This window comes from Pinus tabuliformis, chromosome J (assembly GCF_031772625.1).
Source record: "Pinus tabuliformis cultivar Carrire ecotype Pingquan chromosome J, CPIR1, whole genome shotgun sequence".
In the NCBI taxonomy this organism is placed as follows: Eukaryota; Viridiplantae; Streptophyta; class Pinopsida; order Pinales; family Pinaceae; genus Pinus; species Pinus tabuliformis.
Genome location: NC_142295.1, coordinates 159,380,710 through 159,452,798, shown reverse-complemented (window position 1 = coordinate 159,452,798; position 72,089 = coordinate 159,380,710). Strand labels below are relative to the sequence as shown.

At 36.5% G+C, this 72,089-nt stretch overlaps 4 protein-coding genes and 1 pseudogene across 4 annotated transcripts; all 5 read left to right on the top strand.

The window, feature by feature from the left end:
- The first annotated feature begins 24,792 nt into the window (after positions 1-24,792).
- Positions 24,793-26,807, top strand: LOC149226154 (adenylosuccinate synthetase 2, chloroplastic-like). Its single transcript, XM_089375225.1, has 3 exons — positions 24,793-25,286; positions 25,414-25,725; positions 26,591-26,807. The coding sequence occupies exons 1-3, from the start codon at positions 24,840-24,842 to the stop codon at positions 26,759-26,761; spliced, it is 930 nt and encodes a 309-aa protein (XP_089231351.1). The 5' UTR covers positions 24,793-24,839; the 3' UTR covers positions 26,762-26,807.
- A 2,110-nt stretch (positions 26,808-28,917) lies between these two features.
- Positions 28,918-48,562, top strand: LOC149226153 (putative LRR receptor-like serine/threonine-protein kinase At4g37250; annotated as a pseudogene).
- A 504-nt stretch (positions 48,563-49,066) lies between these two features.
- On the top strand, positions 49,067-49,429 carry LOC149226152 (protein SRC2-like). Its single transcript, XM_089380120.1, has one exon. It carries the CDS (start codon positions 49,067-49,069, stop codon positions 49,427-49,429), a length of 363 nt encoding a protein of 120 aa, XP_089236246.1.
- A 6,984-nt stretch (positions 49,430-56,413) lies between these two features.
- On the top strand, positions 56,414-59,286 carry LOC149226151 (naringenin,2-oxoglutarate 3-dioxygenase-like). Its single transcript, XM_089380119.1, has 3 exons — positions 56,414-57,030; positions 57,138-57,465; positions 59,008-59,286. The coding sequence occupies exons 1-3, from the start codon at positions 56,555-56,557 to the stop codon at positions 59,284-59,286; spliced, it is 1,083 nt and encodes a 360-aa protein (XP_089236245.1). The 5' UTR covers positions 56,414-56,554.
- Positions 59,287-60,126: 840 nt separating this feature from the next.
- Positions 60,127-62,904, top strand: LOC149226150 (pollen allergen Sal k 5.0101-like). The gene is made up of 3 exons (XM_089380118.1): positions 60,127-60,292; positions 61,898-61,978; positions 62,309-62,904. Exons 1-3 carry the CDS (start codon positions 60,127-60,129, stop codon positions 62,629-62,631), a joined length of 570 nt encoding a protein of 189 aa, XP_089236244.1. The 3' UTR covers positions 62,632-62,904.
- The last annotated feature ends 9,185 nt before the right edge of the window (positions 62,905-72,089 follow it).

Below are 72,089 nucleotides of genomic sequence, written 5' to 3'. Positions count from 1 at the left end.
TTGGTAATTTTCGTCTCTCAAGAATCCAAGAAAATTTGGAAAAGGATCCCACATTTTATTCAGAAGTACGTCATAAACGATAATTTATGCCATTATCAAATACTGCAATGTCATGGATGAAATATTTCTTTTCAAAGCATGGAGAGTGTATGCCAAATAGAGAGACAATACATATTCCAATTAATTTTTCAAGACGAGAAGTCTACAACTTATACAAAGAATATGCAAAAGGTGCTGAGGGACATGATCGGTTTATTACATATCAATATTTTGTGAAGGTATCGAAGAAAGAATTCAACGATGTCCGTATTCCTAAGAAGGCAAGGATGGGGATTTGCAATACATGTGCTTCTCTTAAATCAAAAAGGGACAAATGTGAAGGGTCAGAAAGAGGTAAGCATTCATAACTTTAACTTTTACAATTGTATAGTCATCGACTATGAAACACATATTTCTTAATGGCTTTCTTTTATCTTGTGTAGATTCAATTGTCAAAGACCTTTAGGAGCATCGCGAACAACAAACAAGTGAAACGAAAAAGTTGTACAAGCATCAAAAGAAGTGTTATGATAATCCGAATAAATATTTTGGTTTGATAATTGATGGCATGGACTAGAAGAAAACACTTTTACCACATTTTGTTCGTACACCGAAAAATTTACAGGAGGAAAATTTTATTCAATATCACTTGGTCAATTGTATGGTCCTCAATGGGAAAATGTTGCCAAGGGTGTACTTCACAGCTCCAAATATTCATAATGATGCAAATCTAACAATAACCATAATTCATGATGTGCTTTCTCATTGGTCTGGTGATCTTCCTGACATTTTGTATCTACAATTGGACAACACTTGTCGTGAAAACAAAAATCAAGTTGTCTTTGGATATCTAAACATGCTTGTTGAAATGAGAATTTTTTATAAGGTAAAGGTTGGTTTCCTTCTTGTTTGGCACACTCATGACCATATTGATCAGATGTTCAGTCAGCATAGAAAATTTTAGGGGGAATGTTCGCCCTTTGGCGAAATTAAGGGGTCATTTTTACAAATCACCTCAAATAGCCCACCTTATTTCAAGGGAGAGGGTAAAAAAGGTAAATTTAGCCCTTGAAATTAGGAGTTACAACCTTCCATTCGCCCATTTTCAAGAATAGGTTCTAATATTTAAGTGAATCCATTCGCCCATTTTCAAGAATAGGTTTTATTTAAGTGAATCCTATGGGCCAAAAGCCCAACTACCATATTTATAAAAGAGGTATGGTAAATTAATAAAAATATAAATAAATTAGGGGTATGGTAAATAAATAAAACATTTTTTATATTTACTCCATAAGTCACTTTATATACATGCAAGGGTGTAAACAAATAAGAATATAAGTAAAGTGGAGGTATGGTAAATAAATAAAACGTATTTTTATACTTACTTAAAAGGTATGGTAAATAAATAAAAATATAAATAAACTAGACGCATGGTAAATAAATAAAACCTCTTTTTATATTTAGTCCATAACCCTCGTTCTATTTATGAAGGCTCAAGAAAGAGGTTTTATTTAAGTGAATCCTATGGGCCAAATACCATATTTGTAAAAGAGGTATGGTAAATTAATAAAAATATAAATAAACGAGAGGTATGGTAAACAAATAAAACATTTTTTTATATTTACTCCATAAGTTACCTTATATTTACGAACACTCAAAAAATGCGTTATATTTAGGTGAAACCTATGGGAAAAGTACTATGGGACAAATACCATGGACTAGATTGTTATTAATACCATGCAAAAAAACATTATTAACCCTAATATTAGTATTAATAAAAATAAAAAAGGCACATGGTATTCACCAAAATGGCACACGGTATTGACCCATGGTATTGACCCATGGTATTCACTTGGAATGTAGCCTATTTAAATGGGGGAATTAAACCAGCATAGATCCATCTTTACTCTGCATCTACTAACCCCCGAGAGGTATCAAATATCGTGATATGCAAACTAGCATAGAGTGAAAAAATATTTGATCTGATCAAGAGTAAAAATGGATGTTGTAATTTAATATATGTTAAACATTTTAGCTTGGTTAAAAAAATAAATAAATAAAAAAATCAACTATTAATTTTATTAATTTTTATAAATTACTAATAGTAATTTTTAAGCTCCAAGTTTATGACAACCCATGGTATTGATCCATGGTAATACCATGGTACTCATGTGAGCATAAACTATTTAAAGGGGAAATTCTATCATCTTAGATCCATCTTAATTCTGGGTCTACCAAGTGCACAGAGGGATAAATAGATTTCATCCCCCTAAGAGTGGTAGATGTGGAGTTAAGATGGATATAGGTTGTTTTTTATGATAATGAATATATTAAATAGACTTAGGAAAATATATTGTAAAAACACCTTAATGTGAATGGTTAAAGAATAGACATTGGACAAGTATAGGTTTTTTCTCATGCTTTCTATGAATGGCATGGGTGAATTTTATCCTACACCCACTAGGTTATCGATATGTAATTTGATATATAATTGGTGAGAGATTCGCCAAAAAATTATATATACATATCATATTATTGATAAAATCGCCTTCCATTTTTCCTATATACCATGGGGGTTCTTAAAATTTTCCCTGTCAATCAGTTTTTAGTCACATTGAGGAGGAAGGAAGTTGGGAGCTTGCCATCATTAATTGAATGTATTAAGAAATCATACAAGAAATTGTTGACATGCGAAGGTTTATTCTGGGATCGCATGGTGAGGAGAAATGCATTAAGCAACTTAATGACATTAGCTTCCAACGTCAATTTCGTATCAAAAAAAATTATGGGAAAACACTAATTTGGGGCAAGAAGTATTCAACTACTGCAGAATGGGCACCATCCTTAGGTTTGGAAATTCTGAATTTCATTCCAGATCATCCAATATTTGCATCAAAAATATTTTTATTACAACCAGTTGGTGAAGTTCATAATGCATGCAGACATAATAGAGATATAAATTATTCTGATTGCCTAGAAGAAACTAAAAAATGTATTAGATATACATATCAGTACTTTGACATTGTTGATTCAGTTTGGTGGGAGTCATTTTTCAATAATCAAAGTGATATCATTTCAACAACAACAAATGAAGATATACCTTTGAAAAATCCATTTATTTGGCCACAAAATGTGTCAAATGAACATGAGGAAATAAACATTGTTAAACAACGGTAATCTCAAGGTATTATTAATTATTCATAGGCAGAGGAAAGAGAGATGTATATTGGTTCCAAAAGATCTTGTGCACAACATGAAGCCATAGAAGACCTTTACAGAGGTTCAGTAGATGATATTAAGGAGGGTTGCATGATCGCAGTGCTAGCAGATGGAGATCCCAATGGCTATCCATTCTGGGTTCTAAGGTTATAAAGGTATTTAGAGAAAATGAGGATGTTACAGGTGTTGAATGACATTGGTATGCCACAAATACACACCCATTCAATGGTGTGTATAAGCTAGGGATGGTAGTTGACAAAAAATTGGCGGAAAGAGAAAAATAAATGGTACAAATATAAATCGCCACCGCACAAACCTCTTAAAATTGGAGGATGTTGACATACTTGTTTATGATTTCAATTTAACAAAGAGAGGAAATCTTCGCTTCAAGACGATAGAGATTCTTAAAAGGTTGTTACCAGAAGGAACAGTGTTGGGATGGGAATCTGCTGAAACCAGTTGTATATCTAGAAGAATTTTGAAACCTAAAATGGTGGGTATGCATGTCGACTCAAATGGGGCACTAGTTGATGAAAGAGAAGAATATGGAACATCTTCGTCTACATCCATTCATTCATCTGAAGATGTGAATTCTGATGGTGTGCAAGAAAATATGAGTGATTTTGAATAATTGTCTAAGACAGTTTATATAACTGATGTTTGCATTATATCTTGAAATAAAAATTTGTATTTCCATATGGTGTTAAATCAGAAGTTATGAGTCATTTTTATGTTGTTGGATTATATGTCTTAATTATGATGATTTTTATTGTTTAGAATATCTACAATGCAACATTGAATTAGAGAGATAATATATGTTTCATTCAATATATAAATAATGACATTTTGATTAATTTAGTCATGTAATTTGTCCATAATGTCATGGTTTTTTAATTTTATCTTGAAAAAATTCAAAAAAAAATTGTATCTTTAATGTTTGGTTGAAAAGAATTAGAATTTGAGAAATCTCTAGTGTGATGTTATTATATGTTTAACAAGATGGATGAAAACTAATAGAATTTTAATGTATTTCAGATCCCATTATTTTATCTTTATGGTCATTACTAAAACATGTTTAATTTATACTTAGAAAGAAAAATGTTATTCTACCAAAAACATTAGTGTGTTTTTTTCCTCATAAACAATTGTTTTATTGCACATAAAAATTTGGTTTTACTATCATTTTTTAAAAATGTTAAAAATTGACACTAGAAAAAACATCGTTCCAGTATCAACACTTTTCGTTTTCAGGGTGTTTTTTGCTCGAAATTTTCGTTTTCACTGCCATTTTTAAAACATCTTCAAAATTGACCCTAAAGAAAAAGCCATCGTTCCAGTATACACACTTTTCATTTTTGGCAATGTTTTTGATGTTTTTTCGGGGTTTTTTGGCTAGAGATACCGTTTTGAGTTTATAGTTCTCATTTCAAAGTTTACATTATTTTCATCTATTAGATTCTGATGGCCTAATGCCTACTCTTCTCTAAGCCCAAAACCAATGCATGGATTTGTTTCTCATTCAAAAAAACTAGTTTCCAAAACAAATGAACACCATGAACTTTGGATTCCAAGAATCCAACCAGTTCAAGTAGTCATCCATGAAAATTTGTGTTCCCTTGCCTCAAATATTAATATTTTAAGGACTAATTCCCCCGTCCTTGATAATAGTGTGTTGAAGAATGGGACCTTTTCCCCACACTAGCCTCTGCATCAAAATTCTAATGTAGAAAATCCCTAAGGAATTGAACTTTTAAAACATATTAAAAATATATTCTTTTTCCCTCCAGGCTATAATTAATATCCTCCTTAATGAAGTTTTGCATGGTATCCAAATACATATCATATATGATCAAGGGGAGATTTAATTTTCACATCTTGCAGTCGAAACTCAGTTGTGTTAGTAAAAATAATTATTTCACTGGTGGTTGAAATTGTGAAGAGTACAACCACCTCATCTATTTGAAATTTGAAGGAACAACATGAAATCGTGAAGACCTACAACACCTTAGGTCATTGAAATCTAAGGGGTGGCACCGCCACAAAATTTATTTCTTCTTTGTCCTTTTGCCTAATTGATAATAAAAGGGTTATCAACAAAGGGGAAATTTATTTACTTTTAAAATTAACCGATTGAAGTTTATGTATAAATATGGTTGAATGCAACAAAAGGAACAACAAAGAGAGGAATAAAAAAAGAGTACCTTTTTTTAGTTGTAGCTCATAGTTGTTGTGACTCAGCTATAGTTTTATGTCGTTGCGACTTAGTTCATTGTACATTATTGTAACTTTGTTTGCTATATGTTGTTGTAACTATGTTGTTGCAACTCCACTAATTGTAGCTATTATTGCTGCTGCAACTCTATTGGTTGTAGCATATTGTTGTTTTAACTTCGTTGGTTTGTTGCTACAACTATGTTTTCTCTTACTATTTTTTGAACTCCATTAGCTATTGTCATGATTATCTTATAACTTATTGTTGTGAACAGAATTGAAATTTGTTACAAAGGCTAATTCAATTGATAAAATATTGTGTTTTATATGTCACAATTTTTATACTATTTTAAGATAATTTTTTTAATGTTCAAAATATGTTTGTGACTTGGTATTTGTAGATGAGTTTTCCATTATTTCCTCTTTCTTTCTATTTTCTATTAGAGCTAGTAAGTGATCTTTCCCTCCATCTGAAGATTTCAACCAAGTAGAAGCTTAATTGAAATGGCATCAAGCATTAGTATGGCTCAATCACATGTTCCTATTTTGATTAAGAAAAAATAAATTAGAATGAGAACATTGCTACATTATCATGATATTTGGGGATTTGTGACAAATGGCTCTAATGAGTGATGAGAAAACTCTTTTGAAGGAGAATAAAAAGAAGGATAACAAATCTCTTGGTATTATTGATCAAGGATTAAATGGCATCATATTACCAAAGGTGACAAATGTAGACTCCTCAAAGAAGGTTTGGGACATGTTATCAAGGTTTATCCAAAGTGAAGAATGTTAAGTTATAGAGCTTGAGTAGAGATTTTGAGGATCTAAAAATGAAAGATATTGAAACTCTCAATAGTTTTATGACTCAGGTCATGGAAATTGTTAATTAATTGGGACAATATGATGATGACATCTTAGATAAGAGAGTGATTGATAAAGTCCTCTAAAATTTTTCAAAGAAATTTGAAGTTGTGAACTAGTAAACCAATCCAAGTAGGCTAAGGGAAAGTTTCTATGCTAAATAGAATGAAATTACTACTATTTTGCTACAAGAGACTTCTAGAAAGTCTAGATTTGTGAACTAGTAAACCAATCCAAGTAGCTCAATGATGAATATGAATTTTCAAAGGTGTTTTAAGGATGAACGATTCTTGTGACTCTGTTAATAACCCACCAAACAAATCACTTCTATCATTTGTTATGAAACTAGCTCACAAAAAGATAGAAAAGATATATCAACAACTTAGAAATAAGACTCTTCGATGTGGCAACCTCCTTTACATTACACAAATGAACAATTTTTGGATGATACAAATGACAATACCTCCTTTCTATATATAGGAGCCTAAGGGGTCCCAATACAATCAGAGCCTATATAACAATAATATTGTAGGGGCACAACAATAACAATAGTGGGCTTCTATGGGGCATAATAATAACAACATGGGGTCTATATGCTTATAATAATACAATAAGGGGGTTGCACTAACAACAATAAGGGGTTACCCTAGTAGTCTAGGGACCTAACATGCCCCTCTCCTTAAAACAGTGTTGTCCTCAACACTTGAGTAGTTTTGGATGCTTCTGTATCAAATTCTCATCTTCTAGTGTGGAATCTTCAATGGGTAAGTTCTTCCACTTGATGAGATACTATGAAATTGATCGATTTCATGGCTGTCAAGTTCTTATTTCTATGATTTCTTCAGGTTCCAATATGGTTTTTTATTCCTCGTCAAGACTTTCCGACAATATTGTTTGAACTCAGAGCTTGTCATCTATAACATTCTTTAAGCATGAAACATGGAAAACTAGGGGAACTCAGGAAGATGCAGGAAGCTCAGATTTGTATGCCATAGTACCAAACTTTTGCGGCAACTTGTAAGGACCATATTACTTTGGTTATAATTTATTATCCTTCTTAGCTTTCTTGAGGGACACTTGTTTGTATGGTTGTATTTTTAAAAATACCCAGTCACCTATATCAAAACTTCTTTCGCTACAATGTTTATCTTCCTATTGCTTCATTCCATTTTGTGCAAAAGTGAGGTTATCCTTTTTCTTCTTGATATGTCCTTCTATCTTGACAGTTTGAGGAGTGGTAATTCCTTCTAATTCATTACAAGATATGGTCAGATTCATTTCTTCTTTCTCTAGGGTTGGTTCCTGGTGTATATCCTCTTCTTTTGACGTTTCTTGATCCTTTTCTTCCTCCTCTTCACAATCAATGTAAAATAATTTATTCTCATCACACTTATGACCTTTAGTGTATTTTCTATCACAACTCTAACAAGGGTTGTTTTCTCCTTTTTCTTCCAATTTTTGTGGTGTCAAACTTCTAGGTTGTGCAAGGCTAGGAGCAACAACACTTCCATCTTTATAATTGTGAGTGATAGGATTTCTTGTTGCCATAATTTTTCATTCAATTTTCCTTTCCATCCTGAATGCATTCTTCAATGGATCAAGTTCTCAACGACGAACCTCATGTTGAATGTTATCCTTTAGATTCCCTATGAATACATCAATCCGCTGCTTCTCTGGAATATCATTTACCCTTATATTCAATTTTTGGAAGTCCTCAATGTACTCTGCCATTGAACCGTTTTGTTTGAGATTTATGAATTGGCTAAAGAAGGTGTTGCTCTCTATATCCTCATAATGTGCTATCACTTCCTCTGTGAAAAATGATCAAGTGACAAGTTTTTTACGAGAAGAAATCCCTTTATACCATAAAATTTGATTCAGTCCTAAATATAAAGATCTGATAAGTACCTTTTGTAACAGTTGCACATCATGTAGATGAAAATATTTATCCATCTATAGTATCCATGTTATCGGATCCTTGCCATCAAACTTCCTCATATCGATCTTTTGAATATGGTGGGTCTTCAATCCAATGTTAGATTCTATGAAATCATGATTAACATTTTTTTTTCTCATCATGAGTTTCCTCTACTACCTTTTCATCATTAGGAGGCCTTTCTTGTAGGAGCTTTGTCCCACCTTCCTTCAAACCTTCCATGTCTTTCTTCAAATATGCTTTCATTCCATCAATATTAGCTTCCATGGAACATATAAAACTATTTATCTTGTCTTCAATTGGATTCTTCAAATCATCCATCCAATTTTTCTTACTAGGTGTTTCTATTTTCTGGATTCGAGTCATTATTTTTCTTGGCTTTAGGAGCTTGATATTTCAACGACTATAACTATGTAATTTCAGATCTTCAAGTTCTAAACTTTTGGCCTATGGTAGCAGCCTAAGTCCTCTTTCTAACCCCACTAGTCTGATCAATACTGGATTATTCAATAAAGTGTTTTGACAAATCTCCTATGATGACCTCATTATAGACTAGTTCAGTAGAGCGAACTTGTATGACCTACCATGTGTCACTTTTTCGAACTTAAGACCTAAAACCGATACATGGAAAGCTACAGTCCATTATATTTCTATAAATTCTTACAAAATTTCAATCTGATGCTCAGAGAGAAAGTTATGAGGATTTTCCCCAGATCACCTGTTTGGGATGTAATTCGGGAGCCTACAAAAACCCTAAATTTGTTGGACCATATCTTTGAAAAAATATCAAAAAAAGATCTAAAATTCAGGCCCAAGCTTCACCATGTTTTCGACTCAATGGTGTTTTAATTTGAGAGCCTGAACCTTTGTATAAGAAAAATTATAGTGGAAATGCCATGATGACCAGATTGAGATGGAAATTTGGAGCTTGCAAAAACCTTAACCTCCATAGATCATATCTCCTAAAATATAGCGAGACAAGATCAAAAATTGGGACCCGAGGATCATCGAGATTTTGAATCAAATGGATTTTGTTTCTAGATTCTTAAACTTCATAGAAAAACAATTATAGTGAAAATTCCACGATGACCTATTTGTAGCAGCGAAACCCTAGAATCCAAACCTCTTATACCAAATGTTATGAAACCAACTCACAAAAGGTAGGAAAGATAGATCAACGACTTAGAAATTAGCCTCTTTGAGGGGGAAACCTCCTTTACATTACACAAATGAAAAATTCTTGGATGATACAAATGAAAATACCTTCTTTCTATATATAGGAGTCTAAGGGATCTAATACAATCAAAGCTTGTATAACAATAATATTGTAGGGGCAAAACAATAACAATAGTGGGCTTCTATGGGGCATAATAATAATAACATGAGGATTATATGGGTACAATAATACAATAAGGGGGTTGCACTAATAGCAATAACGGGTTACACCAGTACTCTAGGGACCTAACATCATTTAACTAATATGACCTACAACAAAAGAAGGTTGAATAGTAAAATGCAGAAATAAGAGATGGAAGTGAAAAAGACATTCAAAGGAAATAAAGAAATTGTTCAACAGGGCTCTAAGGCTCTTGGGATGGTCAAACCCAAAGATACTCATATTCTTATGAAGGAATCCAATCTTTAGAAGCTAAAAATGACACCAAACTTCATTATTTGAATCAATCCAAGTACATCTCTGCTAGAAATGAAAGTGGAGTTGTTAAATAAAAACTTTTCTCCACAAGAAAACTAAAAAATACACGCCCCTAGAGGAAAATTTGAATTGGTACTTATAAAAATATATGGGGAAGCATCCTCCTGGAAATGAGACAACTTCCCCTCCCAAATCTCTCAAAAATTACATCCGGTTCCCAACACTAAGAATCTTTATCTAATGAGAGGGAACACATTCCTAGATTTTCTAGATCAGTAGAGCTCCAAGATTCATTCAATACTTTCATAGTATATTATTCATTTATTATCCAATCTTTGTCCATCCTGTAGTAGGAATCAATTCCCTATATCATTTCATTCATAATTTACTCAATATTCTCCCAATATTTTGCAAAAATAAATAATTTTAGGCACATAATATGCAATTATCTTTAAACCTTCATAAGAACATATTGAAGCTAAAAAAAAATTATTAACTGTAAAAGGAGAGATTTAATATAGCCTTTATATGTCTAAGAAAGGTTATATGGACCTTAATTTGTGTCTAATTTGGAGGGCCATTTAGTTCCCCTATAAATGACTATGTATTTGTTGTTTTTCTTATTGCACGTCTATGAATGTTGTTCTAAATTTTGATTTCCATTTCAGAGATCAGTAGAATAGAATCATGTCTCTTATTTTCAGGTTGAAATCTTGAGTAGTTGCAATTTCTATCAAATTTCTACAAATTGAAAATGACAGATCTTATTATCTTATACATTCAGAGTAGTTTTTGATATTGTTGAGAGCTAAATGGCTCGATGAGTATGATGATGATATATTTCGCTTTGGTTTGTTATTGATAGTGTTGATGAATAAAGTGTTTGACTTGGTATTTGAAAGGACTTTACTTGGTATATTTTTTCAATGAGAGGTTATTGATATCTCGGTATTTAGTTATTCAGTGATTATAATGGTTTATGTGGGTCCAGTTTGAAAATTGGATAAAACGTGGCCTGTAGGTTTTGGTTTGTGATTGATTCAAGTGGATCTAGTGTGAAAGATGATGAAATGTGGTCCATATATGTATTGATGGTTGGAGCCTTCAGTAAGGGAGTGGTAGATTCCTTCAAGTAGGATATGGTAAATTTGATCAGGGAGTAGTAGCTTCCTTCTAGTCGAAGCTAGAGAAAATAGGAGGTTGTAGCCTTTAGTAGGCAAGAGCATGTGCACTGGTAAGGGTCTAGGTCAGTGTAAGATGTAATGAAATGTTTTCTTTATAATAAGAAAGGAGACATAGACTACAAAAATGGTGGTTTTCTCTCGTTTTGAGTTTCCATCTAAAGCTTTGGTGTCCTTATGTGTTGATATGTTAATGATGTGTTATATTTTTATGGTTTATTTTCTCTTATGTTGAATACTTCTTATGGTTGCTGAATATGCATATACCTACAACATATTGTGTTGTAAATGAAATAATGGGTCAAGATAACTTTGGAAAGAAACCAAATTAAAATTTGATTGGTCATGAAATATTGATTCCCCCCTCCCCTGTTAGTATTTCTAACAAAAATTTCATTCTAACATAAGATTTTGGAGGTATCATACCTAGTTGAGGCTTTCAACAAGAAGGTTTTCCAAAATATAACTTTCTTTTTTATGGCTTTCCTCCTTTGCTTCCTTCCCATGACTTTCCCTTGGAAGGTTGTTTCCTGTTCACTATTAATTTCATATCTGAATTTTGAGGGCTTAGATTTCTTTGCCTCTCTTCCTCCTATATTAATATGTCTTCCAACTCATTAAAAGAGAGATCTTTCTCCCTTGCTACGAGACCTATAATGAACATTCAATATTCATATACCATTCCATTTAAAGTTATGGTTACAAGATTAGTGCTAGATACCAATTTTCCTATGTCTCCCAACTTATCATTCAAATCGTTAATTCTTGAAATAAAGTTACTATTGGTTTCATTTTCTTCCATCTTAATGGAGAAGGGCTTACCTTTTAAAGAGAGGACTCAATTTGTATTGTTAGACTCATACATGTCTTTAAGTGTTGTACATGTCTCATCTAAGGTCTTGCAATCACAAATATGGGGAATGATATTGTCCTTTATAGACATCCTTAACAAAATTTTCACCTTATTCCCGCTTCTCCCAATCTTGAATCGATGGATATTTTGCACCTGCAGCAACATCTCGCTTCCCTTCATCTCCATACAATATCGACCAAATATTGTAGGCTTCAATTAAAATTTGTAATTTAAATTTCCAATTTACATAATTGGAACCATCTAACTTATTTGCCTCATTTTAATAAGTTTTTGCAAGAGTCGTGTAGGCTGCGGTAGAGCAGTGCGACAACACAGGCACATGGTACAATGGGTAGACACTGTGCGGGTTGCAAAAACAAGTTGGACCGGGCTGAACAATCTGGTCAGGGCATGTTACGCTGAGACGAAATTTGGGGTTTCCAGAATTTGTATAGTGTGGGCATGGCAGCAAGTGTGTTGCACGACTGTGGCATAAATTTTGGTAAATTGGTGAAGTGTGCAGGCTGAGTTGTTGCCTACATGATTTTAGTGTAAAACTTGCATTTTGTACATATATTATTGGGCATACTTTACGGGATTTTCCCCTCCCATGTATGTATGGGTGTACTTGTATGATTATTGTGATTTTCGCTGCACATTGATAAAAGATAATTGAAGAAGATAAATTGTTAATCCACTGCATTATTGTGAACACTAGTTTGGAAAATTAACCAAGTGTTGGAGTTAGCGTAGTCCTGTACTCTAGTATTGGTGAAAATAAAAAGTACGTCATACTGCATCCACCTATGTGTGGTTCGAAGACTACCACCGAGATAGGGGAATAACAGATGGTATCAGAGCCCTCTTTCCATAGAGCTTTGTAGATTGAAGCTTGTGAAGTAGAGATATGACGACAGGGTTGTAGTTGGAATTGAAGTTCGGGCAATTAGGTGCGACATAGTTGTGCTTGGGCCAAGCTGAATGACAAGACATGGCAAGATGGGAAGAATGACATGGGAGGCTCTCGCTGACCTTATATAAATTGAGGCGTATGGAGGAGGAGAACCCACAGATTCAAGTTGAACTTGAACTCTTGGAGGGGAATGTTATTGCAGAACTTATTTGACTTAGATGGGAAATGGAGCAGGATGTAGTTGCAGATTGTGGGAAGAAGAAAAAGTCGTGATGTATGAGGAAGAGGATCTTGCAGATGTTTCAATGATGGAGGAATAACTTGAGGCACCATTGATTTCCCAAGTTGGACCAGGATCGTACATACTACAACAATTGATGGATGAAGGCACTCACATGGAGGAGCCTCATGATGAAGTAAGTATTGTTGTTAATTGTGTTTCATTGGAACTTTTGGAGGATGGGAAATATGCAGGGAAGGGAAAAAGGAGTTTTCCAATGCAATGGACAACCTTACAATGGATGACTATGATGAGACATTATGCATTGTTGCTAGGAACATGGATTTTTGTAGGACTTGTTGGGGAAATTTGTGACCTTATGGCAAAAGGTGAAAATTCCCGTGACAAGGGAGGAACATGATAATCTTTATGGAGGATGAGTCATTCTTAGCCATATGGAAAATTGGCTAAGTTCCCAACATGACTCATGGACAAATTAGAGAGTCGGCACACCATAGTTATGATGATATGATATTTTGGTGGACTTCTTCATGGCTGAGACCAAAAGGCAGTCTTGGTGGACCTTTAGTGAGGGAGGCAACGATGATGGAAGGAACCTATGATATTATATAATGTGATGTGATGTTTAAGTGACTGAGGGCACTAAACCATGTTGAGGACGAGGATGACATGACCATAGTTGTGATGATTCCACTCAGATAGACAACATGGGCAACTAGAGTCATGGACATCAACTTGGATAGATGGAGCATGGAAGACTTCTAGAAGGGACATTATGCAGGAGCACTTACAGAGATGTCACTTATGGGAATCCAAGGATAAGTGCCAAAGTAGGGATTTTGTCTAGATGGACTTTCTGAGGCTACGTGGAGACATTTTACAGATGAGCCAATGGGGATGTTGTGCACATTTGTAGAACAAGACCATGGTTCTTTTATGAGCAGCCTATGAGAATATTCATATCACAAGGAGTGCAGAGGCATCTTGTAGTGGAACTTGAGATCGAGACAAGTATTCTTGTCGAATATGTTGGATGGGGATGGTTCATGGGAGCTCATGGTGACTTGAGAGACTTGTAGATGATGGAGACTTCATGCTATAGTTGTCTTGGAGTATCTAGTTCATTGAGGAGCTGAGGTCAGAGTTGTACCTAACTATGATGCAGTATGGGATGCGTACTTTTGGCCACATTTATGGGGTGTCTTCATGAGGAGTGACTTGATGGATATGATAGAGACGAGACAATTTAGAGTCGATGTGGTTGTAGTGACGATTATGCCTTGGTGGTAACACTTCAACATGGGTTGAGATTATGAGACTTAACCACTTTTGATGGACATGGTGGCTGATTGGTTTATGACCATGGGAAGCACATGGATGAGATGATGAGGTAGGTATAGACTTGTCCCTTTGACAGATCTGATGGATGGCATATTGCAGATGAGATGGAGGTTTATTCATGGACCTGGATATGGCACATTGAGACTTGGATCGATCAGAGGAGCTCTTCATGTATTTGAGGAGAGGAGCCTCTCACACATGAATAACAATGCTTGGATAGATGCGATCGATTTATATAAAACACATTGACACCAAGATCATGCAAAACATGTTGCAGATGAGATAGAGACTACTTCATGGACCTGGGCATGGCTTACTTTACACTTTGATAGAGATGGGATGGATTAGTGATCAAGTTGATGTTGTGATGGGATGCAGGAGAAGCGGCTCATAATGGCATGAGGAGGTTCATTCTCATGGTTTGAGTGTGATAGTTGAATTGGCCATCCGACTAGTTCGAGTCATGGGGGACGCAAGTGGATTGAGAAATGTTTGAGTTGAGTTGCAGTATCATGGCATTACTTCACATGATGATGATACATGATGATTCGATCTAATGTATGTTACAGTGATAACATGTATCTTGTGTTGGAGAGACCAACCTTCTAGTGTGGTGTAGCATGTGGAGATTGAGACGAATGTGGTTGATGATCATGGATTGGGGATACTTTCCAATGCATGGAGTCAAGAGACTTGATGGAGGTTTATAATATGGAGAGGAGAGTTGGGTAGCATTGACATTGGATGTTGGAGCTAGAGAAACTTTGTGATGTTTGATGATGATGGTGTTGTCAAGGATGGCAACCTTGTTTAGAGTGGGGGAGGATGTCAGGATTCCGAGTCAGAAGCACCTGAAAGAGTTAAAAAATTGAACCTGTAGTATAATCCCACCTTGATGTGTGATGGGCACCCGTGCTTAATTAAAGGGGATTTAGGTAAGCACTCAGTTATGTGCGATGACTTGGTATGAGGTTCGGTTAAGTGCAATGGGTGGATGCACTTATAGCGGGCACGCTTGTGTTGGGAAAGCGCCTCTCCATTATGATGGGCAACAGGTGGGTGAAGTGCGACGGGCAACCGAGGAGGCATGTCGTAGGGCAACCAGCGAGTAGTGCGATGGGCGAGTCATTTGGATGTGCGACGATGATGACAGGTGGGAAAAATGACTAAGTATTATAGCTGACCCGTGGGTGCGACAATGCACATGAGGAGAACCGCCATGTTATATTTGGAGTTGGGTCGATATGTTATAATAGGCAGGTCGACGTGTAGAGGTGAGTTGGACCGACCATGGAGGAGGCCACCCGACATGACACTTGGAGGTGCCAGGGCCGAGTGGCATTCATATAAATGGAGGATGAGCGAGATTCATGTGGAAAAATCAAACCATCAGTTGGAGTCTAAAATATATATTGTAGAGATATATATGAAGAACGATGAGCGAGGGAGATATGAAAAAACACAGGGCAAAGGCCGAGCATACATGGTTGGGTTGCAGTAGGCAGAACTGGGTCAAAGGAAAAGTGAATTTAGGCATGGTTGGGTCAGTTGGGTCGCAGGCCACACGCCATGTAGGGTCATACATCGACACTAACACACAAGTTTGTTGTATGACTTATGAACGTGCAACAGTTCGGTGGTTCGAGCGGAAAGGTAGATTCAGGCAAACAAGTTGAGACTTGGACATAGTGAAATGGGTCAAAGTTTGGTGGAGTATTGGGTCATGCAGGCTATGCTAGAGCAGTGTGGCAGCACAGGCACACAATGTGACAGGTAGATAACGTGCGGGCTACGGACATGATTTGGGATGATCTGAATAGCCCGGCCAAGGCATGTTATGCTGAGATAAAATTTGGGGTTTCTAGCATTTGTGTAGTGCGGGCATGGTAGAAAGTGTCTTGCACGACTGTTGCACGAATTTTGGTTAAGTGTGCAGGATATGTCCGATAGTTGCACGAATTATGTAAATTTCTATTTTGTAAAATATTGAAGATTTTATATAATAATTGGGCAGACTTTACGGGATTTGCCCCTCCCAAGTATAAGTGTATTAGACTTGTATGGTTATTATGATTTCCACTGCATAATGATGATGAAATATAATTGAAGTAAATGTTATTTCGTTTCATTGTTAACACTTGATTGAAAAAATTGAGTAAGTGTTGAAGTTAGGCGTAGTCCATACACTCTAGTATTGGTGAAAATAAAAAATGTAGTGATGTCACACCTGCTATACATTGGTTGAAAGACTATCACAGGTATAGGGCCATTACATGTAGGGATGCACGAAGTCATTCACAGGTTCTGGTTTTGAGGTTAGGTTGGTCGTACGAGATGAAGGGTTGCACAAACTAAGATGTTTCTATATGTTGTCTTGGAAGGATATATGAGTAGTGGTAGTGAACCTTCATTGAAAATAAATATCCTACTAATCAGTGTTAAATTAGTGGGGCTCTATATGCCCACTAAAGCTAGTTATCCAACGGTGGGCATATACAACCGTCACTCATTGGCTAGCTATATATTTGTTTCCGTGAACATTTCAGGTATGGCCAAACCGGTTGATGTATGTAATTGTGAAGTTTGTATTTGAATCAAAGTTTTGGAAGTTAATTCCAGTAAGGGGGATTTTGTTTGGGAGTTCCTCATCCCTTTGTATATTGTTGTTGCACTTGTACATATATGTTTATGTTCATGTTCTTAAATTATGAAGTTTATTGTTGAATTGAATGTTTATGTTGAACAATTGTTAATGAAAATTATGGCGAATGAAGTCAAATTGTAAGAAGAAAATATTTTTGAAGGGCTACTGGATTGAATTTGGATAAAGTATTGATTATCAAGTTCACATAAAGCGTGGATAAGATACAAACATAGTTTGGATACTAGTAAGTCTAAATTTGTCAAGAAATTAGGAATAAAACATGTCAATGTTGTATCTCATGGGAACATTAGAGTCACAAGTGTGCCATAGGGCATGATAATAAGGAATATATATACTTATTAAAAAATTAAAAAAATTAAAAATTTCAACTATGATGTTTAACAATAATTTTTTATTTTCGGAAATTAAATTTAAAAATAAATAGATAATAAGGAGGTGATAATACAAAAGATTAAATTATAAGACAAGAAAAATAATAACTTTAAATTAAAGAACAAGATCAATTTTATTTATTATTAAAATTAAAATTTAATACTCTATGGAATGTAGGGATTACATCTGAAAGAAAGAGTTAAATTTTAATTTGGAGATTTTATTTTCGTTTTTTGATATGGATAATATAAAATACACTTTTTTTTTTTCATATGAAAATGATAAATAATTTATAAAATTATGCATACCTCACACATCCTACTTTATGTAAATCTCAAATAAATTATCTTAAAATATAGATAAGACAACATATTAGAAAGACAACATAAGACAATATGACAACATCACATAACATAAGAAATTAGTGGATATTAAAAAAACATAAAAAAAAAAAATTGTCATTATTCCCAACCATTAGTTGCAACCATTTCAAGGAGAATCAACTCCCCACAGACGACATGATTTCTTTTTCTTCGGAGAAACATTGGAATCAATGCCTTCTGAGCTAAATTGAACACTTCATGAGATGATATTTTCTAATATCGAGACCCGAGCACTCAGAGAGAAGACCTCCTTGTGCATATCATTCACGGAATGCTCCATATTTCTTTAGTGAAGAAGAAACATGGCTGCCAAGAGACGATGAAAAGATGGGCATCATTATTTTTCCATATCATCTTCTCACTGCCTACCTTCCAACAAATCTTTGGTCGAATCCAAAATCCTATCAAGTAACAAACCATCATTATCATTTTCCAAAATAAATGGACGGTCCGCCATGTCCAAAGAGAGCCACTGAATACAAGTAGATAACAAACCAACCAAGTTGAAATGTTCTCTAAAACCAATAAAGAGCATCATCTCATGGAAGTTGTAGGAAGGCTGAGAAACCTTTAAATAAGCCATGCTAGAATTCTACCATGAGTCAGATTGAAGCATAATATCCATAGGTAGACCAAAATCTTGAGGAGGACATTGAGAATAATAATTATGGGAGTTTCAGGATGGTAGCATTATATCTAACTCTCTGCACAATGATATATCATCACAGAAGAGTTATGAATGTTAGCCATTTCTTATGATGAGTGTGCCATGAGGGACTTTTTTTTTTAATTCGTGGCTAAAAATTTAGACGTTTCAAGACCACATCACCCTTCAATCTCTTTAATCAGATCTAGGGCAGGGAAGATGACATCGAACATACATATGGATGGTCTTCAAGCATCTTGGGATTCTAAACATAATTAGGGGATAGGATATCGTTAATTATACCATGATTTATCTCTATTTTTCCTTGTCCAAGGAGGATCATTTTTTTGCCAACATGTTCGCCACAAAATTTAAGTGCCTATACATATGAAAATGCTTTGGTCACTCGAATTGAGAGGTGATTAGGGAAATCATTTGTAGAATGGCAGGGTCACCTTAGCACAAATATTTTCTCACCTTAATAAATTATCAGATAACAAGAATTGAATCGCCAAAAGCCAATAAACTATAGATTTTATTTGCGAAAGCTAGTTCGAGACCTTTCCACAAAGCAAGGAACTCAACTTGATTGTTGTCATAGTACCAAGACCCTAAGAAAATTGAAAAGGTATTTTTCCATCAAGGCTAAATAAATCTCCTCTCTCTTGTCTATGCCACATTTCCTATCAAGGATCCATCAAATAACAGGGAATATTGATTTCTAATCATTCTCCACTAATTAAAGTTTGGATGATTGAACAAAGGCTAGGGACCTTATTGCAAGGTGAACGAAGCATATATTTACTTGAGAGATGGATTTGTCTATTTACCTGAATCCAGTCGTGCTCCATTAAATTTACATTTGAAATCTTTTTAACATTAACTCCCTTGGAGGAAATAGTTTTGAAGAGCATGGTTGATTCTTTGGGAAAAATTGTCTGGGGATTAAGATACTCATTATTTAATATGGATTTATTCCTCACGATCCATATAGACAACCATAGAAACTTACGGAGGACTTCCCAACATCTAATTGGTAGATAGGAGGCCTTCTGATCCCATGGATATTTTTATTTCCATAATTTCAACATTTCCACCCATGATCTACGAATATTTTCAATATAATACATGAGAGGAAACACTACACGCCAAGATTCTAAAGAGAAGGGACAAGACCACAATAGATTAGATATATTTTCCTATGATTTGAAACAGAGGATACAGTGTGAGAAACCATGAATATTCCTTTTCTTAATATTCTCAACAATAAGGATTTTTTTGATGGACGAGAGTTGAGTAGAACTTATTAACTTTTGGAATGTCATCCTTCCTCCAAGTTTTTTACCACACACTACATGGAGGCAGGTGGGGGAAGTTATTTAACCAAATGTGAGTATCCCAATTTTGCTATGTATTTAAGTTTGGGACTTAATTTCCAAGTTCATAGATCCTACAAAGATAAGGAAATAAGGGATAAACCTTTTAATATAACAATTAAACACTGCTACTGGGGCCTAAGGTGAATTGGAAGATTTCGTATTAACCAACCTTTCCATTGACCTCGATCATCCCAAAGTGAGATATCTCTTAATTTGGAATATCCATTATGTTGCATCCAGATGACCAATTCTCTAATTTTGCGCATCATCCCAGAGGGACATTAGAAGAAAAATTTTCTTTCTAAATATTAATGTGAGCACTATTCCAAGAGTTCCAACTAATATGGTCGACGATTAGAGGGGTTGCCTCTATACACAACTTCAAGAATTTTGATCTAATACCAGACTAGTTAATTGACTTAGCATTGAGTAAGTGATTTTTGTTGAAATACTTTCTCATGAAAGGCATTTTCCACCATTCCTTCAAGTTTGATATGAGTCAACCATATGTTTTTTTCTCCAAGGAAAATATTTATATATAAAGGATATTTCATAGTTAGACCATCATTTTCCTTTGGAAGGCAAATGGTGTTCAAGTGCACTAGGTGAATTTTTTTTTTCATTGTTCTTCCCACCATGCCAAGGAAATTTACAAATAAGGAAGCTCATTTGATTAAGCACAAATTTTGGAGCCATGAGACCGAAGTAAAGATAAAGGGGTGGAGAGTATAAGACCAATTTCACCAAGATGACTCTACGAGCTAAAGATAGTCATTGTGCTCCCTAACAAAAAAAAATGAATTTATTTAAGATTTGACCAACTTTTAGAATTAGAAGCACACGAGGAGATTTGGATTCCAAGGTATTTAAAAATTTGACATTCATATTCCAATGGTAATTCCAGTATCTTGGAGATCTCCATAAGATTCGCAACATGATTATTCCATCTAAAGATCATTGGCTAGGCCCTTAGATATACCCAAATATCGATCGAGGGCCTATTTAGAACTCATTGTAATTTTCTTTGATACACTTCCCAAAAGAAGTGTGTCATCAAAAAACTTCGAGTGATTGAATTCCTTAATGTTCCTTGCCATTGTTAGTCCTTTTAATCTACCCTCAACCTTGGCCTACTCCAAATTCCCACTAAGGCTTTCTACAACAAGAATGTATAAAAGCTGGGAGAGAGGTAAAAATTGCCTCAAACCCCTTGAGGCCAAAAAGAAATTACAGGGTCGATTGTTAATCAATGGAACGATTCATGGATTATCAATACAAGATTTTATCGAGTTGATGAACTCCCAAAAGAACCCCAAAATTTCCATAATAGAGTACAAAACGTAATGAAAAACAATATCAACATTATTCTCCATTTCAAGTTTAATCACCATATATGGATTGTCGCTTTGCTTGTTGGAATGGATACCCTCTTAAACAAGGATCACATTCTCTAGATTTTTTTTTGTTTCATAAAACCACCTTGGTTTTTCAAGATTGTTGCAGTAATAATCTTACTTACTTTGGAGATCATTAATTTATTCAATATATTGTAGGATGAGTTGCATAAGGAGAGAGGCTGAAAGTGAGAGAACAAGGTAGGTTTTGACTCTTTTGGAATTAGAGCGAGGAAGGAAGAGTTGGTATTTCCTCCCATCTTCCCTTTCAATCTAGATGAGTTCAACATTCTTCGAAGGTCCTTTTTTATTAAGTCCTAGAAATATTTGTAGAAGTTGATGGAAAATTGTCCGAACCAGGGGATGTATCTGGATCTAAGGACCTAATGGCCTCGATCACCTTCACGTCCTCAATTGTCTTGATGATATAGGAGTTATCTGATTATGAGAAAATCAAAGGAACAAAAGAGTAAAGGATTGCACCTCTCCTAATCTCTACTGTATCTATTACTAAAAATATTATGTGTAGGTTAAATCCATACAATCAGCCTAATAATTATTAATAATTGAACAAAAAAATTGGAAACCTTATTCCAAAATCGACATACCTACCAGAGTATTTATATGGAGGAAATTCAATATGAGAATTTACTCTTTCATCTCCTAGAAAAACATTGACTAACTATTAGAAGTTTTGGAGATTTTTGCCAAAATCCACCAAAACAACTTTTAGTCAAATTCATGGGTCTTCCACTAGAGGCAGACTATGACTCGTTCCTGAATACAATGAAACATTTTTACAATGAAACCATTATTTATGTTAATAAGATAATTGGTCTAGTTGTCCAAAATATTAGAATGAGTTTCTCTAAAGACAACAAAAATATATTATTACCAATGCAACCTTATAAATTAAATCACTAGAAAATGTGGATAGCCATCAGAACACTTACCTCATAATACATTTCCCATTACCAAAAAAACACATAAAATTTAAATAATTATAACTTTAAATCAGATATTCATAAAAAATACCTCATAATACATCTCATATTACCAAAATAATAAAAAATAAAAAAATAAAAAATGGTAAAAAATAACTAACTTATAATTTTAATTTAGTTAGACCTTCCCGGAAACTCAATTGACAATAGTTATGAAAAAGAATTATTATGCACCACAATGTTCAAATGCTTTGAGTTTACCTATATAGACAGATGTATTTTGAAATAGGGCTTCCAAATTTCCAATTTAATTATAGATTATTCTTAATAGTATTCACAAATCAAAGGTTGAAATTTATTTCCAAAGTAGTTACGCCCTTCTTCCCTTTTAATTAAATTGATTAATTAAAATGGGGTCAATATTCATGGTTAAGAACGTTGTTACATGTTTTTTTAACTGTGTATATGATTAATTTATACATTAATTGTTTTTGTCTTTAACAATAATAATATTTTTTTAAATAAAGCTTAATATACTTGTTTTAGTGGGGTGAATTTTCATGGTTAATAATCTTGTTATATGTTTGTTTAAACATGTATATATTTAATTTATATAATAATGATTTTTATCATTATCATTAACATTACTTTTTAAACTAAAGTATAATTTAAATTTTTTAAGCAACATTTATTATGGATCTATACTTTTAGGTGTTTACCATTCATTTAGTTTATATTGCTACCGTAGTTATTAATTGTTAAAAAAAGTAATATATCAGTTAAACATATATACATCTCAAGAAAAACATGTAACAAGATTCACCCCATTTTACCATGAAAATTCCTAATTTGTAAATAGAATTTGTTACAATATTATGATTTACTAATATTATATACCCAAAAAACCATAACTCATATTTATATTCAATTATTAATTAATCAATTTGATGGAAAAGGCATAACTACTTTGGAGATAAATATCAACCTATGATTTCTGAATACCACTGAGAATATCCTAGAATATTCTATGGATATTAAATCCCTACAATCCACCTAACAATTACCCATAATTAAGTTTAAATTATATAAGCCTTATTCAAAAAGGACATGTTGTATAAGTAATGTGTATATCTATTTCGTAATAATACTTCTAGAATTTTAACTTAATTATTGATAATTATTAAGTGGATGGAAGAGATTTAATCTGTACTAAATATGTTGAGATATTCTTAGTAGGACTCACAAATCAAGGTTGAATATTTATCTCCATGTTAGTTATTCCATTTAAATTAATTTATCTCAAATTAATTAATTAAAGAAATTGTATTCTAGCAAAAACTATTTATGAGTATAGGATTTCCTTCGTAAAGTGGGAGTGAATCCCCATGGTTAAGACTATCATAAATGATTTTTAAAATGTGTATATGTTTAATCTGTACATTAATAATTACGTCGTAAGGCGTTTCCCTCTGAAATGAACTTCCCTAAAAGCCACTTGTCATTCCTGTGTGCCGTTAGATTATGTGTTAGACAATTAGAAGTTTGTTAATCGTTCGATCAAGGGAAGGTAGTTGAGCGGTTGCAACTATTCACGAACCCTCGCCTGAATGTTGCTAGATCAGATCCTGAAAGATTTGTCTGTACCCTTTTCGTCTTCTCCGCTCTTGCTTCTCGTGTTGCCTGACATACCTCTGAAATGGGCTCCATCGAATCTCTGGGGCAAATTTTATCCATGGCTTTCCTGAATGTTTAGCTGTTTCCTTCTGTTCAAATCCTCTAGTTTTAGGCCCCTTTACCCCAGTTCCATTCTGGATTACCCTCTGAGATAAAAAAAAAAAAATATATATATATATATATCTGCCTGAACTGGATCATAGCTTCTGCTAGGGATTTGGGATTTTGAAGGTTGCCCAATCCACGGTCTGTGGAAATAAATGGCATCTGCGCTGATTAGCGATCTCTGTGTTCTGAATTTGCATGGATTTTCGCAGGATAAGAAGAAGAGGCAACAGGGGTTGCGGTCAGGGTTTGTGCATTATGTGAACTTGCATTAGGATAAAGGTCGAATTGTACTGCAGAGTAGAAGGATAAAATGCAATTCCAACGTCGAGGAGGCTGATGCCATTGTTGAGGTAGAGAAAGCGGAAGATCCTTTTAAATCCCTGAGTCAAGTGTTTGCAGTGTTGGGAACTCAGTGGGGTGACAAAGGAAAGGGAAATCTCGTTGACATTTTAGCACAGCGCTATGATATTGTGGCCCATTGTCAGGTACTCACCCATCCTCCATTTTTTTTTCATTGTCGTTAAATCCATCTTAACTGGTAAGTATATTTACCAATTATAATACATCTTTATCACAGGGAGGGCAAATGCAGGTCACACCATATACAATAGCGATGGAAAGAAATTTTCTCTTCACCTTGTCCCTTCTGGAATAGTGAATGAGAAAGCCCTATGTGTTATTGGGAATGGAGTCGTTGTGCATCTTCTAGGACTATTTGAAGAGATAGAAGGGCTTGAGTCTAATGGAGTTTCTTGCAAAGGAAGACTGTTGATTTCTGACCGTGCTCATTAACTATTTGATTTCCATCAAACTATTGATGGAATGAGAGAAGCAGAACTTGCAGGGTCGTTAATTGGAATGACAAAAAGAGGGATTGGTCCTTGTTATGCAAGCAAGGCAATCCGGAATGGTATTCGGGTAAGTGATTTGAGGCACATGGATACATTTCCTGAGAAGTTGGATATTCTTTTGCATGATGCCGCATCCCATTTTAAAGGCTTTGAGTATCGTAAAAGCATGTTACAAACTGAAGTGGAGCATTACAAGAGATATTCTAAGCGAATAGAACCTTATATTGCTGACACTGTTCATTTTATGAATGATGCATTCTCAAGCGGGAAGAAGATTTTGGTTGAAGGCGGCCAGGCGACCATGTTAGATGTCAATTTTGGAACTTATCCATTTGTCACTTCTTCTAATCCATCTGCCGGTGGAATCTGTACTGGACTTGGTATTTCTCCAAGACATATTGGTGATATGATTGGTGTGGTATGTGAGATGATTTTTTATTAACATGCATATGCAAATTCATGCAGGTTAAAGTTCTAATGAAAATTGGATGCATCAAGAAAGTTTTAAAAATTTACTGATGACTAACCACGGTTTTGATCTGCAGGCTAAAGCATACACAACAAGAGTGGGTTCAGTTCCTTACCCGACAGAACTCTTGGATGAAGCGGGTGAAGATCTTCGATCAGCTGGACATGAATATGGCACCACAACTGGCCGACCTCATCGTTGTGGTTGGCTAGATCTGGTTGCACTTAAATATTCTTATCAAATCAATGGTTTCTCAGCACTTAATCTGACAAAACTTGACGTACTTTCTGGGTTATCTCGAATTACGCTTGGGATAGCCTATAAAGGGCCTGATGGAAATGTGTTGAAATCTTTTCTTGCGGACCTTAACCTTCTTCAAAAAGTAGAGGTACTTTCCTTTCAATTCAGAGCCATGGATCTCAATTACTTAACGGGCAACTTAAAATAGTATGCTTCTATAATTATTATGTATGAGTATTGCAAGTATCACGAGAAACATTTTGTGATGCATAAAAGTTGAAAAAGGGGAACGTCAGGCATAATAAGTGAAAAAATACTGTAACTAGATGTCAGGCCGGCATCTACAAGCCTGTGTTTTGATCTTTAGATTATACGAATACATATATGGTTCAAATCCATAATCAGTAGAATAGTACCATGGAGGCAACAGTTACATTAATGTCAACCTATCTGATGTTGTCTGCTTAAGCTTCACATCCTTGTGAGGTTTAATCAGACAACTTCATTTACGATGATCATTATATCGAGTGCTATGCTGCAATCACTACCTTTAAAAAACCAGAAATCCACTATTTTAGTACTCTACATTGTATATGTATGAATTATTTTGCTAAAACTTATAGAAAGCTTGTTTGCACTGAGGCTTTGGCCCCATAATTTTCGCCTCTTGAACCTTTGACCCTCAATTTGTTCTTGACAACACATTTTTGCATTCTTTTGACTAATAAATTGCATGGATCTAACTGTTAAATTTATTTTATTTGGTCATTTGTGTTAGACCTGCTACCAATTTGAGTCTCTCTCGGTATATACTTTTATTTGTATCTTTGTAGATAATATTCTACATAGGTCATATTCCTTTTTCCTTACAGTTTGTTTCTAACATTATGTCATGTCATGGTTATTTGAAATCTTGTTTCCTTGAGAAAGTTTCTCATTTCAAACTCAAATTTTGATAAAAGCATTTTTCTCTTCTCTGGTACCCAATTCTAATATAACTTGGTCACATGTAGGTTATTTATGAAGATCTGCCTGGATGGCAGGCTGATATATCTAAAGTGAGAAGCTATCAAGACTTACCATCTGCTGCTAGCCTCTATGTGGAAAGGATCGAGAATTTTCTTGGAATACCAATCGATTATATTGGTGTTGGTCCAGGCCGTGATGCTTTAATAGTGAAGTAATAGGATCAACAGATTTTAAAGTCATCCCATGGAGTTTGTTGTCCAAGAAGCATGTCAAAAACATGCATGGGAACTTTTAATGGCCTAACATTCCTTATGTCATTTTTGGCTTTTGTGACTTTTTTATATCAGTCCCTTGTCCAAAACACTTTGGTTAGTCTAAGCAGGAATAAATTCAAGAAATTTTAGGCTCTTGTTTTCTACAATGCATGAGAGTTTGATGACAAAGAGGTATTAGTAACTCGTCACTGCGAAACTGAAAAAGGGTACGTAACCAACAAATCATACTACCATATCTGAAGAAAAAGCAGTAGCTAAAAAGAGAAATTATACTAATGCATATATAGTTTACTTGCATGATAATGATGTGTTTTCAGCTATAAAACACTGTTTGCAGTGGTTGGTAAAATTCAGCTAGTGTAATTGTGAGGGATAATGAAATTTTCCATCATCTCCTGATTTTCTGCCACTATTTCACCACTGGCTGATAAACTCACAATGTTTCTAGCTGATATTTTCAAGATTCTTGGAATTAGTGTCCAGTTATGCCCAAGGGTCGTAAAAAGGAATGTCAAGCATGTATTAAAAGGTTCATGATGATAATGGGTTCCATGACCAGTGAAGGTATCATCCGAAGATCTTTCTGTCTTTTTCTTTCCAATCTTCAAATAGAGAAGAAACCAAATTGCACTGTGGTGAAAATTAGCGTGTGCAAAAGTATTCTATTTTAGGTAAAAGATGTGTTGATCATTTGAATGGTCAGTTTTTAGTTTGGAATGAGGAAGTACAATCTAATGAGGGGCTTGAAAGCATTTTAGACACTACAAGAATTTTTTAATGATATTTTGATTATATCAAAACTAGATTTACTGTTCACTTAACTACCAAAAAATTGTTATTATTTTGACGGAGTATCTGATTTGACAAATGGGAATTGTCAAGTGTTTTAGACCTTCCAACTAAAAAACCAAATTCTTGGAGACCCTTGAACCAAAGGTATTTTTGGTTCCGGACCTTGGAGACCCTTGAACTAAGAGTAGGGTTTCATTATTGGTACATCTCTAGGTTTGGGGTTATTAACATGTTTCCTCATGTCCTAGAAATACAAATTCTTAGATAAGATGAAGTAATTTTAGTTAATAATTTCAAGGTATTTTTGGTTCTGGACCTTGGAGACCCTTGAACTAAGATCAGGGTTTCATTATTGGTACATCTCTAGGTTTGGGGTTATTAACATGTTTCCTCATGTCCAAGAAATACAAATTCTTAGATAAGATAAAGTAATTTTAGTTAATACATTGGAACCAAGTAAAGTGGTAAATCTTTATTATTATTGTATTTTTAATTTATTTTTCTTATAAATTTATATTTTCAAGAGAAATTTTAAAATTTTGTTATATATGTAGTGCAATTAGTTAATATTTTGTTTTTAAAGTTTTATAGGTTTTAATTTTTGTTTTATTTCAATTTTTCTCATCTCTCTTTTTTTTTAAACTCTTTAATTTCTGTTTGATATGATAATGTGATTTAATGATGATATTTAAATGATTTTTTTCTGCTTCTTTCTTCTTTTTTCTTTTTACTTGCCCTTTATATTATTTTGAAGATATTATTTAAATATTTATTTTCTTTTAAATATTTTATAATGTGATTTAATGATGATATTTTAATGACTTTTTTCTTCTTCTTTTTTCTTTTTACTTGCCCTTTATATTATTTCGAAGACAATATTTAGATATTTATGCCGTAAGGTGTTTCCCTCTGAAGTGAACTTCCATAAAATCCACCTGTCATTCCCGTGTGTCGTTAGATTATATGTTAGATGATTAGAAGATTGTTAATCGTTCGATCAAGGGAAGGTAGTTGATTGGTTGCAACTGTTCATGATATTTGAAATAGTTGCAAACCCTCGCTTGAATGCTTCTAGATCAGAGCCTAAAAGATTTGCCTGGGGTACCCTTTTCATCTTCTCTGCTCTTGCTTCCCGTGCTGCCTAACAGACCTCTGAAACGGGCTACATTGAATCTCTAGGGCAAATTTTATCCATGGCTTTCTTGAATATAGAAATGAGATCCGAATAAAATAAGGTCAGAGATGAATCGTCTGATGACGATTGCTGCTTCCAAATGGTTTTCTTGATTGAATCTGTCGTCCAAATGGTTTTTGTGATCGAATCTACAGGAGTTGAGGGTGAATCCACCCCAGAGGAAGAAAAGCCATTGAGAAATCCGTTGCCATTGTCAAAAAATTTCTTTAGATTCGTGTTGGGTGTTGTTGAAGACGCCTACGAATTTTCGTCTGCAATTTTTACGCCAGGGGCAACCTTGTGCCTCTGAATGGACCCATTCCATAGTTTGGGTATCTTTTGCATCAGAAAAATGATGCTTTTGCTGGTAACCCAGTTCTTTGTGGTCACCCACTGACAAATTTATGTTCAATTCCTTCAACACTCTCGGATCCTCCAAAAATTAGCCCACCTTCAGCAATTGCAGCCATGCCTCTTATCAACAAGGGAAAATGTCTGAGTAAAGGCACCATAGCTGCCATTGTAGTTGGCGATTTTGCAGGGATAAGCCTCCTTTGCGTAGTTTTTATGTACCGTTACTGGGGAACAAGAAGAAAGAAGGAGTCAGAGGATGGGCCTAATACCAGGAATATTCAGTTGGATGACAATGGAGACTGTTCTTCCAGTTTGGGTAGAGTTGGATGGCTCTGCCTTAAAAAAGTCGATGAGAGCTCAGATGGAAGTGTCTCGGACAATGGATATCAACAGCAAGGAACCTTTGTGACATTAAATGGAGATCTTGACATGGAATTAGATAAGCTACTCAAAGCCTCTACATATATATTGGGTGCCAGTGGTTATACTATATTGTATAAGGCAGTTCTGGAAGATGGGCTGACTTTTGCAGTAACGCGACTTGGTGATGGTGGTTTGGAAAGGTACAAGGATTTTGAAGCAGAAGCTAAAGCAATCGGTAGGGTTAAACATCCCAACATTGTTCGCCTCTGAGCTTTCTATTGGGGTATAGAGGAAAAACTGATGGTTTATGACTACATTCCACATGGAAGCTTGGAAAATGCCTATTATGGTGGGTTCTCTTGTTCTCTTTTTTCCATTTCATGTATATATGCAGGAAATCTCGTTCAATTCGTTTCTGCATGGTTGTTTTTCATTTATTTTTACAAAGATAGCCCTTCAATCACTTGCATATTATGAGTTTCTTAAGGATTCCACGATCTCCCCTCTTTAGCTACTATTGGTAATCACAAGCCTACATATTATGAGTTCTTCTAACCAAACTAATCCTTGGGGCTATCTCTGCTAGATTGTTATCAACTAGCCTTGGTGGCATTTGATATTATAGTGAATTTTCATTTGCTATTATTCCAAATAGTCTGCAGGCTTATTCAGAAGTATTCCACTAGCTTGGTAATTGAACAAGTCCCTGAAATTGAAGCCATCACCAGTAAGGTTGATTTCTCCATGCCTTTTAGAATGACCGTGTATGAAACTGTAGACCTTGAAAGTATTTTCTATATTTTCTGAAGGATACAAACATCGGGAATAAGAAAATGAAGGAAAGTGAAAGTTGAAGGTTGTTTATTCCTTTAGGGTTATTTTTCTGGAGATTCTTACTGGGAAGCCACCTTCAGATAAAGATTTTGCAGCATGGGGTCAAAAATTTGTTGATGACAAGCATCGCCTTTTACACATCATAGATCCTACTCTTCAACCAGAGGTTGAAGGAAGGGAAGAAATCTCAGTGTCTGTGGGGATTGCATTGAATTGTGCTTCTACCTCCCCTCAAAAGAGACCATCAATGAAGCAGGTATTTCATTTTCTAGAAAAAATGCCATCATCCACAATCGATTAACCAATTCTTTCTTCCTATGTAGCATCCTTGCTTTCACATAAGTTGGATAGAGATGAGGACTTACACCCACATTCCATATTCAACAGCTCTACTTAGACGTTGACATAACTCATATAGACACCACTATGATTGGGACTCAACAACATACAAACTCTGTTGTCAACTCAACTGCTTATGAAATGGCCAGAGTCTTCTTAAAAATTTCAATATTTCTACAGTTGAGGATTGTAGCAAAGCTTAGGGGATCAAAATTAACTCCATGCTTATGAGGCATCCGCGTTCTCACAGTTTACTTGCAGCTCATTCTCAGTTTTAATGGGAAGGTGATATATGGTGTATTATTGTTGCAATGGCAGTGGATGGATTTTAATTGCTGGTTGGATGAAAAGAAATTGATGCAAATCAATATTGAAAATTAGATTTATTGGTTCCGCTATAGTTTTGCATATACAAAGAAGAAACTTCTCTTTTTTCAAGTTAGAATATTTATATATACATGTTCATTTGAGCAACAAATGATAATTTATCAAAACCATGAGAATGCTACACAACTTCCTTCATAAGCCTTCTTAGGAAGACCTTGAAATAAGACAAGTGACCCTGTGCTTGTATTTGTATCTTATTCTACATAACGTCTTCTTACTTAGCTGGAGAACAATTAGCTGCAGTATTTATATTAGTTTCTATGGAATGTTTCTGTTGTTATATATTGAAGAGGTCCATTATACCATATTCCTGGTAAGCCATATTTTATTGATGACTGCGTTAATTACTTCAGTTTGGAGACTGAACACATCATAATGACTCAATTAATTACATTACCGTATTGGGATATTGTGTTGCATCATAACAATATGGATTGCATTGATGGGAAAATTAAATTGTATTGTTATTGTTTTGCATATTATGAGTTTCTTATGGATTCCACAATCTCCCCTGTTTAGCTACTATTGGTAATCACAAGCCTACATATTATGAGTTCCTTATGGATTCCACACTTTTCCCCTGTTTAGCTACTGCTGGTAACCACTAGATATTCAATGACATTTGACCCTAAGAATTTCTTGAGCATTTGCACTAAACAATCTTCTAACCAAGCTAGTCCTTCAGACTATCTTTGCTAGATTATTATCAAATAACCTTGGTGGCATTTGATATTATAGTGAATTTTCATTTGCTATTATTCCAAATAGTCTGTAGGCTTATTCAGAAGTATCCCACTGGCTTGCTAATTGCTAAAGTCCTTGAAATTGAAGCCATCACCAGTGAGGCTGATTTCTCCATGCCTTTTAGAATGACGTGTATGAAACTGTAGACCTCGAAAGTCTTTTCTATATTTTCTGAGGGATACAAACACCAGGAATAAGAAAATGAAGGAAAGTGAAAGTTGCAGGTTTTTTTTGGCAGAAGCATCATAGATGTGAATGAAGGTTTTTACATCAAAGAACTAAAGAGCAATTATACAAGATCCCCATCTCTACATAAGCAAGGAGAGCTAGAATATAGAGTTTGGTTCCAACTTCAAGAAATATAACTTTGAAAGTGAAAACAAGAAGTTTAGGAATAGGAATCAACTTTCTGTGATGTGTCAAATTATTTGGGATACTTCATCTTTGTTTCTTCATATAAAAATTTATTAAAGATAAAAATATCAGTGAATCTTGTTCAGATTCTGGATTCTGCAGAGTCTATCCCTGTTTTCATGAAAGGAAGTTTGTTCATGGAAATGTTAAGCCAAGCAACATCCTTCTGGGCTTTGACATGGAGCCATACATAGTAGATTTTGGGCTAGAAAAGCTACTGGACACTGCCAGTGTCAAGTATAGTAGCTCTTCTATCCACCTAAGGAACCTTGAAGGTATATTTTCAGGGAGCAAATGCTCCACTGGCTCTCGTGATAGCCTGCAAACAACACCTGATTTGCTGGGTAGTCCAGGTACATCCTGTTAGCGCTCAAATCTGCCTCAGGCTAAGGAACGAGAAACTTGAGGCAACATCATACCACTCTCAGCCTCGTAGCTAGCCCTACGAGGACAGGAGAGGGCTCTCTCCGGGTCTATCTCGGCAAAAGGTTTTCAGAGGGGCTGAGATGACCAATAAAGAATATTGATCTTAGGCTAGATATTAAGTGCAGAGGTTTAAAGGTGATTTTTTTTTGGATTTTTGTTGAATCAAAGGGAAAAGCAATTTTGGGTGTGGGAATGAGACACAGTTTCTGCAGAGGTCTGATTAGAGCAAGGTAGGCAATTGTTTTGATGCTTTTAAAGTGATGAGGTGAATAGATCAGATAGGTGAGGAGCTAAGGAGAGCAAGCAAGCGCAAGGGTTCTCCTTAAACTGAAGAAAACATGGAAAATTAAACAAATTTAAAGGCAGAGCATAGCAAATTTATGGATTCTACCTTAACACTTCATTTGTTCAATTGCAGAAGATGAGAGAGGGAAATTGATACACATAACAAACTTACAAGTACTGAAAGAAGCACACCATCAAGACATAAAGCCACAAGAATTCCAAATAGTGCTGCAAATCCCTGGTCTTCCCTTTGCCAAAATGTTGAAGTAAAATGTACAATAAAGTCTCAAAGCCTCCTCCCAAAGAGTCCAACCATGAAAATGACTAAGAAAATACATAATATAGGCAAGCTAACACATTCCCTTGCCTCTAGGGGTCGAGCTCATCATCCTAGGAGCTGTTTCAACCAATTCTAAACAAAGCACTATAATACAGGCAGTCAAAACAACTTGCCTCTATAAGCTAGGAAACCAATTCGTTCATTAAATGTTTGCTATTTTATGAATGAATCATCTAGAATAGGTAAATAAGTGTCAAGTCAACATAAAATTACATTAATTACATCAAGGAGGGTGAAAAATCCCATCACAAGTAGAACACTGGTCAAAACTGGGCGATTTCCTGAGCTGGAAGGTGCAAAATGTGCAAAAAAATCCTGATGCGTAGCGCGCCTGAGCCCTACGCGTAGCGCACCTTTGAACCTACTTTTGGGGCACTTCTCGGCATCCAAATTGAGCTCAGGCTGGCTTGTTGGAAAGCCCTGGATGTCTACTTTCTAACCCAAGTGGAATTTTCCAATTTGATGCCCATTTTCCCCTCCAAAAGTGCATTCTCCCAAGGCTGCTACCTATGTGTCCAAAAAGGGGCAGTGAGGTCATTTTTTGCATGTTTTTTGACCTTTTGGGGACCCAAACCTTGATGAAATGCCTTGGAAGTGGTTGAGTAGATGTATTTCATCATGAAAAATCCAAAAATGCAAACCTTTCGTGATTTGAACCTCCCAATCTTTAGGGTAGCGCGTGGCGCGCTACGCGTTGAGCCCAAAAACCTGTTTTTTACATAAAAATTTCAAAATTGACAAAATTTTCCCCAAATTTCTTGAAATTTGGGCTGGGGGTCCCCAATCAATTACTATGCTCAGTCAAAGAGGCTTCGGCCAAAATTTGGACTAGATCGGGCCTTTTCCGCCGTATTAGTGCCTTACTCAATCGCCTCTTAAGGATCTTAATTTTTGCTTTGCAAACATGCATGCGGGCCCAGTAATGATTCTTCATGTGACGAAGCAAGTCTTTGTCTCTATTGGCTTTCGCCAACAGCCCCTCCAAGTGTCGGTTGACCTTCTCAAGCACAAATTGTCGCACAACAGGTGTCAAGTCACCCGGTCTTTTACGGGCCAACCTACGGTCTTCACGGATTCGTTCCATCTCTATAAGTGTGTGCTCGTCCTCTAACTGTTTATTGCGCTGCTCTAGATACCTGATATATGAAGCTATCTCATCATGACTAGTGACAAAACCTGATGGCTCACCTGAAGGCCTCTCCTCATGCTTGGGCTTCTTGCCCTTATCCTGTACCTGCGGTGCTGCTGTCGAAAGTGAGGCCCCTTCCACACAAGGTGGAGATAACACTCGCTATGCTGATGAAGTCAATGAGACCCCTTCCACCTCGGGTGGAGATAGTACTCGTCGTGTAGATGCAAATAAGGTCTTGTGTCCTCGCTAATATGTCACACATGCTGGAGTGCTGACATGCTCTATCTCAGGAATATCAAACTGATGTGAAGGCCCTCCCTCATCATGAACAATCTCAGGAGGTGGCTGTGGCGCTGTGAAGAGGTCACGAGAAATAAATCCTCCCAAGTAATGCCCTGTTGTGCCAACTGATGCATCACTATGATTTTGATCAATGCATAATGATAGATGCTTTTATGTTGATGTGCTGGGCTCTTCCTTTGTACTAAAGGCACCATCCTCTCTATGTTGCGACACATGAAAAATGGAATGTTCATCATACGTACCCTTGTAAAATGCATCAACAAACGGACATGGTACGCATAGAGACGTGAGAATCTGCCCTCGCAACTGAAATATCGAATGATGAGTTTCATCAATGGTGCATACTCATCCCTTAGGAATCTGAAAGGAAAAACTGCAGTTAAGTGTCTTACACATCCGGGCTTAATATATGGCTCATAGTGAAATCTGTCTAACTGCTGGCGTTTACTCCATTCCTCCCCTACATTTGGTATCCCAGTGGCCTGAGCAATAGTCTCGAGTGACAAGGTGAAATTGACTCCGGAAAGGTTTACATGACCATCCTGCAAATGTAGAACAAATAAATGGACTAGTTCCCGATGATGCTGGATTTGTGAGATCTTCTCACATTATTCAAAACATGATAGATATCGAAAACAGTCCATTGCAAGTGGACAAGCTTGCAATTGAGCCAAAGAGGTAGGTTCCTCCCTGACATGCCGACCACCTTTTCCACCTTTGTGATACCTCCTTGGCACACTTACTTCTGGTGTAGAATCACTATCATAATCCTACTCATAAGCTGACTCGGTCTCTGACATGTTATATATGCTGATATACAACTGTGTGCAAAATTTGACTGTAGAATTTTTCTTGCTCTCAAAATGTTGTGACCAAGGGGACACAAATATACAAGGGAAATGTTAGGAAAGGGGAAACATTAGGGAAATGGGGATAATGGAAATAAAACAAGGAATTTAGGGAAGGGAAGGGACATGAAAATCTTGAAGTTTTAGGGTTTGGGATGAGGTAGGGTATGAAAATATGTTTGTAGTAGAAGGGAGGGGTTTAGGATTTGAGGGAGAATAGTGTAGGGTTTTAGGAGGAATTATTGGGGAAAATATTGGTAAATATAGGGGATGGGGAATCAAAAGGAAATAGGAAAATGAGAACCTTGGTTAACATTTACTTTTGAAACCCTACAGCAATCTTGGCAATTAAATCCTTACAGAAAATTAATTGACAAGGAGGGTTTTTATACTTGGTTTTCCATGGCAAATATATCATAATCTCTTATATAAACCGTCCAAAAACCAAGAACAAGCCGTGAATGTAAGCCTACCTGTGATTTGATGCTTGAGAAGAGGCGTTATAGTGATTTCTGGCCAAGTTCTGGGCATACACTTCAATGCTTAGCGCGCCTCACCCAACACGCCGCACGCCCCTGATGCATAGCGCCCGTGCAAAATTACACTGAAAATTTCGGCCTAATGCATAGCGCGCCACCGATGCGTAGCGCGCCCAACCTGATGCATAGCGTGCCTTGGAAACAACCCGATTTGCCCTCAAATTCACAAAATCTCCTTAACACATTGCTCTTTGCTTTTGGAATGTAGAATGGGTTGCAAATGAGGAGAAATATCTTCATATAGACTCCTTGTTGATTTTTGCTTAACCCAAAACCCATTTTCTTATGTTTGGCTGTTGACACTTTTTGAAAATTAATAGGCTTTGACCTTTTTGATTTCCCCTTTAAAATTGGTTGAAATAATGATTTTCTCTGATAATTTTTGCAGTGATAGCTCTGATATGCTCTGGCAAAGGAGACCGAGGCTGCACTTGAACGATTTGAAGAACTCAAAATTTTGACAATTTTTACAAAAATGAGATGGCGACTTATCTTCAAAACAGAGTTTTGAAGAGAAGTCCTAATTCAGTTGTACAATGATGAAAATTATTGAAGTGATGATCTATCAAAGACATCCCTCTGGCCTGCTGGTCTTCTAAGACTTTTTCAAAACAAAATTGACTCAACCCTAGACCTAAGACCTAAAAATTTAAAACATGATTGTAAATGACCTTTGAAGACTTATTTTAATAAACAGGCCTGAACCAGCAGTGCCAAGAACGAGGGGAATGAATGACACAACCCACTCCATCAGAGTTATGGCATGCCTAACGAAATGCAACTGATCAAAACTGGTGGGACACCTAATCATGAAATGGAAAAGAGCTTTGATCTCTGGTGGAGGGATAACTAGACCGTCTCTAACATTGGCTCCAATGGGGATGGTAGCTCCTTGGAGATGCCAAGAACCGTAGATCCTTGTAAGAGCTAGACAGTGCCTTCATTCATTGGGAGATGGAGTCATTATTTTCGACACAAAAACTTGAGAAAAACCAAAAACTGCTTTGACCAAACTACACTCAAAACTAAAAGATTTGAACAACTGACTTGACAAACTTAGACTAACTAACCTTCATTTTCAGAATTATAGCCTTCACCTCGGGCCCCAGACTGAAAATGATAAGTTAGTTTACATGTACAATAGAATAAAAGTAAAATGATATGTACAATGATGATGAAATGAGCAGAAAATACTCATAAGTAATATCTCTTTAACAGCCGAACATTAATCGGCCCTCCAGGACATTCATCTCCATTCATTTCTTTGAGAAGAAAAGCGTTCTGACCACGATATGCTGCAATCTTATAAGGACCCTTCCATAAATTGTCAAATTTGTCGTGCTTTCCTTTGTCTTCATGTCAAGCATCCCATCTCAAAACTACCTCATCTAGCTGAAATGTGTCCGCCTTTTCTTTCCGGTCATATATCTTTTTGATGTGCTCCTGTAACTTGCAAGTGTTTTGAAATACCTCCTCCCATGTATGTTGTAAATGAATCATTTGATTAATCCTTCTCTACATAGGATCTTCCTCACTACCCTCTTCTTGAAGCAATTTGACTACCGGGACAGCAAGTGAAGTTGGAAAAATCGTGTCTATTCCGTACACCAACTCAAAAGGAGACATGCCAATAGACTTTTTCTGACTCACCCTATCAACCCATAGTGCATTTATCAACTTCTTGTGCCAGCCCTTTTTACTGATTTCCAACAATTTGTTAATGATATTGACCAAAGATTTATTAGATGACTCCGCCAATCCATTTCCTTGAGGATGATATGCGATTGAATGTCCCAAGATGATGTTGTACTTATAACAAAACTCAATCATCCTTTTTGACTTAAATGTTGCTGCCTTATCTGTGATTAACTTACTTGGGCATCCAAAACGTAACAAAATATTGGTTTCAAGAAAAGAGATAATTACCCCATCTGTGGCTTGTCGAGTAGGAATTGCTTCATTCCATTTTGTGAAGTAGTCTGTGGCTGCCAATATCCATCGATGCTGTCCTGATGATGCCGGATGAATTTCCCTGATGAAATCCAATCCCCACTACTGAAATGGTGCTCTGACCTCAATTGGTTTGAGAGGCAATGGCTGTAGTTTTTTCTTCCCTTCGAAAATTTGGCATTCATGACAATTCTTAACAGCCTTATATACATCTGAAAATAATGAAGGCCAATAATAACCTGCCCTTAGAATCTTGTTCGCAGTGGTTTTCCAAAACAGATGGCCTCCACAGTCACCTCTATGAAAGTCTTCCACAACTCTTTTGGCTTCCTCCTCTACCAAACAATTCAATAACATTCCACCGGGGCCTTTCCAATATAATGCAGAATTTAGTATGCAGAATTTTGTAGCTTTCAATTTCAATGTTCTACTTTTGTTTCTAGGCATTCCGAGAGGTGAAGACAAATGCTGAAGTACGTATAAAATGTCAGCATACCAAGGAGAAGAAAGAGACATTTCAGATACCTGAACGGATGAATTCTCCTCATCTTCGTCAGACATGGCAGCAATCAAATTTATGTCTAGAACTTGCAAATTCGTTTTAGCCATTAACTTGGCGAGTCCTTGACCTTTGATCAGCTTGGTTGGTTTAATCTCCACATCATACTCTAGTAACACAGCAATCCACTTACCCCGCCTGCCCTCTGGATCTGCCTGTACTAAAATATCTTTAACTGCTGCATTAGGAACATAAGCTAGAACATGGGAATGCAATAAATACACACGGAAATCTTTCAAGGCCTTTACAAGTGCAAGTTCTTGATTTTCAATGATGTTATATTTTAATGCTCCATCTCTTATAATCCGACTGAAAAAAGCAATGGGCTTTTCAACAACTTCCCTCTTCTGCATTAATACAGCGGCCAAAGTGTGCTCAGAAGCAAATGAGAACAAAATAAAATCCTGAGTGTAGTCTAGGATGATCAAAATAGGAGCTGAAGAAAGAGCTAACTTCACTAAATTAAATGATTTCACCGCCTCTTCGGTCCACTTTACCTGACTGTCCTTTTTCAGCATGCTCATGTTTTCTCTAAGATGCTCTGCTAGATTTGGAATGAAGCGACGCAGAAAATTCAGTTTACCATTGAAGGACTATATTTATTTTTTGTTCCGGGGCTGTTCAATTTGCTGAATGGCTTCAACACGTGCAGGGTCAATACGGATGCCATCTTTAGATATGATGTGGCCAAGAAGCTTGCCCTCCTCCATGGCGAAAAGACTCTTTTTCGGATTCAGCGAAATGCCATATTTTCTGCACTTTTGGAAAACAACTTTCAAATGATACAAATGTTCCTCATCAAAATTTGAAAACACGATTAAGTCATCCAGATAAACAACCAAAAACACATCTTTCTCATTGGCGAAAGCCACGTCCATTGCGCGTTGAAAGGTGGCGCCTGCATTTTTCAAACCAAACGGCATCTTTGCATAATGAAACGTTCCCCATGGAGTGGTGAATACTGTCTTGTCACGATCATCTTCATGTACTAAAATCTGATTGTATCCGGAATAGCCGTCGAGTAGTGACATCCTTGATGCTCCAACTACTCGCTGTAATATATGGTCCATTTTGGGCAGCGGATAATTGTCTTTTAAGGATACCTTATTCAAATTTCTAAAGTCAATACATAAACGGATCTCACCTGTTTTCTTCCTTACGGGTACCAAGTTTGATATCCAATCTGAAAATCGGATAGGCACAATAATTCCTGACTTATACAATCTGTTTACCTCTTTTTCAATTGATGGCAGCAGCTTCGGATTGATTCTCCTCAACTTTTAATGAAAAGGCTTCTGATTTGGCTTAATAGGAATAGTATGCTGAATGATATTTGTGTCATATGTTTTCAGATCTGAGTAATCCCATGCAAAAACATTAGAAAATGAAGACAACAATCTGATATACTCTTCTTTTACCTTTGGTGACAATGACTTTGATAGCTTTACCATCTTGGGATTCTCAGCTGTCCCAATGTTTACCTCTTCAACACCTTTTTCAGTCGGTCTTAATGTCAGTTTGCGGGCCACATCATCTTGGTCAAACAGCTCCTCTAAAGGAATCAATCCCTTAGGAATAATGTTATCTTCAAGTTGCAGCACGTCCATTTTATTTACTTGTTTATTATCACTACCATCATCATGTTCAGTATCTATTGAGGTATCTTTGAACTTACCCTTATTTTGCAGAAACTGATTGATCTCTTCATCATCTTGAAAGACCTGCCAACACTGTTGATTGTCTGGGATGGTGGGACGATGTTTCACATGAATCTCAAACTTGTTGCTACAATTCATCGGAATTTTTAAATTGCTTGCTGCTTTAGCAAGTCCATCAGCAACACCATTGTGTATGTGAGGCACACATGTCAAGGTATGATCAGAAAATAACTTCAAAATATCTAAGACTGCATTTCGATATGCCCTCATACGAGGATGCTTGGCCTGAAACTCACCCTTAACTTGCTTTATCACCAACTCGGAATCACCATAGACTGCAATCTTCTTCGCTTTAAGCTTTCTAAGAATCTTAAGGCCAGCAATGAGAGCCTCATATTCTGCCTCATTATTTGAACAGTCAAATGCTAGTTTATAGGAACACACTCTCACCTTGCTTGGAACTTTGTCTTGAGCGGAAAAGGGACTTCGAATCCACACACTAATACTAGCACCATCACTACCTACTGCGCCATCAAAATCCATGGTCCAAAGACCATCTTCATCTTCTTCCAAGTGTTGAAATTGTGTTAGCTCTGTTTTTTCTGTTTGCTGCCCCTTATCCTGAGCTGATTGCTCCATAGTAGCTGGCTTTTCTCCTTTTTCCTTTTGCAGAACTTCTCTGAAATTTTCAGTGATCTCTGGTATATCTTCCGCCTGAACTAACTGACTATCTAGATCATTAAAACTATCAGCAAATAAAACAAATGACTCCAAATATGTATGTACATAATTTACAGGATGATTGATTGGCTTCTCTTTGCTGGTTATCATGTATTTCATCTTTTGCTCTCGATATAGCTTTCTCATTTGACCGAAGACTGGAATTGTAGCATAAGAAAAGTCTAACTGTAGAGTACCCTTCAACTTAGCCCCCCAAGATCTTGAAAGTAGCATACCAAAACGTGGAGGAATGTCCACCTCAACCACATCCATCAAGGCATTCTTCGCTGGGATTTGGTCTAAGCTAACAACCAAATCTTTGATGAGCCCGATACATCTTACACGGCTGGAATCAAATGAATACAAATCATGATATTTCCTTGTAATGTCTAACCCCAGCTTCTCCATGATCGCCTTTGGCATCAAATTGTGCGAAGCACCCGAATCGAACATAGCATTGTGCAAAACATATTCATGCAATCTCAAACTGATATAAAAGGGAGGAACATCACTGTCGGGGGACTCACCATCCAATGCTGGCCCAAATATCAATTTTGGCTGATCATCTTCAACGTTCACCGTGTCAAACATGGGATCAAAATTCAGAATTTTAGAGACTTGACCTTGGTAGCTGCTGTTTTTCATGATTTCAGTCAAAGGAATAGATACTTTTAATTTGGAAATTTCATTTTCCAAACTAAATGCTGAAACTTTGTCGACTTCTTTGACCGAAACTTCCCTCCTATCTTTGATTACACTTGGCTGATTTGTCTTTTCTGCTACTAATATCTTGCTAGTTGTGGGATCAATTGTCTCCTTTCCTTTTCTATGTGGTATCAGTGAATCCGTCTTTGGTGTTGTAGCTTCTTTTCTTTTCTGAATCGGATTGATAGGCACATCTCGGTTCCTCAATGAATACTGCTTCTGTCGAGAGGACAAGGCATTCAAATATCCTCTTTGGTAATCATCTAAATCTGCATCATTAGCTAAGATAAAATCTTCATCTTGCTGGGTGCCTGAACTTTCTCCATACTCTTCTTCTTCAGTGATGTAAATGGGCAGATCATCAGGAGTAAAGAAGTGATTTTGGTCCCCTACTACATCAGCATCTTCATCTGAATCTTGACTCACAAAATTATGCAAAAGAGGAGCCTTGATCGGTTGCTGGGCTGCTGGCTCTTGTATTCTTGGTTCACGCTGCTTAATTCTGAACTGAGGTTGTTGCTGGCCACGGTAATTTGGATTACGAATCTGCGGTTCTGATTTTTCAAGGTTGATTCTTTTGAACATTTTTTCCATCTCACGAAGCCAAGGCGGTTCTGATGTAGATTCTTCCTTTATAGTCACTCTTTTCTCTGCCTTCAACCGTGCTCTCTTGTCATTCAGATTTGCCTCAACATTAACAGCAATCTCTTGCATATCTTCTAAAGTAGGCGGATCTCTATCCCATAAAGAATAAGCCATCTCCGGATCAAAACCATCCGGGAATTTGAGAAGAGCCGATTTTCTAGATGGCCTTAAATCATCTGGAATAGCATTATAAACTGTATTGAACCTGATAATATAGTCTTGGACAGACTCATCATGATTGCATTTGATATTATTGTACTCGGCATTGATCTGAAGTGGATCCTTTCTGAGTTCCCAACGATCTAGAAACTGTCTCTGAAGTTCAGCCAATGTAGGTATACTTCTGGCTCCCAAGCCTCTGAACCATTTTCTTACCTCTCCTCCGAATGTTTGCACAAACAACCACATAGTTACATCCTCCTCATCAATCTCATATAAATCACAAAAATTTTCCATTTTGTCTATGTGCTGCTGAGCGGACACACTTTGAGGAGTGCCATCAAATAAAGGAATCTTACTCTGATAATCCGTGGGCATATCATGCAAATCTTGAGGAAGAGTGAGAGGAGCAAACCGAGCAGCCATTGCTCTAGGCGGATTTGGTCTGGGAGTAGTTGGTGGAGTAGATGTAACTGAAGTATGAGGAGTATGAGGTGGTTTATGCGAAGGAGGAGCAATGTGGGATGAAGGAGGGGAATTAGCTGCAGATTCTGAATAAGTAATTATAGGTTGCACAAGAATGGTGGGAATGAAAGGCGGTTCGTTGGGATTTTTCGAAGCAAAAGCCGTGACAGCAGATCCAATATTCGCAGATGCAGCTTCTAAGAAATCAGCAATATTTGCAACCTAAATGCCACTCTGAAGGTGCCTCAAGATAAAATTTTCAATTAATTTATTATGTTTTTCAACTTTAAGAGCTGCAGCAAAGTCAGGATTTGGAACGAGAGAATCAAGTGCACTTTCGGATTGAGTTTTAAACAGCGACAATTCAAATTTCTCCTCAGAATCAAGTTCTTCAAGATACTCAAAAATTGCAGGACATGAATGAGATTTAACCAAGGGAGTCGCCGAGCTTTCTTGACGAAGGAATTTTCGAATAAAGTTTGGATTTTCATAAATAGGAGGTGGATTCAGATCTTGATTAGCTCTCATATGTCTTTTTGAAGCCAGTGTGGAATTGTTCGGAACAATCAAAGGGCCACAATAAATCTCAGCCTATGAATTTGCTAGACTCAATCATCCAAGGTCTAGAACCAACAAAGTACTGGGGTGATTTGCAAAACAAGTTTCACAAGCTAACCGGAGATTGACTGAAGCAGCGTTTATCTACTTTCGCTAATGCAAAGCAAAAGCGTTTCGAAGGCTACCTGGCATAACTTCAGGCTCCGTCTAAGACTTGTGAAACAAACTCATCAGCAAGCAAACCATTAAGATTTCGTTCCCCAGTATGGTCGCCACTATGTTAGCGCTCAAATCTGCCTCACGCTGAGGAAGGCGAAACTTGAGGCAACATCATACCACGCTCAGCCTCGTAGCTAGCCCTACGAGGACAGGAGAGGGCTCTCTCCGGGTTTATCTCGGCAAAAGGTTTTTAAAGGGGCTGAGATGACCAATAAGGAATACTGATCTTAGGGTAGATATTAAGTGCAGAGGTTTAAAGGTGATTTTTTTTTGGATTTTTGTTGAATCAAAGGGAAAAGCAATTTTGGGTGCGGGGATGAGACACAGTTTCTGCAGAGGTCTGATTGGAGCAAGGTAGGCAATTGTTTTGATGCTTTTAAAGTGATGAGGTGAATAGATCAGACAGGTGAGGAGCTAAGGAGAGCAAGCAAGTGCAAGGGTTCTCCTTAAACTGAAGAAAACATGGAAAATTAAACAAATTTAAAGGCAGAGCATAGCAAATTTATGGATTCTACCTTAACACTTCATTTTTTCAATTGTAGAAGATGAGAGAGGGAAATTGATACACATAGCAAACTTACAAGTACTCAAAGAAGCACACCATCAAGACATAAAGCCACAAGAATTCCAAATAGTGCTGCAAATACCTGGTCTTCCCTTTGCCAAAATGCTGAAGTAAAATGTACAATAAAGTCTCAAAGCCTCTTCCCAAAGAGTTCAACCATGAAAATGACTAAGAAAATACATAATATAGGCAAGCTAACACATTCCCTTGCCTCCAAGGGTCGAGCTCATCATCCTAGGAGCTGTTTCAACAAATTCTAAACAAAGCACTATAATCTAGGCAGTCAAAACAACTTGCCTCTATAAGCTAGGAAACCAATCCATTCATTAAATGTTTGCTATTTTATGAATGAATCATCTAGAATAGGTAAATAAGTGTCAAGTAAACATAAAATTACATTAATTACATCAGGGAGGGTGATAAATTCCATTACAAGTAGAAAACTGGTCAAAACTGGGCGATTTCCTGAGCTGGAAGGTGCAAAATGTGCAAAAAATCCTGAAGCGTAGCGCGCCTGAGCCCTACGCGTAGTGTGCCTTTCCACCTACTTTTGGGGCACTTCCCGGCATCCAAATTGAGCTCAGGTTGGCTTGTTGGAAATCCCTAGATGTCTTCTTTACAACCCAAGTGGAATTTTCCTATTTGATGTCCATTTGCCCCTCCAAAAGTGCATTCTCCCAAGGTTGCTACCTGTGTGTCCAAAAAGGGGCAGTGAGGTCATTTTTTGCATGTTTTTTGACCTTTTGGGGACCCAAACCTTGATGAAATGCCTTGGAAGTGGCTGAGCAGATGTATTTCATCATGAAAAATCCAAAAATGCAAACCTTTCGTGATTTGGACCTCCCAATCTTCAGGGTAGCGCGTGGCGCGCTACGCGTTGAGCCCATAAACTTGTTTTTTACATAAAAATTTCAAAATTGACAAAATTTTCCCCAAATTTCTTGAGGTTTGGGTTGGGGGTCCCCAATCAAGTACTATGCTCAGTCAAAGAGGCTTCGGCCAAAATTTGGAGTGGATCGGGCCTTTTCCGCCGTTTTAGTGCCTTGCTCAATCGCCTCTTAAGGATCTTAATTTTTGCTTTGCAAACATGCATGCGGGCCCAGTAATGATTCTTCATGTGACGAAGCAAGTCTTTGTCTCTATTGGCTTTCGCCAACAACCCCTCCAAGTGTCGGTTGACCTTCTCAAGCACAAATTTCCGCGCCACAGGTGTCAAGTCACCCGGTCTTTTACGGGCCAACCTACGGTCTTCACGGATTCGTTGCAGCTCTATAAGTGTGTGCTCATCCTCTAACTGTTTATTGCGCTGCTCTAGATACCTGATATATGAAGCTGTCTCATCATGACTACTGACAAAACCTGATGGCTCACCTGAAGGCCTCTCCTCATGCTTGGGCTTCTTGCCCTTATCCTGTACCTGCGGTGCTGCTGTCGAAAGCGAGGCCCCTTCCACATGAGGTGGAGATAACACTCGTTGTGCTGATGAAGTCAACGAGACCCCTTCCACCTCGGGTGGAGATAGTACTCGTCGTGTAGATGCAAATAAGGCCCTGTGTCCTCGCTAATATGTCACACATGCTGGAGTGCTGACATGCTCTATCTCAGGAATATCAAACTGATGTGAAGGCCCTCCCTCATCATGAACAATCTCAGGAGGTGGCTGTGGCGCTGTGAAAAGGTCACGAGAAATAAAATCCTCCCAAGTAATGCCCTGCTGTTCCAACTGATGCATCACTATGATTTTGATCAATGCATAATGATAGATGCTTTTATCTTGATGTGCTGGGCTCTTACTTTGTACTAAAGGCACCATGCTCCCTATGTTGCGATACATGAAAAATGGAATGTTCATCATACGTACCCTTGCAAAATGCATCAACAAACGGACATGGTATGCGTAGAGACGTGAGAATCTGCCCTCACAACTGAAATATCGAATGATGAGTTTCATCAATGGTGCATACTCATCCCTTAGGAATCTTAAAGGAAAAACTGCAGTCAAGTGTCTTACACATCCGGGCTTAATATATGGCTCATAGTGAAATCGGTCTAACTGCTGGCGTTTACTCCATTCCTCCCCTACATTTGGTATCCCAGTGGCATGAGAAATAGTCTCAAGTGACAAGGTGAAATTCACTCCGGCAAGGTTTACATGACCATCCTGCAAATATAGAACAAATAAACGAACTAGTTCCCGATGATGCTGGATTTGTGAGATCCGCTCACAGTATTCAAAACATGATAGATACCGAAAACAGTCCATTGCAAGTGGACAAGCTTGCAATTAAGCCAAAGAGGTAGGCTCCTCCCTGACATGCCGACCACCTTTGCCACCTTTGTGATACCTCCTTGGCACACTTACTTCTGGTGTAGAATCACTATCATAATGTTGCTCATAAGCTGACTCAATCTCTCACATGTTATATAAGCTAATATACAACTGTGTGCAAAATTTGACTGTAGACTTTTTCCTTCTCTGAAAATGCTGTGACCAAGGGGACACAAATATACAAGGGAAATGTTAAGAAAGGGGAAACATTAGGGAAATGGGGACAATGGAAATAAAACAAGGAATTTAGGGAAGGGAAGGGACATGAAAATCTTGAAGTTTTAGGGTTTGGGATGAGGTAGGGTATGAAAATATGTTTGTAGTAGAAGGGAGGGGTTTAGGATTTGAGGGAGAATAGTGTAGGGTTTTAGGAGGAATTATTGGGGAAAATATTGGTAAATATAGGGAATGGGGAATCAAAAGGAAATAGGAAAATGAGAACCTTGGTTAACATTTACTTTTGAAACCCTACAGCAATCTTCGCATTTAAATCCTTACAGCAAATTAATGGACAAGGAGGGTTTTTATACTTGGTTTTCCATGGCAAATATATCATAATCTCTTACATAAACCGTCCAAAAACCAAGAACAAGCCGTGAATGTAAGCCTACCTGTGATTTGATGCTTGAGAAGAGGCGTTTTAGTGATTTCTGGCCAAGTTCTGGGCATACACTTCAATGCGTAGCGCGCCTCACCCAACACGCTGCGTGCCCCTGATGCGTAGCGCCCATGCAAAATTACACTGAAAATTTCGGCCTGATGCATAGCGCGCCACCGATGCGTAGCGCGCCAAACCTGATGCGTAGCGCGCCTTGGAAATAGCCCAATTTGCCCTCAAATTCACAATATCGCCTTAACACAATGCTATTTGCTTTTGGAATGTAGAATGGGTTGCAAATGAGGAGAAATATCTTCATATAGACTCCTTGTTGATTTTTGCTTAACCCAAAACCCATTTTCTTATGTTTGGCTGTTGACACTTTTTGAAAATTAATAGGATTTGACCTTTTTGATTTCCCCTTTAAAATTGGTTGAAATAATGATTTTCTCTGATAATTTTCGCAGGGATAGCTCTGATATGCTCTGGCAAAGGAGACCGAGGCTGCACTTGAACGATTTGAAGAACTGAAAATTTTGACAATTTTTACAAAAATGAGATGGCGACTTATCTTCAAAATAGAGTTTTGAAGAGAAGTCCTAATTCAACTGTACAATGATGAAAATTATTGAAGTGATGATCTATCAAAGACATCCCTCTGGCCTACTGGTCTTCTAAGACTTTGTCAAAACAAAATTGACTCAACCCTAGACCTAAGACCTAAAAATTTAAAACATGATTGTAAATGACCTTTGAAGACTTATTTTAATAAACAGGCCTGAACCAGCAGTGCCAAGCACGAGGGGAATGAATGACACAACCCACTCCATCAGAGTTATGGCATGCCTAACGAAATGCAACTGATCAAAACTGGTAGGACACCTAATCATGAAATGCAAAAGAGCTTTGATCTCTGGTGGAGGGATAACTAGACCGACTCTAACACATCCAAGAACTTTGTATCTCCTTACCAAGCCCCAGAGGCATTGAAAACTCTCAAACACAACCAAAAGTGGGATTTTTATTCCTTTTGGGTTATATTTATGGAGATTCTTACTCGGAAGCTACCATCAGATAAGGATTTTGCAGCATGGGGTCAAAACTTTGTTGATGACAAGCATTGCCTTTTGCGCATCATAGATCCTACTCTTCGACCAGAGGTTGAAGGAAGGGAAGAAATCTCAGTGTCTTTGGGGATTGCATTGAATTGTGCTTCTGCTTCCCCTCAAAAGAGAACATCAATGAGGGAGGTATTGCTTTTTCTAGAAAAGAATGCCATCATCCACAACCGATTAACCAACTCTTTCTTCCTATGTAGCATCCTTGCTTTGACATAAGTTGGATAGAGATGAGGACTTACACCAACATTCCATATTCAACAGCTCTACTTAGACATTGACATAACTCATATAGACACCTCTATGATTGGGACTCAGCAATAGACAAACTCTGTTGTCAACTCAGCTGCTTATGAAATGGCCAGAGTCTTCTTAAAAATTTCAATATTTAGACCGATAGGGCTTCCTTTGAGTGAGCTTTTCGTCTACACTTTGTTTCTATGTTTGACAACTGGTGTGCACCTTCAATTGGCATATGGTTGACATCTGTTGTGCAACTTCATTTTTGTTTCTCCTCTTCAGCTTTCTGCTCTTCCTGTTTTCTTCCACGACCATTTATGTTCCTCCTGTTTCCGCTTTCTTCTCTTCCTGTTCTCTTCCACGCCCTGCTGCAATAATGTTTTCGTGGTGTTCCACTAACTGCTAAAATAATGTGTCTCGTTTCTGCTATGTAATCTGTTGTGCATGACCTATTGTGTTGTATGGATCAATTTCGAGAAAAAAATGACGACGCAAATTGACAGAACAGGGGGCGCAAACCCTACTTGGAATGACAAGGCCATATTCAGAGTGGAAGAGAGTTTTCTCCGCTGTGAAACCTCTGCTGTGATGATGGAGATATACTGCGTGGGTTGCCTCAGGGATACCCTACTAGGCACTGTGAGGGTGTTGCTTTCCACTCTCCTCAAGGGCTACGAGAGCATAGATTTCAGTGGGATGAGTTTCTTGGCACTGCAGGTCCGTTATCCTTCTGGTCGCCCACAGGGCATTCTCAACCTTGGCACCATGATTCTTGATGGAGTAGATCTTCAGAGAATGAACAGATTCATCCCTGCAACTAGGGGGTTGTGGGTTTTAGAGATTTGATGGGGAATCATGTCCAACCCAGACCTTCGTTTGTGGGAAAATTATTTTCCATTAAACCTAATAACATTGTTTAAGCCCAAGAACAACAATCCCACTGTCAAGACTTCAATAGTAGTGCATGCAAGGAACAAGGCAAGATCAAGAAAAGCAGAAAGATGGTGGTGAGATGGTTGAGAAGGAGAAGAAGAAAGTTGTTGGCTACTATCAGATTCTCATGGCCCCAAAATTGAAAAGGAATAAAGTTGGATTGAGGAATGGGGCTGCAAAAATTCATCTCAGTCCATCTGACAGTAACATCTGTGCCAAGGAAGATAAAGATCCTACTCTGGCTTATAACAAAGAAATAGAAATTTATGCATAGTGTTATCATCAATAATATTATTGTGAAAGAATATGTTGGTTTTCTGTTATTATATTCTTTGTGCAAGTGCCTTCAATTCCTAGTTGATTTGTGAAGTTCTTATTATGGCATACATAAATATTTTGAAAATCACGAGCCACTTGGATGAAACACTGGTTTATGTAAAAGTTTGAATAGATATATGAATCTAAAAAGGGCAAGTTCAGTGCCTTCAGTCTGCTACTTCAATATATATTCTTAGCCTATGTGGATGAACATTGGTTTGTGTAAAGGTTTGAATAGATATGAGTTTGAATTTTACAATGGGCATGTTCAGTGCCTTGAGTCTGCTACTTTGATAGATACTCTTAGCCATTGTGGATCACACATTGGTTTGTTTAAAAGTTTGAATAGATATATAAGCCTCAAATGGGCAAGTTCAGTGCCTTCAGTCTGCTACTTTGATATATACTCTTTGCCACTGTGGATGAAATATTGGTTTGTGTAGAAATTTGAGTAGATATATGAGTGAATTGGGCAGGTTCAGTGCCTTCAGTCTTTGATATATACTACTCTTAGCCACTATGGATGAAATATTGGTTTATGTAAACATTTGAATAGATATATCATATATGAGTGTGAAATGGGAAAATTCAGTGCCTTGAGTCTGCTGCTTTGATATATATAGAGTATATATATTTGTTTATAGGATGATCCTTGCATTTTTAACTTATGTTCTTCATTAATCAAATTGATCTTTCAAAGACACAATAGGCCTTCCTAATCTTGCAGAAAATGGTCCGTCCATATTAAGCCATAAGGATGAAAACCAAGAGAGATAATAATGAGCTAATGCAAGTGACTATTGTTGAAAAATATTTCTAATTGTCGTTTTACTTTGACATTATTTTATAATCAAGAAAATGTGGGAAAGAAGGCTATATTACAGCCCATTAGATGAAGTTAGGGTAGATTTTATGGTTTGAAACTAACTCAACCGAAATTTTCTACATTGTTTTTATCAATATGGAAACCTGAGAGGATAGGTGCAGGTGAAGCAATGGAGTTTTGAAATGGGTAGATTTTATAGTCTAACACTAACAACCAAAATTTTCTACATTGCTCTTATCAATGTGAGAGCCTGAGAAGATAGGTGCAGGTGAAGCAATGGAGTTTTGAAATGGGTAGATTTTATAATCTAAAACTAACTCAAGAAAAATTTTGTACATTGTTTTTATGAATATGAGAGCCTCAGACTATAGGTGCAAGTGAAGTAATGGAGTTTTGAAATGGAAATCACAACAATAAAATTCTAAAATGAAACAACAAATGGATTTGGTACAAATTTGTTTTTGTTTGTTCCATTATTGTTGTATCTATGAATGGGTTTTTCTGCTTCTTGGCTTCGATCATGACCATTTGGGGTGGCCTTCTGCACTGATTTCCATCTGCTTTCATCATCGTGAGCTAGAGAGTCTATGATGTGTTTTGTCTTATAAGTGAGTTCTATACAATGTTCAGATTTCAAAAGATTTCATTCATGGCATTTCTTCTCCTGTAATTTCAATCAGGGTGGTCTCTAAATATTACATTTCCTTGTGCAGTAAATTCACTCTACATCATGGGGGGAGCTTACACATAGCTGGAGCTTAACAACATCTCAGCTCAAGATCTGAAGGAGATGCATCCTTTTGGCATGATGCAGACCTACTGTGTTGTATGGATCAATTTCGACAAAAAACTGACGAAGCAAATTAACAGAACAGGGGGTGCAAACCCTACTTGGAACGACAAGGCCATATTCAGAGTGGAAGAGAGTTTTCTCCACTATGAAACCTCTACTCTGATAATGGAGATATACTGCATGTGTTGCCTCAAGGATACCTTACTAGGCATTGTGAGGGTCTTGCTTTCCACTGTCCTCAAGGGCTACGGGAGCACAGATTTCATTGGGATGAGTTTCTTGGCACTCCAGGTCCGTCGTCCTTCTGGTCACCCATAGGGCATTCTCAACCTTGGCACCATGATTCTTGATGGAGTAGATCTTCACAGAAAGAACAGATTCATCCCTCCAACTGGGGGTGCTGTGGGTTTCAGAGATTTTATGGGGAATCCTGTCCAACCTAGACCTTCGTTTGTGGGAAAATTATTGTCCATTAAACTTAATAATGTTGTTGATGCCCAAGAATAGCAATCCTGCTACCAAGACTTCAACAGTAGTGCATGCAAGGAACAGGGCAAAGATCAAGAAAAGCAAAAAGATGGTGGTGAGATGGTTGAGAAGGAGAAGAAGAAAGATGTTGGCTGCTATCAGATTCTCATGGCCCCAAAATTAAAAGGGAATAAAGTTGGATTGAGGAATGGGGCTGCAAAAATTCATCTCAGTCCATCTAAAAGTAACATCTGTGCCAAGGAAGATCAAGATCCTGCTCTGGCTTACAACAAAGCAATAGCAATTTATGCATAGTGTTATCATCAATAATATTATTGTGCAAGAATACGATGGTTTTCTGTTATTATATTCTTTGTGCAAGTGCCTTCAATTCCTAGTTGATTCGTGAAGTGCTTATTATGGCATACATAAATACTTTGAAAATCACTAGTCACTGTTGATGAAACACTGTTTTATGTAAAAGTTTGAATAGATATATAAATCTGAAAAGGGCAAGTTCAGTGCCTTCAATCTGCTACTTCAATATATATTCTTAGCCTATGTGGATGAATATTGGTTTGTGTAAAAGTTTGAATAGATATGAGTTTGAATTTTGCAATGGGCATGTTCAGTGCCTTCAGTCTGCTACTTTGATAGATACTCTTAGCCATTGTGGATCACACATTGGTTTATTTAAAAATTTGAATAGATATATAAGTCTCAAATGGGTAAGTTCAGTGCCTTCAGTCTGCTACTTTGATATATACTCTTAGCCACTGTGGATGAAATATTGGTTTGTGTAGAAATTTGAGTAGATATATGAGTGAATTGGGCAATTTCAGTGCCTTCAGTCTTTGATATATACTACTCTTAGCCACTGTGGATGAAATAATGGTTTATGTAAAAATTTGAATAGATATATCATATATGAGTGTGAAAAGGGCAAATTCAGTGCCTTGGGTCTGTTGCTTTGATATATATAGAGTATATATATTTGTTTACAGGATGATCACTGCATTTTTAACTTATGTTCTTCATTAATCAAATCGATCTTTCAAAGACATAGTAGGCTTTCCTAATCTTGCAGAAAATGGTCCGTCCATATTAAGTCATAAGGATGAAAGCCAAGTGAGATAATAAACATCTGATGCAAGTGACTATTGTTGAAAAATATTTCTAACTCTCGTTTTACTTTGACATTATTTTATAATCAAGAAAATGTGGGAAAGAAGGCTATATTACAAGCCCATTAGATGAAGTTGGGGTAGATTTTATGGTTTGAAACTAACTCAACCGAAATTTTCTACATTGTTTTTATCAATATGAAAGCGTGAGAAGATAGGTGCAAGTGAAGCAATGGAGTTTTGAAATCAATGAAGGAGATATTGCATTTTCTAGAAAAAATGCCATCATCCACAACCGATTAACCAATTCTTTCTTCCTATGTAGCATCCTTGCTTTGACATAAGTTGGACAGAGATGAGGACTTACACCAACATTCCATATTCAATAGCTCTACTTAGACATTGACATAACTCATATAGACATCTCTATGACTGGGACTCAGCGACAGACAAACTCTGTTGTCAACTCAGCTGCTTATGAAATGGCGAGAGTCTTCTTAAAAATTTCAATATTTCTACAGTTGAGGATTGTAGCAAAAGCTCTGGGATTAAACTTAACTCCATGCTTATGAGGCATTCGCGTTCTCACACTTTACTTGCAGCTCATTCTCAGTTTTAATGGGAAGGTGATATATGGTGTATTATTGTTGCAGTGGCAGGGGATGGATTTTAATTGCTGGTTGGACCAAAAGAAATTGATGCAAATCAATATTAACTAGTTATTGATAATTTTGCCCACTGAGTTCCCTCAGGTTGAGTATAATGCTTTCCTTGCTTATCAAAGAATATTGCTTATCAAAGAGTATTGATTCCTTTTCAATAAGAGTAGCATGTGAGTGTTAGTTTTATAAAGAAGATTCTTTTTATTATTAATAAAAATATAGATAGTTTGTTTCATTTTAAAGGGTTATAAATATGAGTTATAAATACAAGACTTAAAAGGTTGTAAATATTTCAAGGGTTGTAAATATGAGTTATTAATTGTTTTTACTCAAAACCTGATAAATAACAGTTTAGCAATTTCTTTTTAATTGAGTGACTCAAATTCATGTTTCTTTAGGTTGAAGGTAAACCCACTAAAGTGGAAAAAATTGTGATTCCAATAACTAGAGGGATTGTCATCATGGGGTGATAAAGAAATTTAATGTTCCAAGAAGAGGAGGTAGTAGTAGATTCTAAATAAATTAGCAATGCAACAACATAAATGTTTGCAACAAATTTAGAGAGATCCACCTTGTTGAATAATGCACATACTACATCGATAATGGATTTCCACACTTTATGCCGTACGGGGTTTTCTTTGCAACATCTGGTGCAAATGCTAGTAATAATAATAATAACAATAATAATATCTAGTTATTTTTTATATTTTTTAATCTTAGCAATATAAGATATATCATTGAATAACACTACTTATTCAATGTTGATTTTTTGATAATAAAAAATAAAATCTACATTGAATAAAATTTTATTTATAGTATGTTAGAACATGTAATTCCCACTTTCCTCAATATGTATAAGATTATCTGTAGAGTTGAGGCTTCTGTGATCCATATCAAGTTTACAAAAGATTTTTCGGCGAAAATCACATGAAATATCATGTGATTTAATTATTGTAATTTTAATGGGTAATTGATATATACATGCATAAGCTACATTATAATAAAATTATATTGTATTAAAAATATAATATTTTTATTGTGTTAAAAAATTGTTAAAATCATTTTCTTCTCATTGTGATAGTAATTACAATAATAACTAGTAAACAAAAATAAACCCAAATAATCAAAAAAATATATATATATATATATTATAAGAAGTTATCTAACTTTTTAATTAAAAGAATTAAAATAATTTTCATTTTAAATTTGAAAATTTAAATAGCAAATAATTTCATGTTCTTTCATACAAAAAGTCATTAAGATAATAAACAATACATATTAAAGCAAAATAATTCAATTTGAAAAAATAATAATGAACTCAAATTTAAATCCGGAATACACATAACCTTTATATTTACTCTTTAGAATCGATCTAATAAAAATTCCTTTTTTATATAAAATTTGAATTTAGATAATGATTGCCAGCTATAAAAGGAAGTTGAAATGTCACATACATCGCATTTAATTTAATCAATGCCAATACCACTGAAATAAACTTAAATGAAGATTCCCAACTCTGGCACTAATTTAGTCAATGCCAATAGCGCTATAAAAGGAAAATAGAGTTGAAATGTCTCATACATCGCATTTAATACTGTTGCAGATGTATGATGCTTTGCCATATTCATTTAGTCAATGCCAATAGCACTGAAATAAAGTTAAATGAAGATTCCCAACTCCGGCACTAATTTAGTCAATGCCAATAGCGCTATAAAAGGAAAATAGAGTTGAAATGTCACATAGATCGCATTTAATACTGTTGCAGGTGTATGATGCTTTGCTATGTTGATTTAGTCAATGCCAATAGCACTGAAATAAAGTTAAATGAAGATTCCCAACTCTGGCACTAATTTAGTCAATGCCAATAGTCCAGTTGCGAAGCACCATTCACTTATTGCCAAATGATGACGGCTAAAGATTGAAATGAAGCTGAGTGATGAAGGTTTTTTCAGTGATTGTTTCGATTGAACCATTTTAAGTACACGTTCTACAGAATATATGACTCGTCTCTTTTCGACGGCGGAGAGCATGTCCCATGTTATACCTCTATTCAAATATGTGGACCATAGATATCTCAGAAAATATAAATGGTGAACTTTCCACAATGAAGTATCTGTAATATGCCGTCTTCAGATAGATCTATGGTCCCGATTTGTAGTTGGCTCCAGGTCAACATTGGAGGACTAGTAGTTGGGTTTGCTCAAAGGAATAGCTATAGGAGAGAGAGTAAAAAAAGCTCATCTGGATAGGTGAATATTCCATCATATATTTTAATAGTAAAATAATTTTTTTATTAAAATAGTAAAATATATAAAAGAATGTAATAAATATCATATTATATAGTAGTTTAATGGTTAGATTATTTTTTTGGGATTAAATTAAGTGATATAGTTGGATTGAAATTGTGAATTTTTAATGAGAATCTTTAAATAGATTTAGCTCGGAGGAAAATTTCTAAACATTCAAATTTTACGAGTCAAACTTATATTTCTGACCCTGACAAAATTTGAATAAAAGAATGTAACCCAAAAAGAAAGATGATGCGGAAAGAAAAAAAGGAAAAAGGAAAAAGCCAAATAATTAAACCCTATATCAAATATACCAAACACATTAACGTTCTGTTCCAAAATACAGATTTGTATGGCTATGCATTTCGGCAGCGCTTATGCACAATTTTCTTTAAATTACGCGTTGCAAGGTATGGGCGGACACAACACTTCCCATAATATTAGAAAGATTGAAGTCTAGTGGAGTGTTCTGATCACACTGTTACAGTGAGGGATTCTTAATTTTTGTGGCCAAGATCTACACTTTTTCCATTTCCGCTCCATTGTGGTTGTTAGAAAAATGGTACAAACATTAATGGAAGTGAATACTGTGAAATCCCTAGCCGATCTGGGAATTGAGGATCTACCTGTTAATTACATTAAGGACGACAATGAACGGCCAGCTGTGGCATACAATGATTTCAGCAAAGTGGTGCCCGTCATTTCCCTTGCGAATGCAAGAGCCGGAGGAGCAGAGCACGCACAGCTAATAAGAGAACTCGGAGCGGCCTGTGAAGAGTGGGGAATGTTCCAGATCATAGATCATGGCGTCCCTGGAGAACTGAACTCTCAGATAATGTGTTGTGCCGAGGAGTTCTTTTCGCTTCCAGTGGAAGAGAAGATGCAGCACGCCATACAGGCAGGGCAGTTCGTAGGATATGGAAATGGGAGCTTTATCAACGATGACCCCTTCAAGGACTGGAGAGAACTATACGTCACGACATGCTACCCGGCGCGGGACATTCAAAGCTGGCCTGCAAAGCCAGTTCAGTTCAGGTCAGCCTGCCTTTCTTTGGTTTATGTACTTTATCTAGTCCATGTACGAACTGTTACACGATCATATATTTTATCTATTCCACGCCCGAACTGTCATTGTTTTTCAGGGAAGCTTTAGCCAACTACAGCGATGCGATGATGGAGTTGGCCAAAACACTACTTGGGCTCATCTCAGAATCGCTAGGAGTTGAAGCAGATGCGATCGAGAAAGCATGTGGAGAAGGCCAACAGAAAGTTCTCTTGAATTACTACCCGACTTGCCCCCGCCCCGCTTTAACGTTAGGCCTCAGGAGACATACCGATCCAGGAACTCTTACCATTTTACTGCAAGACAATGTTGGAGGCCTTCAAGCCACAAAGGACGATGGTGAAACGTGGGTTACAGTGGAACCCATCGATGGAGCTTTCGTTGTAAATATCGGAGACCATATGCATGTCAGTGCCTATATTTATTGCTTTTCGGAACATTTTAATTCTGTATTGAACGTATTGAGATTAAAAGAAACTGAGTTACAGTATAAAAATAAAATGAACCTCTATGATCTTCGTCGTACTTATTTCGAAATATTATGTTATTTAATTCATCGTGAAACATAACAAATAATTTTGAGAGAATAAGCTATCTTGTTTTAGGATTGTGTCACAAGATTAGGTCTTGCACGAGGATTGTGTATGAAGATTATCTCGGTTGAAAATATCACACAATCTGTCTTTTAATAACCTCAAAAATAACCAGAAGAGCACTTTTTTATTGATGCGGTTTATTGTATTAGGGTTGTGGTATTTTGGTTTCATGCATGCATGTTGAATTTGTTTTTTTCTGCGTGATGCATGGATTTTTAGATAGTCTATACAATATTGGTAGAAGGAGAGAGTGATCATTAAATTTATTTAATAACTATACAAATTAAACTAATCTTATAATTGAATCATCAACATAAATAAAAATATTAATTTTTTAATTAATTAACTTTTTGATTATATAATCTAAATGTTAAATATTTTTTTTAAACCGATCAACTATCAAAAATATATATATATATATATATATATATATATATATATATATAAATTATATATATATATATATATATATATATGGTTGCTCAACAAAGTATTATGTTACAAAATATTTTAGATTCAAATTATTCAAGTTTATCCGTAGACTGCTTGCTAGGAGCAGTTTGGTTCTAAAGATTAGTGATCATACGAAAATAACTATACAAATATATATGAATTCCAACAATACTTTATTTAGGTCTTGGACGAGGATTGTGTATGAAGATTAGCTCGGTTGAAAAAGTCATATAATCTGTCCTTTAATAACCTCAAAAACAACCACAAGACCACTTTTTATTTATGCGGTTTATTGTATTAGGGTTGTGGTATTTTTGTTTCATGGATGTAGGGTTGTGGTATTTTTGTTTCTTGGATGTAGGTTGAAGTTGTTTTTATTTTATTATATTAATAAATAAAAATTTATGTGATGTATTGATTTTTAGATTTTCTACACAATATTTGTATAAAGTCAAAGTGGTCACTAGTTCTATGGAGTATTAATATATAAGGGAGATTTATGTGAAAGGATTACTTTTTATTGATTTAATTTTAAAAATATGTAATTAATAATTTTTCAGTAATAAAATATTTTTAACTTAAAAAACTCCACCAGTTAAACTAATCTTATAAAAAATCATAATCATAAATACAAATATTAATTTCTTAATTAATTATTTTTTATTATATACTATTAAACATATATACTATTTTTTATTTTTTTTTATTAAAACCATATATATATCGACGAAGTATTATGTCACATGATATTTTAGATTCAAATTCTTCAAGCTTATCCATGGACTGCGTGCTAGGGCAGTTAATTTGGTTCTGAAGATTAGCGATTATACGAAAATAACTATACAAATATATATGAATTCCAACCATACTTATTAACAAACTATTGTTTCCATGCTGCAGGTTTTGAGTGGAGGTATCTTCAAGAGCGCAGATCATCAAGCTGTTGTAAATTCGAATGTTCGAAGGCAATCCATAGTGACATTCTACAACCCCGCTCCAGACTCCATTGTTTATCCATTGGATGCATTAGCGGCGATAAAGGGAGAAGGTCGTGCTGGTAAAACTTTCGAGCCGTACGTGTACAGGGAGTTCTACCAGAGGAAGATGACCAAGCACCTCCTCGACAGTGAGATCAAACACATCAAGGCAATGAGTTTAGTACAGCAGCCAGAAGTGTAGCTGTGCAATTCCGCCTACATTATATAACTTGTTCTATCATATATCTTAGTTACGCATGTCGACATAAAGAGTTATCCTACCACATGGTGTGGTTAGACTCACTGTGTATTGGCTCTATATAACTGTTTCCACCTAATAACCTAAGGCACCTTGTGCGTTAGGAAATGAGTTGTTCTACCATGTAGCGGGGTTAGACTCTATCTGTGAGTCAATAAAGGTAACGAACAACTATTTTTATGTAAAACTTACATAAGTGGAAGTTATTAATGCATGGAGATTGATATGAAAAGAATTTAATATAGATATATTAGTTTAATGTAATTATATTAATTCAAATTATGGTATGAGTGGATTTACATGTCCAGGGGAACGAGAATGTGATGCTATATTTTTTTGGGGGTTGGAGGATTCAGTAACATTCAACTGAGGGGTGGTCGGGCATTCAGTATGTTAGAAATTTCTGTTTATTTCAAATACAAAAGAAATTCACAGAGAACAACGCTCTGTTTTCAATACAGGATCTTTAATCATATAAAAAAAAACTGTTACAGAATTGTCTTCCTCGAGGGGTTACAACATGAATACTTGAGTTCCATGTTTTCAACTATCTTAGCACTGCTGTGCGTTTACAGATAAAGTTACAAAACTTTTAGATTCTTCCAATATATGCTTATATCTCATTCTATATATATATCAGAACTGTTGTTCATTACATATATATGTTGAAAAACATATCTGATTGTAAACGATAAGATAGAAGAAAATATCCTACCTACATTTACCAACCGCAGTAAATTTCATTTATTACTCGGCTGAAAATATCCTACCGGAATTTAATGCATGGCTTATCACAATGTCGCACCATTGCATCGGCGGAAGAGAAAAGAATGTGCCGCCGCCTCCATAACCGTTGAATCACGCGATTTGCGATATGCGATCAGATCGCATCGCGAAATCGCAATCGCAAACAATCGAAGGGACGCGGTGAAGGTTGACAAGAAAAGAAGTGCGATATGCGATCTGCGATCGCATCGCATATAACAAAGGAAGCGGGCGGAAGGGTGACATCTGCGATTTGCGATGGATCGCATCGCAGGGAAAAAATCTGCAGTTTTGAAATTATAATTTCAACAAAATTCAACTGAGAGATCAAATTTTTTATGGAAGTTGGTTTTATGGCGGAGTTGGTTTTCTGCGGTCGGGAGTGGTTTTCTTGGGGGAGGGCATTCAGTAAAATTTAAGGGCGGAGTTGGTTTTCTGGGAAGTTGTTTTTAGTGGGATTTTTTAGATTTTCCAGAATAGGAATTTGGTCAAAAAAAGTTGAGGTGAAATCTTGATTTGGGTTATTTAAACTGGTTTTTTCAGTGTATATATGGATTCAGCACCCTAAAAAACCTCTAAGCACTTCTAATGTGCAGTGGTTACCCATCAAGCTTGTGATTTCAATAAATTCCTGCCAAACTGGAAACTTCCAAAAACATCGCACTAAAAACAACTCCGTTTTTTGGAAATGTTGGTTTTCTACAGCGTGCATTGGGGTTACCTTTCTCGGGCGGCATTCATTAAAATTCAACTAAGCAGTGGGCCACGGATTTAGTAAAATTCAACTAAGGGGGGATTCAGTAAAATTCAACTGAGAGATCAAATTTTTTACTAAAGGAGTTTGTTCTTTGATCCGTGGAATTTGTTAGAAAAATTAAGATAGAATTGTTTTTATTGTCGTGTAATTTGATTAAGATAGTAATTTGTTACTATATGCCAAGTTTAGCCATCTGATCTTATGATATGCTTATTAAAAGCTTGAATAAAAAATGTAGACCAAAGAGAGTGTGTGGCTAGAGGATTCATTGTAAAATAAGTGACCAAAGAGAGTGTGTGGCTAGAGGATTCATTGTAAAATAAGTGTTACAAAGTGGGATTACTTTTTTCTTGCAAAATAAGAGTTACAGAGTGGGATTACTTTTTCCTCCATAATCCCTGTGTTAGTGTCATTTGAACTGCATTTTTTCATATCTTTGAATAAGTTTGTATGTCGTTAAATAATATTACATAGGTGTGAAGTGAATCTCTGCGTAGTCCTGTGATTAAACCTGTGACAGGTGTGCCTATGCTCGTATCATAGCATTGATGAGACTAGAGACAAAAGAAAGGCGAGACTTCGTTATTTTTAAAAGTTACAAAAGTTCGTTAGTTGACAACGGCAAAGGGAACAAAATGCAAGTTTTGTCAGAAGAATACCGTTAAGGGAGAGAATCCCCGGAAGAATCTTCCCCATGAGTTTCCAAATAAGACTGCTCCTCAAACCACCGCGAGAGCTATTTTCACCTCTATAGTTCCATTAATGCTTTCTTAAAAGACTTTAAGGACAATATTGGGAGAAGGGTTCTGACATCCGCTCCGTTGTCCAGCTAACACATTCTGATTGCATAGTGATGGAGATATACATTCCGATTGCATAGTGATGGAGATATACATAATGCCATCATCCATCTCGTTGTTTGTATTGATACCCATTGAAACGAGCGGCATGTCGTGTATCATATGCGATCCATTCCCCATAACATATGATATTAATTGCCACCAAATTTTGAATTGTATAATGGCGCTCCAGATTGGAATTTTGAATCTCAGAACCCGCGCTGCGATAACTGTGCTGCTGGATTCCCCACCAGGATTTCACCTGCCATCTCTGGTAAGCCAGCAACCACCCATTTTGGATAGTTTTTCAATTTGTTTTGCAGTTTTTGTAGATTGTTTTCATTTGGGCCACTGCATTTTCTTGTTGAAAAGATATGAAATAATAGATCTGGTGATGAAGAATAGATCTCGTTTTAAGATTCTTCATGTGGAATGCTATTTGTGCTTTTCCGAATAGATCTATTCTTCCCTTTTGCTATTGTGTTCACATTATTTTCATTTTCTACACTCTTTGTTTTTAAGAGAAACATGGGTTTCTGTCTGAAGCATAGAACAGGGCACCCCTATGTTTGGTTCTGATATTTTGAGTATGAGTGCTGTGCAGGTGCCACTGTAGGTGTTGAGTGCAAGGATCATGCTGGTAAGAGATTGTTCTATAATGAACAACACACCGACAACGATGGGCTTCTCAGTATCGCTGTTCTGGGTGAGCACGAGCATGAAGCCTGTGAGGCATTTACAGTGAGCAGCCCAACCTCATGCAACCTTAGAACTGATGGCAGCCGCGGTCCAGTTTACCTAACCCACAACAATGGGATCAATTCGGACGAAAGAAAGACTGGGCCTTTTGCCTTCAGATCTACCACAAACCACCCTGCTTGTCAGGCTGTGTTGGCAGAATATAACATATATAATGACTCTGACTAGGTTTTATTGCCTCTCCATGCGTTTGTGTCGGTTTTCGGGTTTTCATCGCTTCTTTCTGTTATGGATTTTGGCTGAGTCCTGCTACTATTTCTTATGGGTTCTCCTGCCTGAGGATCTGTGCCACCAGTGAATATAAATATAAAATGTTGTAGTGCTTAGGTGGACTATTTATCTATTGTGATGGTATTCATGAATACCTGGATTCATTTGTGGCTAAGACTGCAAAAGTTTGGAATAATTTCAATTTCATATTATATATATATATATATATGTATATGTATGTTTATGTTGCATTTGTTGGGAATTTATAAAAATTCCATAACAGACAGACAAAAAAATGCTCTGTTTTTATACTCTGTTTTAACACAGAAAACCCAGAAAATCACTTGCTGGAAACGGTGTTTCAGCAACACAGTTTTTTTCAGTTGCTGTAACTGGTGTTGCAGCAATGCTGTTCGTGGTGTTGCAGCAACGTAAATATTTGACGTCAAGTATTTTTTTAGTTACGGTGTAACAGCAACAGGAAAAAATTAACTTGCGTTTATTAAAAGTAAACTAACTGTTACAGGAATTTCATAAAAGATTTTTCTTAAAAAAATACCTTCCTGTTGACAGAGGGATTCAACAAGGCTACTTTAGAGACAGTTCAAGATTTAAAAAAAACTTCATGCTGTAAACAGAAAATACATTACTGTGTCTGCACTGCTGTACATTACAGAAAACAAAATACTCTGTCTCCTCTGAAAAATCAACACGTTGTTTTTCACTGCTGTGTCTGCACTTTGCATTGCTGTGACTGCACTCCTGTGCATTTACAAAAGACTCTGTTTCTGGTCAGAACTAATGTTGTTGTAACACTCTGTTTCAGCTCAGAACACTGCTGTAACACGCTACTTTTTCCTTGAAACATTTTACACTGCTGTGTGTAAATTACATTCATACATTCACGCTGCTGGATACAAAAAAAAACTTCTGCACTGCTGTGCATTACAAAGAGAGATCTGTCTCTGTTCCTCAAAAAACTTACACACTGCTGTGTCTACATTACATTTTTCAGATTCAACAGAAAATTGAACTACACGTTTTTTTTTTTACTTGCCGTAAAAGCAAAACTATACCTGTGAATTAAAATAAAATAAAATTAAAAATCCTACCTACATTTACCAACTACAGCAATAAATTACCATCATTCCGTGAGTGACCACCATTCCGTAATAAATTGCTGTGTAATGGCTGATTCAGGAAAAGGCTGGAGCTGCGGTTGTTTAGTGGCAGTTTCATCAATGTAGAGGTATGGCTGTTGATTCATCAGTACAGGAGTATGGCAAAGGACAAGCCCTGCAGTTGAAAATAATATTTCAACACTCCCCTTTAGTTTCAACTGCTGGGTTATCAGTCATACCCAGACATTTCCTCAAAAATTCAAAACTTCTCTATCCCAAAGGCTTGGTTAGAATGTCTGCAACCTGCTCCTGAGTTTTGCAATGTACTAAGACAATTTCTCCATTATTTACCAACTCTCTGATATAATGAAACCTTGTGTCAATGTGTTTCGTTCTCTTATGAAACACAGAATTTTTGGATAATGCAATAGCAGAACTGTTGTCACAATAAATCACAGTTCCTTTTACCTGCTCTTGGCCTAAGCTCCTTAACATCCTTCTCATCCAAACTGCTTGACATGCTGCTGCTGTAGCTGCCACGTACTCTGCTTCTGCTGTAGACAATGCCACAATTGGCTGTTTCTTGGAAGCCCATGAAATGGCTCCTGAACCCATATGAAAAACATAACCGGAAGTGCTTTTCCGATCATCTACACTTCCAGCCCAATCACTATCAGTGTATCCAACTAAATTTGAACATTCTGAAGTAGTATATAAAATTCAAAACCTTTTGGTACCTTTAACATACCTCAGAATTCTTTTTGCTGCCTGCCAATGTGCTTCCTTTGGCCTCTCCATGAATCTGGAAATTAAACTAACAACAAACATAATGTCAGGCCTAGTAGCTGTTAAATACATAAGGGTGCCAACAATACTCTTGTACAAACTAGGATCAAAATCCTTGTTGCTGTCCTCTCTGCTGAGTTTTAATCCCATTACTGTGGGAGTGATCGCTACTTTGCATTCTTGCATGTTAAATCTGCCCAACACTTGATTTACATATCTAGCTTGTGAGATAAAAATTCCTTTTTCATTTTGATCTACTTCTATGCCTAAGAAGTATCTCAAGAAACCCATGTCAGTCATTTCAAATTCCTCTTTCATGACTAATTTAAAATTCTCAATGAGCTGATCATCATTACCTGTGAAAATAACATCATCAACATATAAGACAACAATTAAAATTTTACCATCCTTTTCTTTGATGTAGACGGTGGGTTCTCCTTCACACTTGTCAAATTCATTATCCAATAGATAGGAATCTATCCTGCTGTACCATGCTCTTGGCGCTTGCTTCAGCCCATAAAGAGCTTTCTTCAATCTGCACACTTTGTGCTTTTCACCTTTCTTCTCATAGCCTAGAGGTTGTTCAATGTAAACCTCTTCCTTTAACACTCCATTTAGGAATGCTGACTTCACGTCCATTTGGTAAACTTTCCACTTGTTTTGAGCTGTTATGGACAGCACTGCTCTCACGGTTTCCATTCTTGCAACCGGTGCGAAAGTCTCCTCATAATCTCTCCCATATTGCTGCTTGTACCCTTTGACAACCAGCCTTGCCTTGTGTCTTTCTATTTTACCTTCAGCATTGCTCTTGGTCTTGTAAACCCATTTCACTCCAATGACTTCTTTGCCTTTTGGTAGCTCAACCAAATCCCATGTTTTGTTTCTCTCTATGGCATTCATCTCCTCATCCATAGCTTCTATCCATTTCTTATCTTTAATTGCGTCTTTGAAATGAGTAGGGTCTTCAACATGACAATATAAAGCAAATAAAGAATTCATACCTTCATTTGCTGCTTCTTGTTCATAAATTCCATTTAAATTTCTGAACTTCTTACCTCTTTCATTTGGTGTATAAGTGCTTGAAGAAGCACTTGAATTTCCTCCTTGTGGTGTGCTTGAAGAAGCACTTTCATTTCTTCTCAAGGGTGTCTCTTGCTGTCCTTGTGTTGGTGCTGCTGTTTGGAGTGTTTCAGCCACTTCCTCATCATCATCATCATCATGAGACAAACAGTTTTTAACATTAACTGTTTTCTCTATGCTTCCATCCCAAGCTTCCTCCTCAATGAATTGAACATCTCTGCTGACAAAAAATTTCTTGGTAGATGGGATATACAACCTGTAAGCTTTGGATTCCTCACTGTATCCAATGAAGATACATTTCTCCCCTTTGCTGTCCAACTTCCTCCTTAGCTGATCTGGTATGTGTGCATAGGCCACACATCCAAAAACTTTCAAGTGGGTGACACCTTGCTTTCTCCCACTCCATGCTTCTTCCGACACTTTGTTTAACACTGCTTTTGTAGGACACCTGTTCAAAATATACACTGCACAATTTACAGCTTCAACCCAATAATCATTTGGCAAATGCTTTACCTTCAGCATGCTCCTTGCCATATCCATGATGGTCTTATTCTTCCTTTCAGCAACTCCATTTTGCTGCGGAGTGTACCTTGCTGTAAATTGTTTGTGAATTCCATTTTCTCTACAAAATCGTAGGAATTCCTTGGAGATATACTCACCTCCTCTGTCAGTTCTCAAAACTTTTATATGCAGCCCACTTTGGTTCTCCACAAGTGCTTTGAAATTTCGAAATTTCTCAAACACTTCACTCTTGTTCTTAAGGAAATATACCCAAGTTTTTCTTGTAAAGTCATCAATAAATGTTAAGAAATATTGGCTGCCTGCTAATGATGGTGCTTGCATCGGTCCACATAAATCTGAGTGGATGATCTCTAAGGGTGCCTTTGCCCTTATGCTTTTACCTGATGGAAAACTTTCTCTATGTTGTTTCCCCAAAATGCAGCCTTCACAAAGGCTGTCCGGTTTCTCTATCAGTGGTAATCCTCTTACCATTCCTTTTCTGCTTAACAAGTTTAGACCTCCAAAATTGAGATGTCCAAATCTCAAGTGCCACAACCAATTTTCATCCTTTGGCACGCTTTGGAAAGCCTCTTGTGTCACTGCTGCAATTTCTTCTTTATTTTTCAAATCTGCTCTTATTCTAAGAGGGAACATTCTGTTCCTTGTCATCTTCACTTCAGCAATGCATCGCTTGCTGGGTGCTCTGTCCATGATGGTGCATACATCATTCTTAAAGAAAACATTGTACCCCTTATGGACAAGCTGTCCAATACTCAAGAGGTTACACCTCATTCCAGGGACATAGTAGACATCTGCTATGGTTTTCTTTTCTCCTTGCTTTGTAAATATTTTTACCTCTCCTTTTCCCATAACAGAAATTTTGCTATCAGTTCCTAGTGTGACTTCTGATCTCACATTTTTATCTAGGGCAGAAAAGAAGGCTATGTTTCCTGTCATATGGTTACTGCAACCTGAGTCTAAAAACCATATTTCTTCACTATTTGTTTCAGCCATATTACAAGCTAACAGCACATTATTTTGGCTGATATTTTCACTAGTAATGTTTGCATTAGATCTATTATTCATATCATGCTGCTTCTTTTTACATTCACTAGCATAATGCCCATATTTTTTACAATAATAGCATTGGACATTGGATTTTTCATACCTTTGTCCTTGAGCATGATGTTGTCCTGTTTGCTGGTTGTTGCCTTGGCCTTGGTTCTGATTTGGATTGCTGCCTCTTCCTTGAGCATTTGCTGGGCTGTTCCTTCCACCTCTGTTCTGGCCTCTGCCTCTTCCTCTCTTGTTTCCTCTGCCTTGACCTCTTCCTCTTCCAAAAGACATCTGGGTCTTGAAGGCTTGCTCTAGAGATGAGTTTTCATTTCTACTCAACCTCTGCTCATGTGTTATCAGTGATGCATGTAGCTCATCAACTGAAAAGTTTGAGAGATCCTTTGTCTCTTCAATGGTGGTGACAATCGCATCAAACTTTGAGGGTAAGACCCTCAATATTTTCTCCACAATCCTCCTTTCTTCAATGGTTTCTCCATGAGTCCTCATCTGTGTGATCAGACCAATCACATGTGTGAAGAATGAGTCAATGTTGTCTGACTCCTTCATATTCAGATTCTCAAAATCCTTTCTCAGCAATTGTAGTTTTGTTGTCTTCACTCTCTCCATGCCTTGATAGGCTGTCTTGAGAGTTTTCCATGCTTCATTGGATGTGTTAGCTGCTGCTATTCTTGGAAATACACTCTGTTCCACTGCTTGATACAACAATACAATGGCTTTTGCATCCTTCTTCCTATTGCTCTTCAGCAGATCTTTCTCTCCCTGAGTTAATGCATTGAACTCATTTTCATCTGCTGGTTCTGCAAACCCAGATTCAACTAATTCCCATAAATCTTGAGAGATAAACATGGCTCTCATGGTTATGGCCCAGTAGTCATAGTTTTTCCCATTAAACTGTGGGAGCTGGGTGTTAAACATACCCATACTAGTGCTAGTGCTAGCCATTCTTTCAATACTTGACTGTGTAAAAAAAATTCACTGACTGTCTTCACTCTGCTGGTGAAGCTGCTACAACAATAAACCCTTCCTTCAGCTTCTTTGACACTTCAAAGAGCCTAGACTAGCTCTGATACCATGTTGGGAATTTATAAAAATTCCATAACAGACAGACAAAAAAAATGCTCTGTTTTTATACTCTGTTTTAACACAGAAAACCCAGAAAATCACTTGCTGGAAACGGTGTTTCAGCAACACAGTTTTTTTTCAGTTGCTGTAACTGGTGTTGCAGCAACGCTGTTCGTGGTGTTGCAGCAACGTAAATATTTGACGTCAAGTATTTTTTTAGTTACGGTGTAACAGCAACAGGAAAAAATTAACTTGCGTTTATTAAAAGTAAACTAACTGTTACAGGAATTTCATAAAAGATTGTTCTTAAAAAAACACCTTCCTCTTGACAGAGGGATTCAACAAGGCTACTTTAGAGACAGTTCAAGACTTAAAAAAAACTTCATGCTGTAAACAGAAAATACATTACTGTGTCTGCACTGCTGTACATTACAGAAAACAAAATACTCTGTCTCCTCTGAAAAATCAACACGCTGTTTTTCACTGCTGTGTCTGCACTTTGCATTGCTGTGACTGCACTCCTGTGCATTTACAAAACACTCTGTTTCTGGTCAGAACTAATGTTGCTGTAACACTCTGTTTCAGCTCAGAACGCTGCTGTAACACGCTGCTGTAACACGCTGCTTTTTCCTTGAAACATTTTACACTGCTGTGTGTAAATTACACTCATACATTCACGCTACTGGATACAAAAAAAAACTTCTGCACTGTTGTGCATTACAAAGAGAGCTCTGTCTCTGTTCCTCAAAAAACTTATACACTGTTGTGTCTACATTACATTTTTCAGATTCAACAGAAAACTGAACTACACGTTTTTTTTTTTACTTGCCGTAAAAGCAAAACTATACCTGTGAATTAAAATAAAATAAAATTAAAAATCCTACCTACATTTACCAACTACAGCAATAAATTACCATCATTCCGTGAGTGACCACCATTCCGTAATAAATTGCTGTGTAATGGCTGATTCAGGAAAAGACTGGAGCTGCGGCTGTTTAGTGGCAGTTTCATCAATGTAGAGGTATGGCTGTTGATTCATCAGTACAGGAGTATGGCAAAGGACAAGCCCTGCAGTTGAAAATAATATTTCAACAGCATTGCTTTTGACAGAAAATGTGAAAGCTTTGTCTTAATTCGTTGGGTTTTGGATTTTTTTATGGTACGAAAGAATAGCAAACAATGCAAGAAATTGGCATGTTAATTGATGAATATATACAGTATGCATTTCTATTTACTACTTTGCAAACTGCAGAGAAGATCTCCATCTGCATTGAGCTTCTATGTATTAAATCTAATGGTGTCTTATTTTCGCATACCTCTCTCCAAATCTATGCACCTGTGCTCACTGTCACGAATATCAATGGCTAATGTGGGAGCGAAGCTAAAGCGTGTTCAATGTGGGGGATCCCTTATGCTTGATTAGAATGCGCAGAAATAGAGATCAAACCCATTTCATTGTGAGTGTAGCTTGTAATTTATCTTTGCCCTGGTGATTTTCTGGGATGAATTGCTAATGTTGTCGAGTTAACTTGGTTGTGTGGAAAAATTGGATTTTCACATTTATTACAATGGGTATTGAGCTGTGCAAGAAGTTTTTTCTCCTTTTTGATAGTAAATTTTTGCATGTGGATTGCATTAAATTGCTTTAAAGTGATAATACAAAGGAAAGAACTTGTATGAATCCTGCCAAAGCTTGAAGATTATGTGTTAACATCAAGCTTCTGTAATCAACGGATCCTGCCAAACCTCTTGTTAAGTTAACGGAAACTTCTGTGTTGACATCAGGTTTCAATTTTTATTTTTTTAGTTTGACTTGCAAATGTTTAAAGCAATAATATTAAGCTAATGGATTAGCTTTGCGCTACAGAAAGGATTGGCGTGAATCCTGCCAAATCTGGAAGCTTCTGTGTTGGTCCTGCAAAACCTCTTAGCTTGCTAAGGTCAAGAGATTGGTTTTACACTCTAGAAACGACTGATACAAATCCCCTCCCCTTCTAAATCGGTAAGTCTTCAAGCTTTTGCCTTAACCAAGGGATTGGTTTTACACTTAAGAAACGCCTGACACGAATCCTACTAAATCTTTAGGTTTCTGCATTAACATCAAGCTTTTGTAATCAATGTATCTTGCCAAATTTCTCAACTTGTTCATATCAAGGGATTGGTTTGACACTTGAGAAACGACTGACATGGATCCTGCCTAATTTTTAAGCTTCTGCGTTAATTTAAAGTTTCCATAATTTTTGTAGATATTACGAGGAAATGAATCTTACCAAGGAAGGGCCGTAGCCAATCAAAATAGGTGTTTTTAATTGTATATCTTTGTTTGGCTTATATGCAGGGCCATAGGTACTCGGGTAACTTGGGATACGATAATTTTAATCCAAAAATAAGAAAAATCCCTTTCAAATTTATCTTGAAATTTTAATAAACTCTGGATGATGTAACTCATTTGTAACTTATTTTTTTCCTCATTTTGAAAGTTGAAATTCTTTCTTTCATTTTGAAATTTGACTAACCTCCTCCAATAGCACTCCCAACTCTTGATATTGCAACTGTAACAATATCAAAGGTATAATTGGATTCTGTTCATTTCTCTGCTGGTCATTCATTTGGAAATTCGAATACTCTTGCTTGTCATTCATTTGGACATTCGAATAACATTTATTTTGAAATTTGAATAATTTTGGATAACTCATTTTCTTCCTCGATTTGAATAACCTCCCATTACTCTGGATATAACTTAAATCTAACAACATATAAGGGGTATAATTTAGTAAAGCTAAGCTGTGCTAACCATATACCACCGATACCCCTCTTTTGTGTATCTAAAACCTTCTTTCTTCTTTTGTTTTACACCTTGTTTTTCTAGGATCGAATTCTCACTGAATTTCAAGTGGAACTCTTTTTAGTGCGATTTTTGGAGGTTTTTATGGTAGGTTTTTCTACTCTAATTTCTCTAAAATCTGGTCTAATTTCTCTAAAATCTGGTAGGAATTTATTGAAATCACAAGCTTGATGGGTAATTCTGATCAATTGAAGTGCCCTAGGGTTTTTTAGAGTGTTGAATCCATATATACACTAAACAAATTCTCTAAAATCCGGCAGGAATCTATTGAAATCACAAGCTTGATGGGTAATCCTGAGCAATCGAAGTGCCCTAGGGGTTTTATAGAGTGCTGAATCTATATATACACTAAAAAACTAGTTTAAATAACACAAATTAAGATTTCACCTCAAACTAGTTTAAATAACACAATTAAGATTTCACCTCAAATGAAGGGAGACAGATCTCCGAGCACCATGGTAGTAGACACTATACAGATGGCGACAGTGGGAATGAAGATAAGATCGGAAGAGGCGGGTGTGAAGACGAGGCATCATCAGCAACTATGAAGGAAATACATTTTAGAGGTGTGAGGAAAACGCCATGGGGGAGATTTGTAGCCCAAATCCGAGACCCCTAGAAGAAAAGAAGAGTCTGGCTTGCCACTTTTGACACCGCAGAGGAGGCTGCACAAGCCTACGATAACGCTGCTAGATACATCAATTGGTTTGGGTAATGGTTGTTTTGCCAAAATATTTTGGGTCACTTCTGATAAGAAATGCGTCTAGGTTTGTTTAAAGGGAGACGAATCTCCGAGCAGCATGGCAGTAGACACCATAGAGATGGCGAGAGTGGGAATGAAGATAAGATCAGAGGAGGCGGTTGTGAAGACAAGGTGTCGTCAGCAACTATGAAGGAAATACATTTTAGAGGCGTGAGGAAAACACCATGGGGGAGATTCGCTA

Excerpts from the sequence above, each read along its gene's own strand:
- LOC149226154 (XM_089375225.1), top strand. The coding sequence starts at position 24,840 with ATGAGAGAAGCAGAACTTGCAGGGTCGTTAATTGGAATGACAAAAAGA. Across the intron at positions 25,287-25,413 it reads TTGGTGATATGATTGGTGTG|GCTAAAGCATACACAACAAG; the intron begins GTATGTGAGATG and ends TTTGATCTGCAG. Across the intron at positions 25,726-26,590 it reads ACCTTCTTCAAAAAGTAGAG|GTTATTTATGAAGATCTGCC; the intron begins GTACTTTCCTTT and ends GGTCACATGTAG.
- LOC149226152 (XM_089380120.1), top strand. The coding sequence starts at position 49,067 with ATGACGACGCAAATTGACAGAACAGGGGGCGCAAACCCTACTTGGAAT.
- LOC149226151 (XM_089380119.1), top strand. The coding sequence starts at position 56,555 with ATGGTACAAACATTAATGGAAGTGAATACTGTGAAATCCCTAGCCGAT. Across the intron at positions 57,031-57,137 it reads GCAAAGCCAGTTCAGTTCAG|GGAAGCTTTAGCCAACTACA; the intron begins GTCAGCCTGCCT and ends ATTGTTTTTCAG. Across the intron at positions 57,466-59,007 it reads ATATCGGAGACCATATGCAT|GTTTTGAGTGGAGGTATCTT; the intron begins GTCAGTGCCTAT and ends TCCATGCTGCAG.
- LOC149226150 (XM_089380118.1), top strand. The coding sequence starts at position 60,127 with ATGGCTTATCACAATGTCGCACCATTGCATCGGCGGAAGAGAAAAGAA. Across the intron at positions 60,293-61,897 it reads GAAGGTTGACAAGAAAAGAA|ATTGGAATTTTGAATCTCAG; the intron begins GTGCGATATGCG and ends ATGGCGCTCCAG. Across the intron at positions 61,979-62,308 it reads GATTTCACCTGCCATCTCTG|GTGCCACTGTAGGTGTTGAG; the intron begins GTAAGCCAGCAA and ends AGTGCTGTGCAG.